The sequence below is a fragment of the Rhipicephalus microplus genome, unplaced genomic scaffold (assembly GCF_043290135.1).
Source record: "Rhipicephalus microplus isolate Deutch F79 unplaced genomic scaffold, USDA_Rmic scaffold_40, whole genome shotgun sequence".
In the NCBI taxonomy this organism is placed as follows: domain Eukaryota; kingdom Metazoa; phylum Arthropoda; class Arachnida; order Ixodida; family Ixodidae; genus Rhipicephalus; species Rhipicephalus microplus.
The window spans coordinates 1,281,445-1,347,634 of NW_027464613.1; positions in this window are offsets into that span (position 1 = coordinate 1,281,445).

A 66,190-nucleotide genomic window follows, 5' to 3' on the forward strand; every position below is an offset into this window, starting at 1 on the left:
TAGTTGTGGAATTTCTAGTTGTGGAGTCTCTAGTTGTGGAGTTTCTAGTTGCAGAGTCTCTAGTTGTGGAGTTTCAAGTTGTGGAGTCTCTAGTTGTGGAGTTTCTAGTTGCCGAGTTTCCAGTTGTGGAGTATCTAGTAGTGGAGTTTCAAGTTGTGGAGTTTCTAGTTGTGGAGTTTCTAGTTGCGGAGTCCCTTGTTGTGGAGTTTCTAGTTGTGGAGTCTCTAGTTGTAGAGTTTCTAGTTGAGGAGTTTCTAGTTGTGGATTTTCCAGTTATCGAGTTTCTAGTTGTGGAGTATCTAGTAGTGAAGTTTCCAGTTGTGGAGTTTCAAGTTGCGGAGTCTCAAGCTGTGGAGCTTCTAGTTGTTGAGTTTTAGTTGTGCAGTTTCTAGTTGTTGAGTTTCTAGTTTGAAGTCTCAGGTTGTGGAGTTTCTAGCTTAGGAGTTTCTAGTTGTAGAGTTTTTAGTTTTTGAGTCTCTAGTTGTGAAGTTTCAAGTTCTGGAGTTTCGAGTTGTGGAGTTTCGAATTGTGGAGTTTTGAGTTGTGAAGTTTCGAGTTGTGGAGTTTCTAGTTGTGGAGTTTCTAGTTGCGGAATCTCTAGTTGTGGATTTTCTAGTTGCGAAACTTAAGGCTGTGAGGTTTCAAGTTGTGGAGTTTCTAGTTGTGGAGCTTCTAGTTGTGGAGTTTCTAGTTGCGGAGTTTCTAGTTGTGGAGTTTCTAGCTGCGGAGTTTCTAGTTGCAAGGTCTCTAGATGTGGAATTTCTAGTTGTAGAGTTTCTAGTTGTGGAGTCTTTATTTGCGGAGTTTCTAGTTGTGGAGTTTCTAGTTGTGGAGTTTCTGGTTGTGGAGTTTTTAGTTGTGGAGTTTCAAGTTGTGGAGACTCTAGTCGTGGAGTTTCTAGTTGTGGAGTCTCTAGATGCGGAGTTTCTAGTTGTGGAGCTGCTAGTGTTGGAGTTTCTAGTTGTGGAGTTTCCGGTTGTGGAGTTTCTAGTTGCAGAGATTCTAGTTGCGGAGTCTCTGGTTGTGGAGGTTCTAGTTATGGAGTTTCTAGTTGTGGAGTTTCTAGTCGTGGAGTTTCTAGTTGTGGAGTCTAGGGTTGTGGAGTTTAAAGTGGCGGAGTCTCAAGTTGTGGAATTTCTAGTTGTAGAGTTTTTAGCTGTGGAGCTTCTAGTTGTTGAGTTTCTAGTTTTGAAGTCTCTATTGTGGAGTCTCTAGTTATGGAGTCTCTAGTTTAGAACTTTCTAGTTGTAGAGTTTTTAGTTGTGGAGTGTCTAGTTGTGGAGTTTCCAGTTGTGGAGTTTCCAGTTGTGGAGTTTCGAGTTGTGGAGTTTCTTGTTGTGGAGGTTTGAGTAGTGGAGTTTCTAGTTGCGGCGTCTCAAGTTGTGGAGTTTGTAGTTGCGGAGTGTCTAGTTGTGGTGTTTCTAGCTGTGGAATTTCTTGTTGCGGAGTTTCTAAATGCGGAGTTTATAGTTGCGGAGTTCCATAGTTGCAGAGTCTCTAGTTATGGAGTTTCTAGTTGTGGAGTGTCTAGTTGTGGAGTTTCAAGTTGTGGAGTTTCTAGTAGAGTTTCGAACTTTGAAGTTTCTAGTTGTTGAGTTTCTAGTTTGAAGTCTCTAGTTGTAGATTCTCTAGTTGTGGAGTCTCTAGTTTAGGAGTTTCTAGTTGAAGAGTTTTTACTTGTGGAGTGTCTAGTTGTGGAGTTTCCAGTTGTGGAGTTTCGAGTTGTGGAGTTTCGAGTTTTGGAGTTTCTAGTTGTGGAATTTTTAGTTGTGGAGTTTCTAGTTGTGGAGTTTCTAGTTGCGGAATCTCTAGCTGTGGATTTTCTAGTTGCGTAACTTAAGGTCCTGAGGTTTCAAGTTGTGGAGTTTCTAATTTTCCAGTTGTGGAGTTTCTAGCTGTGGAGTTTCTAGTTGTGGAGTCAGTAGTTGTGTAGTTTCTAGCTGCGGAGTTTCTATTTGTGGAGTATCTAGCTGCGGAGTTTCTAGTTGCAGAGTCTCTAGTTATGGAGTTTCTAGTTGTGGAGTTTCTAGTTGTTGAGTTTCCATTTGTGGAGTTATAGTTGTGGACTTTCTAGACATGAAATTTCTTGTAGTCGAGTCTCTATTTGTGGAGCTTGTAGTTGTGGAGTTTCTAGTTGTTGAGTTTCTAGTTGTGGAGTCTCTAGTTTTGCAGTTTCTAGTTGTGGAGTTTCTAGATATGGAATTTCTAGTTGCCGAGTCTGTATTTGTGAAGTTTGAAGTTCTGGAGTTTCCAGTTGTGGAGTTTCTAGTTGTGGAGTCTCTAGTTGCGGAGTTTCTAGTTGCGGAGTTTCTAATTGTGGAGTTTCTGGTTGTGGAGTTTCTATTTGATGAGTTTCAATTTGTGAAGTTTCTAGTTGTGGAGTCTCTAGTTGCGGAGTTTATAGTTGTGAAGTTTCTATTTGTGGAGTTTCTAGTTTTCGAGTTTCTAGTTGTGGAGTTTCTAGTTGTTCAGTTGCGGAGTATCTAGTTGTTGAGTTTCTAGTTGCAGAGTCTCTAGTTGTGGAGTTTCAAGTTGTGGAGTCTCTAGATGTGGAGTTTCTAGTTGTCGAGTTTCCAGTTGTGGAGTATCTAGTAGTGGAGTTTCGAGTTGTGGAGTTTCTAGTTGTGGAGTTTCTAGTTGTGGAGTTTCTAGTTGCGGAGTTTCTAGTTGCGAAGTTTCAAGTTGTGGAGTTTCAAGTTGCGGAGTCTCAAGCTGTGGAGTTTCTAGTTGTGAAGTTTCCAGTTGTGGAGTTTCGAGTTGCGGAGTTTCTAGTTGCAGAGTCTCTAGTTGTGGAGTTTCAAGTTGTGGAGTCTCTAGTTGTGGAGTTCCTAGTTGCCGAGTTTCCAGTTGTGGAGTATCTAGTAGCGGAGTTTCCAGTTGTGGAGTTTCTAGTTGTGGAGTTTCTAGTTGCGGAGTCCCTAGTAGTGGAGTTTCTAGTTGCGGAGTCTCAAGCTGCGGAGTTTCAAGTTGTGGAGTTTCTAGTTGTGGAGTCTCAAGTTGTGGAGTTTCAAGTTGTGAAGTTTCAATTTGTGGAGTCTCTAGTTGTGGAGTTTCTAGTTGCAGAGTATCTAGTTGTGGAGCTTCCAGTTGTGGAGTTTCTAGTTGTGAAGTTGTGGAGTCTCTGGTTGTGGAGTTTTTAGTTGTGGAGTTTCTAGTTGTGGAGTTTCGAGTTGTGGAGTCTCTAGTTATGGAGTTTCTAGTTGTGGAGCTTCCAGTTGTGGAGTATCTAGTTGTGGAGTTTCCAGTTGTGAAGTATCTAGTTGTGGAGTTTCCAGTTGTGGAGTATCTAGTTGTGGAGTTTTGAGTTGGGGAGTTTCTAGTTGCGGAGTTTCTAGTTGCGGAGTTTTTAATAGCGGAGTTTCTAGTTGTGAAGTTTCAAGTTGCGGAGTCTCAAGTTGTGGAAATTCCAGTTGTGGAGTTTTTAGTTGTGGAGTTTCTAGTTGTTGAGTTTCTAGTTGTGAAGTCTCTAGTTTTGCAGTTACTAGTTGTGGAGTTTCTAGATATGGAATTTCTAGTTGCCGAGTCTGTATTTGTGGAGTTTGTAGTTGTGGAGTTTCTAGTCGTGGAGTTTCTAGTTGTGAGTCTCTAGTTGCGGAGTTTCTAGTTGCGGAGTTTCTAGTTGTGGAGTTTCTGGTTGTGGAGTTTCTAGTTGCGGAGTCCCTAGTTGTGGAGTTTCTAGTTGTGGAGTTTCTAGTTGTGGAGTCTCTAGTTGTGTAGTGTCTAGCTGCGGAGTTTCTAGATGCAGAGTTTCTATTTGTGGAGTTTCTAATTGTGGAGTTTCTAGTTGCAGAGTCTCTGGTTGTGGAGTTTCTAGTTGCGAAGTCTCTAGTTGTGGAGTTTCTTGTTGTGGAGTTTCCAGTTGTGGAGTTTTTAGTTGTGGAGTTTCTAGTTGTGGAGTTTCTGGTTGTGGAGTTTCTGGTTGTGGAGTTTCTAGTTGCGGAGTCTCCAGTTGTGGAGTTTCGATTTTTGGAGTTTCTAGTGTTGGAGTTTTGAGTTTAGGAGTTTCTAGTTGCGGAATCTCTAGCTGTGGATTTTCTAGTTGCGGAACTTAAAGTTGTGAGGTTTCAAGTTGTGGAGTTTCAAGTTGTGGAGTTTCTAGTTGTGGAATTTCTAGTTGTGGAGTCTCTAGTTGTGGAGTTTCTAGTTGCAGAGTCTCTAGTTGTGGAGTTTCAAGTTGTGGAGTCTCTAGTTGTGGAGTTTCTAGTTGCCGAGTTTCCAGTTGTGGAGTATCTAGTAGTGGAGTTTCAAGTTGTGGAGTTTCTAGTTGTGGAGTTTCTAGTTGCGGAGTCCCTTGTTGTGGAGTTTCTAGTTGTGGAGTCTCTAGTTGTAGAGTTTCTAGTTGAGGAGTTTCTAGTTGTGGATTTTCCAGTTATCGAGTTTCTAGTTGTGGAGTATCTAGTAGTGAAGTTTCCAGTTGTGGAGTTTCAAGTTGCGGAGTCTCAAGCTGTGGAGCTTCTAGTTGTTGAGTTTTAGTTGTGCAGTTTCTAGTTGTTGAGTTTCTAGTTTGAAGTCTCAGGTTGTGGAGTTTCTAGCTTAGGAGTTTCTAGTTGTAGAGTTTTTAGTTTTTGAGTCTCTAGTTGTGAAGTTTCAAGTTCTGGAGTTTCGAGTTGTGGAGTTTCGAATTGTGGAGTTTTGAGTTGTGAAGTTTCTAGTTGTGGAGTTTCTAGTTGTGGAGTTTCTAGTTGTGAAGTCTCTAGTTTTGCAGTTACTAGTTGTGGAGTTTCTAGATATGGAATTTCTAGTTGCCGAGTCTGTATTTGTGGAGTTTGTAGTTGTGGAGTTTCTAGTCGTGGAGTTTCTAGTTGTGAGTCTCTAGTTGCGGAGTTTCTAGTTGCGGAGTTTCTAGTTGTGGAGTTTCTGGTTGTGGAGTTTCTAGTTGCGGAGTCCCTAGTTGTGGAGTTTCTAGTTGTGGAGTTTCTAGTTGTGGAGTCTCTAGTTGTGTAGTGTCTAGCTGCGGAGTTTCTAGATGCAGAGTTTCTATTTGTGGAGTTTCTAATTGTGGAGTTTCTAGTTGCAGAGTCTCTGGTTGTGGAGTTTCTAGTTGCGAAGTCTCTAGTTGTGGAGTTTCTTGTTGTGGAGTTTCCAGTTGTGGAGTTTTTAGTTGTGGAGTTTCTAGTTGTGGAGTTTCTGGTTGTGGAGTTTCTGGTTGTGGAGTTTCTAGTTGCGGAGTCTCCAGTTGTGGAGTTTCGATTTTTGGAGTTTCTAGTGTTGGAGTTTTGAGTTTAGGAGTTTCTAGTTGCGGAATCTCTAGCTGTGGATTTTCTAGTTGCGGAACTTAAAGTTGTGAGGTTTCAAGTTGTGGAGTTTCAAGTTGTGGAGTTTCTAGTTGTGGAATTTCTAGTTGTGGAGTCTCTAGTTGTGGAGTTTCTAGTTGCAGAGTCTCTAGTTGTGGAGTTTCAAGTTGTGGAGTCTCTAGTTGTGGAGTTTCTAGTTGCCGAGTTTCCAGTTGTGGAGTATCTAGTAGTGGAGTTTCAAGTTGTGGAGTTTCTAGTTGTGGAGTTTCTAGTTGCGGAGTCCCTTGTTGTGGAGTTTCTAGTTGTGGAGTCTCTAGTTGTAGAGTTTCTAGTTGAGGAGTTTCTAGTTGTGGATTTTCCAGTTATCGAGTTTCTAGTTGTGGAGTATCTAGTAGTGAAGTTTCCAGTTGTGGAGTTTCAAGTTGCGGAGTCTCAAGCTGTGGAGCTTCTAGTTGTTGAGTTTTAGTTGTGCAGTTTCTAGTTGTTGAGTTTCTAGTTTGAAGTCTCAGGTTGTGGAGTTTCTAGCTTAGGAGTTTCTAGTTGTAGAGTTTTTAGTTTTTGAGTCTCTAGTTGTGAAGTTTCAAGTTCTGGAGTTTCGAGTTGTGGAGTTTCGAATTGTGGAGTTTTGAGTTGTGAAGTTTCGAGTTGTGGAGTTTCTAGTTGTGGAGTTTCTAGTTGCGGAATCTCTAGTTGTGGATTTTCTAGTTGCGAAACTTAAGGCTGTGAGGTTTCAAGTTGTGGAGTTTCTAGTTGTGGAGCTTCTAGTTGTGGAGTTTCTAGTTGCGGAGTTTCTAGTTGTGGAGTTTCTAGCTGCGGAGTTTCTAGTTGCAAGGTCTCTAGATGTGGAATTTCTAGTTGTAGAGTTTCTAGTTGTGGAGTCTTTATTTGCGGAGTTTCTAGTTGTGGAGTTTCTAGTTGTGGAGTTTCTGGTTGTGGAGTTTTTAGTTGTGGAGTTTCAAGTTGTGGAGACTCTAGTCGTGGAGTTTCTAGTTGTGGAGTCTCTAGATGCGGAGTTTCTAGTTGTGGAGCTGCTAGTGTTGGAGTTTCTAGTTGTGGAGTTTCCGGTTGTGGAGTTTCTAGTTGCAGAGATTCTAGTTGCGGAGTCTCTGGTTGTGGAGGTTCTAGTTATGGAGTTTCTAGTTGTGGAGTTTCTAGTCGTGGAGTTTCTAGTTGTGGAGTCTAGGGTTGTGGAGTTTAAAGTGGCGGAGTCTCAAGTTGTGGAATTTCTAGTTGTAGAGTTTTTAGCTGTGGAGCTTCTAGTTGTTGAGTTTCTAGTTTTGAAGTCTCTATTGTGGAGTCTCTAGTTATGGAGTCTCTAGTTTAGAACTTTCTAGTTGTAGAGTTTTTAGTTGTGGAGTGTCTAGTTGTGGAGTTTCCAGTTGTGGAGTTTCCAGTTGTGGAGTTTCGAGTTGTGGAGTTTCTTGTTGTGGAGGTTTGAGTAGTGGAGTTTCTAGTTGCGGCGTCTCAAGTTGTGGAGTTTGTAGTTGCGGAGTGTCTAGTTGTGGTGTTTCTAGCTGTGGAATTTCTTGTTGCGGAGTTTCTAAATGCGGAGTTTATAGTTGCGGAGTTCCATAGTTGCAGAGTCTCTAGTTATGGAGTTTCTAGTTGTGGAGTGTCTAGTTGTGGAGTTTCAAGTTGTGGAGTTTCTAGTAGAGTTTCGAACTTTGAAGTTTCTAGTTGTTGAGTTTCTAGTTTGAAGTCTCTAGTTGTAGATTCTCTAGTTGTGGAGTCTCTAGTTTAGGAGTTTCTAGTTGAAGAGTTTTTACTTGTGGAGTGTCTAGTTGTGGAGTTTCCAGTTGTGGAGTTTCGAGTTGTGGAGTTTCGAGTTTTGGAGTTTCTAGTTGTGGAATTTTTAGTTGTGGAGTTTCTAGTTGTGGAGTTTCTAGTTGCGGAATCTCTAGCTGTGGATTTTCTAGTTGCGTAACTTAAGGTCCTGAGGTTTCAAGTTGTGGAGTTTCTAATTTTCCAGTTGTGGAGTTTCTAGCTGTGGAGTTTCTAGTTGTGGAGTCAGTAGTTGTGTAGTTTCTAGCTGCGGAGTTTCTATTTGTGGAGTATCTAGCTGCGGAGTTTCTAGTTGCAGAGTCTCTAGTTATGGAGTTTCTAGTTGTGGAGTTTCTAGTTGTTGAGTTTCCATTTGTGGAGTTATAGTTGTGGACTTTCTAGACATGAAATTTCTTGTAGTCGAGTCTCTATTTGTGGAGCTTGTAGTTGTGGAGTTTCTAGTTGTTGAGTTTCTAGTTGTGGAGTCTCTAGTTTTGCAGTTTCTAGTTGTGGAGTTTCTAGATATGGAATTTCTAGTTGCCGAGTCTGTATTTGTGAAGTTTGAAGTTCTGGAGTTTCCAGTTGTGGAGTTTCTAGTTGTGGAGTCTCTAGTTGCGGAGTTTCTAGTTGCGGAGTTTCTAATTGTGGAGTTTCTGGTTGTGGAGTTTCTATTTGATGAGTTTCAATTTGTGAAGTTTCTAGTTGTGGAGTCTCTAGTTGCGGAGTTTATAGTTGTGAAGTTTCTATTTGTGGAGTTTCTAGTTTTCGAGTTTCTAGTTGTGGAGTTTCTAGTTGTTCAGTTGCGGAGTATCTAGTTGTTGAGTTTCTAGTTGCAGAGTCTCTAGTTGTGGAGTTTCAAGTTGTGGAGTCTCTAGATGTGGAGTTTCTAGTTGTCGAGTTTCCAGTTGTGGAGTATCTAGTAGTGGAGTTTCGAGTTGTGGAGTTTCTAGTTGTGGAGTTTCTAGTTGTGGAGTTTCTAGTTGCGGAGTTTCTAGTTGCGAAGTTTCAAGTTGTGGAGTTTCAAGTTGCGGAGTCTCAAGCTGTGGAGTTTCTAGTTGTGAAGTTTCCAGTTGTGGAGTTTCGAGTTGCGGAGTTTCTAGTTGCAGAGTCTCTAGTTGTGGAGTTTCAAGTTGTGGAGTCTCTAGTTGTGGAGTTCCTAGTTGCCGAGTTTCCAGTTGTGGAGTATCTAGTAGCGGAGTTTCCAGTTGTGGAGTTTCTAGTTGTGGAGTTTCTAGTTGCGGAGTCCCTAGTAGTGGAGTTTCTAGTTGCGGAGTCTCAAGCTGCGGAGTTTCAAGTTGTGGAGTTTCTAGTTGTGGAGTCTCAAGTTGTGGAGTTTCAAGTTGTGAAGTTTCAATTTGTGGAGTCTCTAGTTGTGGAGTTTCTAGTTGCAGAGTATCTAGTTGTGGAGCTTCCAGTTGTGGAGTTTCTAGTTGTGAAGTTGTGGAGTCTCTGGTTGTGGAGTTTTTAGTTGTGGAGTTTCTAGTTGTGGAGTTTCGAGTTGTGGAGTCTCTAGTTATGGAGTTTCTAGTTGTGGAGCTTCCAGTTGTGGAGTATCTAGTTGTGGAGTTTCCAGTTGTGAAGTATCTAGTTGTGGAGTTTCCAGTTGTGGAGTATCTAGTTGTGGAGTTTTGAGTTGGGGAGTTTCTAGTTGCGGAGTTTCTAGTTGCGGAGTTTTTAATAGCGGAGTTTCTAGTTGTGAAGTTTCAAGTTGCGGAGTCTCAAGTTGTGGAAATTCCAGTTGTGGAGTTTTTAGTTGTGGAGTTTCTAGTTGTTGAGTTTCTAGTTGTGAAGTCTCTAGTTTTGCAGTTACTAGTTGTGGAGTTTCTAGATATGGAATTTCTAGTTGCCGAGTCTGTATTTGTGGAGTTTGTAGTTGTGGAGTTTCTAGTCGTGGAGTTTCTAGTTGTGAGTCTCTAGTTGCGGAGTTTCTAGTTGCGGAGTTTCTAGTTGTGGAGTTTCTGGTTGTGGAGTTTCTAGTTGCGGAGTCCCTAGTTGTGGAGTTTCTAGTTGTGGAGTTTCTAGTTGTGGAGTCTCTAGTTGTGTAGTGTCTAGCTGCGGAGTTTCTAGATGCAGAGTTTCTATTTGTGGAGTTTCTAATTGTGGAGTTTCTAGTTGCAGAGTCTCTGGTTGTGGAGTTTCTAGTTGCGAAGTCTCTAGTTGTGGAGTTTCTTGTTGTGGAGTTTCCAGTTGTGGAGTTTTTAGTTGTGGAGTTTCTAGTTGTGGAGTTTCTGGTTGTGGAGTTTCTGGTTGTGGAGTTTCTAGTTGCGGAGTCTCCAGTTGTGGAGTTTCGATTTTTGGAGTTTCTAGTGTTGGAGTTTTGAGTTTAGGAGTTTCTAGTTGCGGAATCTCTAGCTGTGGATTTTCTAGTTGCGGAACTTAAAGTTGTGAGGTTTCAAGTTGTGGAGTTTCAAGTTGTGGAGTTTCTAGTTGTGGAATTTCTAGTTGTGGAGTCTCTAGTTGTGGAGTTTCTAGTTGCAGAGTCTCTAGTTGTGGAGTTTCAAGTTGTGGAGTCTCTAGTTGTGGAGTTTCTAGTTGCCGAGTTTCCAGTTGTGGAGTATCTAGTAGTGGAGTTTCAAGTTGTGGAGTTTCTAGTTGTGGAGTTTCTAGTTGCGGAGTCCCTTGTTGTGGAGTTTCTAGTTGTGGAGTCTCTAGTTGTAGAGTTTCTAGTTGAGGAGTTTCTAGTTGTGGATTTTCCAGTTATCGAGTTTCTAGTTGTGGAGTATCTAGTAGTGAAGTTTCCAGTTGTGGAGTTTCAAGTTGCGGAGTCTCAAGCTGTGGAGCTTCTAGTTGTTGAGTTTTAGTTGTGCAGTTTCTAGTTGTTGAGTTTCTAGTTTGAAGTCTCAGGTTGTGGAGTTTCTAGCTTAGGAGTTTCTAGTTGTAGAGTTTTTAGTTTTTGAGTCTCTAGTTGTGAAGTTTCAAGTTCTGGAGTTTCGAGTTGTGGAGTTTCGAATTGTGGAGTTTTGAGTTGTGAAGTTTCTAGTTGTGGAGTTTCTAGTTGTGGAGTTTCTAGTTGCGGAATCTCTAGTTGTGGATTTTCTAGTTGCGAAACTTAAGGCTGTGAGGTTTCAAGTTGTGGAGTTTCTAGTTGTGGAGCTTCTAGTTGTGGAGTTTCTAGTTGCGGAGTTTCTAGTTGTGGAGTTTCTAGCTGCGGAGTTTCTAGTTGCAAGGTCTCTAGATGTGGAATTTCTAGTTGTAGAGTTTCTAGTTGTGGAGTCTTTATTTGCGGAGTTTCTAGTTGTGGAGTTTCTAGTTGTGGAGTTTCTGGTTGTGGAGTTTTTAGTTGTGGAGTTTCAAGTTGTGGAGACTCTAGTCGTGGAGTTTCTAGTTGTGGAGTCTCTAGATGCGGAGTTTCTAGTTGTGGAGTTGCTAGTGTTGGAGTTTCTAGTTGTGGAGTTTCCGGTTGTGGAGTTTCTAGTTGCAGAGATTCTAGTTGCGGAGTCTCTGGTTGTGGAGGTTCTAGTTATGGAGTTTCTAGTTGTGGAGTTTCTAGTCGTGGAGTTTCTAGTTGTGGAGTCTAGGGTTGTGGAGTTTAAAGTGGCGGAGTCTCAAGTTGTGGAATTTCTAGTTGTAGAGTTTTTAGCTGTGGAGCTTCTAGTTGTTGAGTTTCTAGTTTTGAAGTCTCTATTGTGGAGTCTCTAGTTATGGAGTCTCTAGTTTAGAACTTTCTAGTTGTAGAGTTTTTAGTTGTGGAGTGTCTAGTTGTGGAGTTTCCAGTTGTGGAGTTTCCAGTTGTGGAGTTTCGAGTTGTGGAGTTTCTTGTTGTGGAGGTTTGAGTAGTGGAGTTTCTAGTTGCGGCGTCTCAAGTTGTGGAGTTTGTAGTTGCGGAGTGTCTAGTTGTGGTGTTTCTAGCTGTGGAATTTCTTGTTGCGGAGTTTCTAAATGCGGAGTTTCTAGTTGCGGAGTTCCATAGTTGCAGAGTCTCTAGGTATGGAGTTTCTAGTTGTGGAGTGTCTAGTTGTGGAGTTTCAAGTTGTGGAGTTTCTAGTAGAGTTTCGAATTTTGAAGTTTCTAGTTGTTGAGTTTCTAGTTTGAAGTCTCTAGTTGTAGATTCTCTAGTTGTGGAGTCTCTAGTTTAGGAGTTTCTAGTTGAAGAGTTTTTAGTTGTGGAGTGTCTAGTTGTGGAGTTTCCAGTTGTGGAGTTTCGAGTTGTGGAGTTTCGAGTTTTGGAGTTTCTAGTTGTGGAATTTTGATTTGTGGAGTTTCTAGTTGTGGAGTTTCTAGTTGCGGAATCTCTAGCTGTGGATTTTCTAGTTGCGTAACTTAAGGTCGTGAGGTTTCAAGTTGTGGAGTTTCTAGTTTTCTAGTTGTGGAGTTTCTAGTTGTGGAGTTTCTAGTTGTGGAGTCTGTAGTTGTGTAGTTTCTAGCTGCGGAGTTTCTATTTGTGGAGTATCTAGCTGCGGAGTTTCTAGTTGCGGTGTCTCTAGTTGTGGACTTTCTAGTTGTGGAGTTTCTAGTTGTGGAGTTTCCATTTGTGGAGTTATAGTTGTGGACTTTCTAGACATGAAATTTCTTGTAGTCGAGTCTCTATTTGTGGAGTCTCTAGTTGTGGAGTTTCTAGTTGTGGAGTTTCTAGTTGTGGAGTCTCTAGTTGTGTAGTGTCTAGCTGCGGAGTTTCTAGATGCAGAGTTTCTATTTGTGGAGTTTCTAATTGTGGAGTTTCTAGTTGCAGAGTGTCTGGTTGTGGAGTTTCTAGTTGCGAAGTCTCTAGTTGTGGAGTTTCTTGTTGTGGAGTTTCCAGTTGTGGAGTTTTTAGTTGTGGAGTTTCTAGTTGTGGAGTTTCTGGTTGTGGAGTTTCTGGTTGTGGAGTTTCTAGTTGCGGAGTCTCCAGTTGTGGAGTTTCGATTTTTGGAGTTTCTAGTGTTGGAGTTTTGAGTTTAGGAGTTTCTAGTTGCGGAATCTCTAGCTGTGGATTTTCTAGTTGCGGAACTTAAAGTTGTGAGGTTTCAAGTTGTGGAGTTTCAAGTTGTGGAGTTTCTAGTTGTGGAATTTCTAGTTGTGGAGTCTCTAGTTGTGGAGTTTCTAGTTGCAGAGTCTCTAGTTGTGGAGTTTCAAGTTGTGGAGTCTCTAGTTGTGGAGTTTCTAGTTGCCGAGTTTCCAGTTGTGGAGTATCTAGTAGTGGAGTTTCAAGTTGTGGAGTTTCTAGTTGTGGAGTTTCTAGTTGCGGAGTCCCTTGTTGTGGAGTTTCTAGTTGTGGAGTCTCTAGTTGTAGAGTTTCTAGTTGAGGAGTTTCTAGTTGTGGATTTTCCAGTTATCGAGTTTCTAGTTGTGGAGTATCTAGTAGTGAAGTTTCCAGTTGTGGAGTTTCAAGTTGCGGAGTCTCAAGCTGTGGAGCTTCTAGTTGTTGAGTTTTAGTTGTGCAGCTTCTAGTTGTTGAGTTTCTAGTTTGAAGTCTCAGGTTGTGGAGTTTCTAGCTTAGGAGTTTCTAGTTGTAGAGTTTTTAGTTTTTGAGTCTCTAGTTGTGAAGTTTCAAGTTCTGGAGTTTCGAGTTGTGGAGTTTCGAATTGTGGAGTTTTGAGTTGTGAAGTTTCGAGTTGTGGAGTTTCTAGTTGTGGAGTTTCTAGTTGCGGAATCTCTAGTTGTGGATTTTCTAGTTGCGAAACTTAAGGCTGTGAGGTTTCAAGTTGTGGAGTTTCTAGTTGTGGAGCTTCTAGTTGTGGAGTTTCTAGTTGCGGAGTTTCTAGTTGTGGAGTTTCTAGCTGCGGAGTTTCTAGTTGCAACGTCTCTAGATGTGGAATTTCTAGTTGTAGAGTTTCTACTTGTGGAGTCTTTATTTGCGGAGTTTCTAGTTGTGGAGTTTCTAGTTGTGGAGTTTCTGGTTGTGGAGTTTTTAGTTGTGGAGTTTCAAGTTGTGGAGACTCTAGTCGTGGAGTTTCTAGTTGTGGAGTCTCTAGATGCGGAGTTTCTAGTTGTGGAGCTGCTAGTGTTGGAGTTTCTAGTTGTGGAGTTTCCGGTTGTGGAGTTTCTAGTTGCAGAGATTCTAGTTGCGGAGTCTCTGGTTGTGGAGGTTCTAGTTATGGAGTTTCTAGTTGTGGAGTTTCTAGTCGTGGAGTTTCTAGTTGTGGAGTCTAGGGTTGTGGAGTTTAAAGTGGCGGAGTCTCAAGTTGTGGAATTTCTAGTTGTAGAGTTTTTAGCTGTGGAGCTTCTAGTTGTTGAGTTTCTAGTTTTGAAGTCTCTATTGTGGAGTCTCTAGTTATGGAGTCTCTAGTTTAGAACTTTCTAGTTGTAGAGTTTTTAGTTGTGGAGTGTCTAGTTGTGGAGTTTCCAGTTGTGGAGTTTCCAGTTGTGGAGTTTCGAGTTGTGGAGTTTCTTGTTGTGGAGGTTTGAGTAGTGGAGTTTCTAGTTGCGGCGTCTCAAGTTGTGGAGTTTGTAGTTGCGGAGTGTCTAGTTGTGGTGTTTCTAGCTGTGGAATTTCTTGTTGCGGAGTTTCTAAATGCGGAGTTTCTAGTTGCGGAGTTCCATAGTTGCAGAGTCTCTAGTTATGGAGTTTCTAGTTGTGGAGTGTCTAGTTGTGGAGTTTCAAGTTGTGGAGTTTCTAGTAGAGTTTCGAACTTTGAAGTTTCTAGTTGTTGAGTTTCTAGTTTGAAGTCTCTAGTTGTAGATTCTCTAGTTGTGGAGTCTCTAGTTTAGGAGTTTCTAGTTGAAGAGTTTTTACTTGTGGAGTGTCTAGTTGTGGAGTTTCCAGTTGTGGAGTTTCGAGTTGTGGAGTTTCGAGTTTTGGAGTTTCTAGTTGTGGAATTTTTAGTTGTGGAGTTTCTAGTTGTGGAGTTTCTAGTTGCGGAATCTCTAGCTGTGGATTTTCTAGTTGCGTAACTTAAGGTCCTGAGGTTTCAAGTTGTGGAGTTTCTAATTTTCCAGTTGTGGAGTTTCTAGCTGTGGAGTTTCTAGTTGTGGAGTCAGTAGTTGTGTAGTTTCTAGCTGCGGAGTTTCTATTTGTGGAGTATCTAGCTGCGGAGTTTCTAGTTGCAGAGTCTCTAGTTATGGAGTTTCTAGTTGTGGAGTTTCTAGTTGTTGAGTTTCCATTTGTGGAGTTATAGTTGTGGACTTTCTAGACATGAAATTTCTTGTAGTCGAGTCTCTATTTGTGGAGCTTGTAGTTGTGGAGTTTCTAGTTGTTGAGTTTCTAGTTGTGGAGTCTCTAGTTTTGCAGTTTCTAGTTGTGGAGTTTCTAGATATGGAATTTCTAGTTGCCGAGTCTGTATTTGTGAAGTTTGAAGTTCTGGAGTTTCCAGTTGTGGAGTTTCTAGTTGTGGAGTCTCTAGTTGCGGAGTTTCTAGTTGCGGAGTTTCTAATTGTGGAGTTTCTGGTTGTGGAGTTTCTATTTGATGAGTTTCAATTTGTGAAGTTTCTAGTTGTGGAGTCTCTAGTTGCGGAGTTTCTAGTTGTGAAGTTTCTATTTGTGGAGTTTCTAGTTTTCGAGTTTCTAGTTGTGGAGTTTCTAGTTGTTCAGTTGCGGAGTATCTAGTTGTTGAGTTTCTAGTTGCAGAGTCTCTAGTTGTGGAGTTTCAAGTTGTGGAGTCTCTAGATGTGGAGTTTCTAGTTGTCGAGTTTCCAGTTGTGGAGTATCTAGTAGTGGAGTTTCGAGTTGTGGAGTTTCTAGTTGTGGAGTTTCTAGTTGTGGAGTTTCTAGTTGCGGAGTTTCTAGTTGCGAAGTTTCAAGTTGTGGAGTTTCAAGTTGCGGAGTCTCAAGCTGTGGAGTTTCTAGTTGTGAAGTTTCCAGTTGTGGAGTTTCGAGTTGCGGAGTTTCTAGTTGCAGAGTCTCTAGTTGTGGAGTTTCAAGTTGTGGAGTCTCTAGTTGTGGAGTTCCTAGTTGCCGAGTTTCCAGTTGTGGAGTATCTAGTAGCGGAGTTTCCAGTTGTGGAGTTTCTAGTTGTGGAGTTTCTAGTTGCGGAGTCCCTAGTAGTGGAGTTTCTAGTTGCGGAGTCTCAAGCTGCGGAGTTTCAAGTTGTGGAGTTTCTAGTTGTGGAGTCTCAAGTTGTGGAGTTTCAAGTTGTGAAGTTTCAATTTGTGGAGTCTCTAGTTGTGGAGTTTCTAGTTGCAGAGTATCTAGTTGTGGAGCTTCCAGTTGTGGAGTTTCTAGTTGTGAAGTTGTGGAGTCTCTGGTTGTGGAGTTTTTAGTTGTGGAGTTTCTAGTTGTGGAGTTTCGAGTTGTGGAGTCTCTAGTTATGGAGTTTCTAGTTGTGGAGCTTCCAGTTGTGGAGTATCTAGTTGTGGAGTTTCCAGTTGTGAAGTATCTAGTTGTGGAGTTTCCAGTTGTGGAGTTTTGAGTTGGGGAGTTTCTAGTTGCGGAGTTTCTAGTTGCGGAGTTTTTAATAGCGGAGTTTCTAGTTGTGAAGTTTCAAGTTGCGGAGTCTCAAGTTGTGGAAATTCCAGTTGTGGAGTTTTTAGTTGTGGAGTTTCTAGTTGTTGAGTTTCTAGTTGTGAAGTCTCTAGTTTTGCAGTTACTAGTTGTGGAGTTTCTAGATATGGAATTTCTAGTTGCCGAGTCTGTATTTGTGGAGTTTGTAGTTGTGGAGTTTCTAGTCGTGGAGTTTCTAGTTGTGAGTCTCTAGTTGCGGAGTTTCTAGTTGCGGAGTTTCTAGTTGTGGAGTTTCTGGTTGTGGAGTTTCTAGTTGCGGAGTCCCTAGTTGTGGAGTTTCTAGTTGTGGAGTTTCTAGTTGTGGAGTCTCTAGTTGTGTAGTGTCTAGCTGCGGAGTTTCTAGATGCAGAGTTTCTATTTGTGGAGTTTCTAATTGTGGAGTTTCTAGTTGCAGAGTCTCTGGTTGTGGAGTTTCTAGTTGCGAAGTCTCTAGTTGTGGAGTTTCTTGTTGTGGAGTTTCCAGTTGTGGAGTTTTTAGTTGTGGAGTTTCTAGTTGTGGAGTTTCTGGTTGTGGAGTTTCTGGTTGTGGAGTTTCTAGTTGCGGAGTCTCCAGTTGTGGAGTTTCGATTTTTGGAGTTTCTAGTGTTGGAGTTTTGAGTTTAGGAGTTTCTAGTTGCGGAATCTCTAGCTGTGGATTTTCTAGTTGCGGAACTTAAAGTTGTGAGGTTTCAAGTTGTGGAGTTTCAAGTTGTGGAGTTTCTAGTTGTGGAATTTCTAGTTGTGGAGTCTCTAGTTGTGGAGTTTCTAGTTGCAGAGTCTCTAGTTGTGGAGTTTCAAGTTGTGGAGTCTCTAGTTGTGGAGTTTCTAGTTGCCGAGTTTCCAGTTGTGGAGTATCTAGTGAAGCGGTATGAGCCTTTGGACAGAAGATGAAGAAGCGCGAGGGCCGGGGCAGGAAAGAAGAGGGGGATGAAGTGAAAAATAAAGCAGATTAAGATGGACGCCAGTTCCATACTGAAGCTTTAATGCTGTTCCGTTATTTTAAGTAGGAACACTACATTATTTTGGCGCAGCCGGCCATCGAAGCCATCATGTGGGTGACGTTCTTCATAGACGAGACCTCCGAGGAGATCATCTTTTCGAAGTACCAAGTTCAAGACGAAGCAGCGGTAGACCTACCTCGTGAGCTCAGCTCGGAAGAACTCGTAAACCTGGTTGTGGAAAAGGCAGCCGTAGACACTACTGAACTACGACGGAAAGGTGCTGTGAAAGTGAACTTGCGTGTGGCGACCTTCAACGACCTAGTTCTTGAACCAGCGCGTCGAAAACACTCAGGATCACGATCTCCGACGGAAGAGGTGAGCCTCGTTTTGAAAGCTTTTCAGCTGCAACAGGAACAGATGCTTCAACAAAACCAAATAATGACATCTCTTATAAGCTCTCTGAATGCTGAGAGACCGACACCTAATTTCGTAGAACCTGATGCTTTCGACGGTGTGTCTTCAAATCCAGAAAGTTGGCTTGATTTCTACGAATATGCCGCTGGAAAAAACAAGTGGCTCTCTGATGAGGCTAAAATCACCAACATGCGCGTTTACTTGAGAGGTGTTGCGCGAAAGTGGTATGAAACATGCATTCTGGAAGACAGTGACGACTCTTGGGGCCAGTGGAGGAAAAAGTTTTTGACTGCATTCCGAAGCAATCCAGTAGAAAGATGGAACACGGCGCTTAATTTCAAGTCTGAGCAAAGCCGCCTTGTCGAGTACTTCTTTGAGAAACGCCGTCTTTTAAAGCTGGCGGAGCCTTTGCTTCCATCTACGGCCGTAGTTGCCTTAATAATGCATGGATTGCACACTAACGTGTTGAAGCAAGTGCAAATACTGTCACCAAAGACTCTAGATGACCTCCTCGCGTGTCTTCAGAACATACCATCAGCTTCGGAAACAAGCATAACCGCCGAGTCAAGCAGCTGTTTCAGTCGGAGTAAATCGGACTGGTCAAGCCGCGCTCAGCGAGAACCGAGCCACCTCGCAACTCGCACAGATAACTTGCCCTGGCGTGTTCCAAGAGGTCGAGTGAATAATATCGACACTGAAGCTCAGGAGTATTCGACAGAAAAAAAACTAATAAACGAGGGTGATCAGTCCCACCCGATGACTCCAAATGAGACTGTTTATTTAAGTTGCTCTAGCCTACTTCACATTCCCGTCAAAGTAGGAAACAAACATATGATGGCTCTGGTAGACAGCGGTGCTTCTGTGTCCATTATAAATGCCAAGCTGGTGGATGCAAATCGCTTGCATAGTGGAAGAATTCTACGAGTACAAGGCTATGATGGAAAAGTAACGTTGCATGATCAGTGGGCCTTGGTAAACATCGAGTTCCAGGGTCAGCAAATAGAGAGCGAAGTGTTGGTGATAGAGGGGGTAACGTACGACTTTTTGCTATCAAGACCAGATATAAAGAAACTAAAGATCAACGTGTACTGGGACGATGTGGTTCTAGTAGAAGGAGTAGCAAGGAACGAGACAAATCAGGGTAGACAAGATAATCTACGAGTTGTCAAGTGCGCGGAGGATATCGCAACGACCTACCCTGAACTTGTATGCATAGGAAGCTATCCTCAGGCGATGAAGTCCCACAAGGTTCCTTTCGAACTCGCTGACAAGACCGTCATCCGGAAAGCACCTTACAATATGTCAAGGGAGCGAAAGATGTGGCTCAAGAAAGAGTTGCAGGAGATGCTAGATGCTGATATCATACGACCTTCGGTATCACCCTTCGCTTCTCCCATAACGATCGCACCGAAAGAAGACGGAACCTTCAGATTATGCACCGACTACAGGGTTCTCAATCGTCAGACAGAACTCATACCATTTCCTATGCCGAAGATCGACACAATTATAGATGAGACCGGGGGTTGCCGACATTTTTCCCGCATCGATTTATGCAAAGGTTTCTGGCAGATCCCACTAACCGAAGAAACAAAAATGTACACCGCTTTTATCACGCCATTCGATCTCTACGAATACAACCGGCTCCCTTTCGGTTGGAAAAACTCGCCAGCGTGGTTCCAGAAGATCATGAACGACGTCCTAAAGCCATTCCTTGGTGTTTTTTGTAATGTGTACATAGACGACATTATAGTCTTCTCCAAAACAGAGGCTGAGCATCAGGACCATCTGTCTCAGGTGTTAAACGCCTTGAGCTTGGCACATCTCAAGGTTAATTTTAAGAAGAGTGTATTCTTTCAACGAAAAGTGGTGTTTCTTGGAAGAGTCTTCGATGGGAACACCAAAAGCACAAAACAAGAGTCCGTCGAGAAGATCTCCCAGTTGAAGAAACCATATGACGTCCATTCACTGCGTGTGTTTTTGGGATTGGCAGGACATTTCTGATCTTTCATAAAGGACTTTGCTGTCAAAACTAGATGCCTCACGCGCTTAACGCAGAAAGAAGTTCCCTTTGAATGGAGTGACGAATGTGAGAGAGTCTACCGTGACTTGGTGCACAGAATTTCTTCTGACCCCGTTCTGCGTATACCAGATTTCACTTTACCCTTTGAATTGAACACTGACGCCTCACATTATGGGACTGGTGCAGTGTTGTATCAAAAATGTATTGAAGCATCTGGCCGAGAAAAGCGACACGTAGTCGGTTACTACAGTTACACTTTCAAGCCGTCTGAAACAAACTACACTACTACGGAAAAAGAAGCACTGGCGGTTCTGAAGGCCGTTGACTACTTCCGCACGTACCTGGAAGGTACGAAGTTCACTTTGTTCACCGATCACCAGGCACTCACTCATCTCTTGAATATGACCCAAACTAAAGGGCGTATCGCCAGATGGGTGAATTACTTGCAGCAATTTGACTTTACCATCTCGCACCGACCAGGACCGCTTTTAACCGATGCAGATGCTCTATCAAGATTGATGGTACAAAACAACACAGAAAAATCTGAAGAAATCAATGAAGTGAAGCTGTGGGAAGGCTCAGAACAACTGGTTTTTACGGAAGGTCGGTATCAAGTCCCACCAACTCTTGTTTCCAAAGTGCTTTACTTGTACCACGATAGCCCAGAATCTGGAGGACACGACGGCTTTTGGCGTACCTACAACAAGTTGGTCAAGAGGTTTACGTGGCCTCACATGAAGAAAGACGTTAGTCAGTACGTTCGTTCATGCCATGTGTGTCAAGTACACAAAGTCAAGTATAAACAGCCTACGGACACCATGATACTACCTTGCCACTCGAACGTGCCTTTTGAAGTAGTTCACCTGGATTTCGCCGAACTTAACAAGAAACGGGAAGGAGTCAGAAAAACGCAAGCTTTTCTGCTGGCCATAGATGAATGCACCAGGATGGTCGCGGCACGAGCAGGAAAAGAAGATGCAAATAGCGTCATAACCCTTCTCGAAAGGGACATGTTTAGAACTACGCGGACAATCGTATGCGATAACGGCCCCGCGTTCAAGAGTGAAAAGCTAGTAAGATGGGCTCGAGATCACAATGTATCGATCAAGTTCTGTGCGCCATACCATCCTGCGGCGAATGGGCTTGCAGAACGTGCCATACGGGACGTGAAACAATACATCAAGATGTACGATAGTTTTCCTGGGGGATGGAAATGTTCTTTAGAAGCAGCCGTAAAACATCATAACCGATCCTACACAAGTGGCTTGGGGTGCAGTCCACAGTACGCTTCTACAGGAGAGACCCCTATTCTGCAGGCAGACCGTGAGTTGGGACTCTTGGAAAACCTCAAGATTGTCGAGGAGAGGCAACAAAAATCACAGGAGGAGAGGTACCGAAAACGAATGAAAAAGAATTTCGACAAGAGGCATCGAGCAGACATGCCAGACATTCAAGTCACCGACCTCGTACTAGTGAGAAAAGGAATAAGAGATTCCAGTGCCAAATTTTATGGGCCTTACTCTGTGACCAAGACAGCCACCCAGAACGGAATTTTGAAGACTGTCTGGTACACTGGTGAACGTGGATCTGTTGAATGTGCTTCAATTGGGAATGTCTTCAAGTATTACCCCAGGAGGGGTAATTAAAAGAAAGCGGGAAGGGTGAAGCGGTATGAGCCTTTGGACAGAAGATGAAGAAGCGCGAGGGCCGGGGCAGGAAAGAAGAGGGGGATGAAGTGAAAAATAAAGCAGATTAAGATGGACGCCAGTTCCATACTGAAGCTTTAATGCTGTTCCGTTATTTTAAGTAGGAACACTACATCTAGTAGTGGAGTTTCAAGTTGTGGAGTTTCTAGTTGTGGAGTTTCTAGTTGCGGAGTCCCTTGTTGTGGAGTTTCTAGTTGTGGAGTCTCTAGTTGTAGAGTTTCTAGTTGAGGAGTTTCTAGTTGTGGATTTTCCAGTTATCGAGTTTCTAGTTGTGGAGTATCTAGTAGTGAAGTTTCCAGTTGTGGAGTTTCAAGTTGCGGAGTCTCAAGCTGTGGAGCTTCTAGTTGTTGAGTTTTAGTTGTGCAGTTTCTAGTTGTTGAGTTTCTAGTTTGAAGTCTCAGGTTGTGGAGTTTCTAGCTTAGGAGTTTCTAGTTGTAGAGTTTTTAGTTTTTGAGTCTCTAGTTGTGAAGTTTCAAGTTCTGGAGTTTCGAGTTGTGGAGTTTCGAATTGTGGAGTTTTGAGTTGTGAAGTTTCGAGTTGTGGAGTTTCTAGTTGTGGAGTTTCTAGTTGCGGAATCTCTAGTTGTGGATTTTCTAGTTGCGAAACTTAAGGCTGTGAGGTTTCAAGTTGTGGAGTTTCTAGTTGTGGAGCTTCTAGTTGTGGAGTTTCTAGTTGCGGAGTTTCTAGTTGTGGAGTTTCTAGCTGCGGAGTTTCTAGTTGCAAGGTCTCTAGATGTGGAATTTCTAGTTGTAGAGTTTCTAGTTGTGGAGTCTTTATTTGCGGAGTTTCTAGTTGTGGAGTTTCTAGTTGTGGAGTTTCTGGTTGTGGAGTTTTTAGTTGTGGAGTTTCAAGTTGTGGAGACTCTAGTCGTGGAGTTTCTAGTTGTGGAGTCTCTAGATGCGGAGTTTCTAGTTGTGGAGTTGCTAGTGTTGGAGTTTCTAGTTGTGGAGTTTCCGGTTGTGGAGTTTCTAGTTGCAGAGATTCTAGTTGCGGAGTCTCTGGTTGTGGAGGTTCTAGTTACGGAGTTTCTAGTTGTGGAGTTTCTAGTCGTGGAGTTTCTAGTTGTGGAGTCTAGGGTTGTGGAGTTTAAAGTGGCGGAGTCTCAAGTTGTGGAATTTCTAGTTGTAGAGTTTTTAGCTGTGGAGCTTCTAGTTGTTGAGTTTCTAGTTTTGAAGTCTCTATTGTGGAGTCTCTAGTTATGGAGTCTCTAGTTTAGAACTTTCTAGTTGTAGAGTTTTTAGTTGTGGAGTGTCTAGTTGTGGAGTTTCCAGTTGTGGAGTTTCCAGTTGTGGAGTTTCGAGTTGTGGAGTTTCTTGTTGTGGAGGTTTGAGTAGTGGAGTTTCTAGTTGCGGCGTCTCAAGTTGTGGAGTTTGTAGTTGCGGAGTGTCTAGTTGTGGTGTTTCTAGCTGTGGAATTTCTTGTTGCGGAGTTTCTAAATGCGGAGTTTCTAGTTGCGGAGTTCCATAGTTGCAGAGTCTCTAGTTATGGAGTTTCTAGTTGTGGAGTGTCTAGTTGTGGAGTTTCAAGTTGTGGAGTTTCTAGTAGAGTTTCGAACTTTGAAGTTTCTAGTTGTTGAGTTTCTAGTTTGAAGTCTCTAGTTGTAGATTCTCTAGTTGTGGAGTCTCTAGTTTAGGAGTTTCTAGTTGAAGAGTTTTTACTTGTGGAGTGTCTAGTTGTGGAGTTTCCAGTTGTGGAGTTTCGAGTTGTGGAGTTTCGAGTTTTGGAGTTTCTAGTTGTGGAATTTTGAGTTGTGGAGTTTCTAGTTGTGGAGTTTCTAGTTGCGGAATCTCTAGCTGTGGATTTTCTAGTTGCGTAACTTAAGGTCCTGAGGTTTCAAGTTGTGGAGTTTCTAGTTTTCCAGTTGTGGAGTTTCTAGTTGTGGAGTTTCTAGTTGTGGAGTCTGTAGTTGTGTAGTTTCTAGCTGCGGAGTTTCTATTTGTGGAGTATCTAGCTGCGGAGTTTCTAGTTGCAGAGTCTCTAGTTATGGAGTTTCTAGTTGTGGAGTTTCTAGTTGTGGAGTTTCCATTTGTGGAGTTATAGTTGTGGACTTTCTAGACATGAAATTTCTTGTAGTCGAGTCTCTATTTGTGGAGCTTGTAGTTGTGGAGTTTCTAGTTGTTGAGTTTCTAGTTGTGGAGTCTCTAGTTTTGCAGTTTCTAGTTGTGGAGTTTCTAGATATGGAATTTCTAGTTGCCGAGTCTGTATTTGTGAAGTTTGAAGTTCTGGAGTTTCCAGTTGTGGAGTTTCTAGTTGTGGAGTCTCTAGTTGCGGAGTTTCTAGTTGCGGAGTTTCTAATTGTGGAGTTTCTGGTTGTGGAGTTTCTATTTGATGAGTTTCAATTTGTGAAGTTTCTAGTTGTGGAGTCTCTAGTTGCGGAGTTTCTAGTTGTGAAGTTTCTAGTTGTGGAGTTTCTAGTTTTCGAGTTTCTAGTTGTGGAGTTTCTAGTTGTTCAGTTGCGGAGTATCTAGTTGTTGAGTTTCTAGTTGCAGAGTCTCTAGTTGTGGAGTTTCAAGTTGTGGAGTCTCTAGATGTGGAGTTTCTAGTTGTCGAGTTTCCAGTTGTGGAGTATCTAGTAGTGGAGTTTCGAGTTGTGGAGTTTCTAGTTGTGGAGTTTCTAGTTGTGGAGTTTCTAGTTGCGGAGTTTCTAGTTGCGAAGTTTCAAGTTGTGGAGTTTCAAGTTGCGGAGTCTCAAGCTGTGGAGTTTCTAGTTGTGGAGTTTCCAGTTGTGGAGTTTCGAGTTGCGGAGTTTCTAGTTGCAGAGTCTCTAGTTGTGGAGTTTCAAGTTGTGGAGTCTCTAGTTGTGGAGTTCCTAGTTGCCGAGTTTCCAGTTGTGGAGTATCTAGTAGTGGAGTTTCCAGTTGTGGAGTTTCTAGTTGTGGAGTTTCTAGTTGCGGAGTCCCTAGTAGTGGAGTTTCTAGTTGCGGAGTCTCAAGCTGCGGAGTTTCAAGTTGTGGAGTTTCTAGTTGTGGAGTCTCAAGTTGTGGAGTTTCAAGTTGTGAAGTTTCAATTTGTGGAGTCTCTAGTTGTGGAGTTTCTAGTTGCAGAGTATCTAGTTGTGGAGCTTCCAGTTGTGGAGTTTCAAGTTGTGAAGTTGTGGAGTCTCTGGTTGTGGAGTTTTTAGTTGTGGAGTTTCTAGTTGTGGAGTTTCGAGTTGTGGAGTCTCTAGTTATGGAGTTTCTAGTTGTGGAGCTTCCAGTTGTGGAGTATCTAGTTGTGGAGTTTCCAGTTGTGAAGTATCTAGTTGTGGAGTTTCCAGTTGTGGAGTATCTAGTTGTGGAGTTTTGAGTTGGGGAGTTTCTAGTTGCGGAGTTTTTAATAGCGGAGTTTCTAGTTGTGAAGTTTCAAGTTGCGGAGTCTCAAGTTGTGGAAATTCCAGTTGTGGAGTTTTTAGTTGTGGAGTTTCTAGTTGTTGAGTTTCTAGTTGTGAAGTCTCTAGTTTTGCAGTTACTAGTTGTGGAGTTTCTAGATATGGAATTTCTACTTGCCGAGTCTGTATTGGCGGAGTTTGTAGTTGTGGAGTTTCTAGTCGTGGAGTTTCTAGTTGTGAGTCTCTAGTTGCGGAGTTTCTAGTTGCGGAGTTTCTAGTTGTGGAGTTTCTGGTTGTGGAGTTTCTAGTTGCGGAGTCCCTAGTTGTGGAGTTTCTAGTTGCGGAGTCTCAAGATGTGGAGTTTCTAGTTGTTGAGTTTTTAGTTGTGGAGTTTCTAGTTGTTGAGTTTCTAGTTTGAAGTCTCTAGTTGTAGATTTTTTAGTTGTGGAGTCTCTAGTTTAGGAATTTCTCGTTGAAGAGTTTATGGTTGTGGAGTGTCTAGTTGTGGAGTTTCTAGTTGCAGAGTCTCTAGTTGCGGAGTTTCAAGTTGTGGAGTCTCTAGTTGTGGAGTTTCTAGTTGCCGAGTTTTCAGTTGTGGAGTATCTAATAGTGGAGTTTCTATTTGTGGAGTTTCTAGCTGCGGAGTTTCTAGTTGCAGAGTCTCTGGTTGTGGAGTTTCGAGTTTTGGAGTTTCTAGTGTTGGAGGTTTGAGTTGTGGAGTTTCTAGTTGTGGAGTTTCTAGTTGCGGAATCTCTAGCTGTGGAATTTCTAGTTGCAGAACCTAAAGTTTTGAGGTTTCAAGTGGTGGAGTCTCTAGTTGTGGAGTTTCTAGTTGTGGAGTTTCTAGTTGTGGAGTCTCTAGTTGTGTAGTTTCTAGCTGCGCAGTTTCTAGTTGCAGAGTTTCTATTTGTGGAGTTTCTACTTGCGGAGTTTCTAGTTGCAGAGTCTCTGGTTGTGGAGTTTCTAGTTGCGAAGTCTCTAGTTGTGGAGTTTCTTGTTGTGGAGTTTCCAGTTGTGGAGTTTTTAGTTGTGGAGTTTCTAGTTGTGGAGTTTCGGGTTGTGGAGTTTCTGGTTGTGGAGTTTCTAGTTGCGGAGTCTCTAGTTGTGGAGTTTCGATTTTTGGAGTTTCTAGTGTTGAAGTTTTGAGTTTAGGAGTTTCTAGTTGCGGAATCTCTAGCTGTGGATTTTCTAGTTGCGGAACTTAAAGTTGTGAGGTTTCAAGTTGTGGAGTTTCAAGTTGTGAAGTTTCTAGTTGTGGAATTTCTAGTTGTGGAGTCTCTAGTTGTGTAGTTTCGAGCTGCAGAGTTTCTATTTGTGGAGTTTCTAGTTGCGGAGTTTCTAGTTGCAGAGTCTCTGGTTGTGGAGTTTCTAGTTGCGGAGTCTCTAGTTGTGGAGTTTCTAGTTGTGGAGTTTCTAGTTGGGGAGTTTCTAGTTGTGGAGTTTCTAGTTGTGGAGTCTCAAGTTGTGGAGTTTAAACTTGTGGAGTTTCAAGCTGTGGAGTCTATAGTTGTGGAGTTTCTAGTTGTGGATTTTCTAGTAGTGGAGTAAATCGTTGTGGATTTTCCAGTTGTGGAGTTTCTAGTTGTGGAGTTGCGGAGTCTCTAGTTGTGGAGTTTCTAGTTGCAGAGTCTCTAGTTGTGGAGTTTCAAGTTGTGGAGTCTCTAGTTGTGGAGTTTCTAGTTGCCGAGTTTCCAGTTGTGGAGTATCTAGTAGTGGAGTTTCCAGTTGTGGAGTTTCCAGTTGTGGAGTTTCTAGTTGCGGAGTCCCTTGTTGTGGAGTTTCTAGTTGTGGAGTCTCTAGTTGTAGAGTTTCTAGTTGAGGAGTTTCTAGTTGTGGATTTTCCAGTTGTCGAGTTTCTAGTTGTGGAGTATCTAGTAGTGAAGTTTCCAGTTGTGGAGTTTCAAGTTGCGGAGTCTCAAGCTGTGGAGCTTCTAGTTGTTGACTTATAGTTGTGCAGTTTCTAGTTGTTGACTTTCTAGGTGAAGTCTCAGGTTGTGGAGTTTCTAGTTTAGGAGTTTCTAGTTGTAGAGTTTTTAGTTTTTGAGTCTCTAGTTGTGAAGAGTCAAGTTCTGGAGTTTCGAGTTGTAGAGTTTCGAATTGTGGAGTTTTCAGTTGTGGAGTTTCTAGTTGTGGAGTTTCTAGTTGTGGAGTTTCTAGTTGCGGAATCTCTTGTTGTGGATTTTCTAGTTGCGAAACTTAAGGCGGTTAGGTTTCAAGTTGTGGAGTTTCTAGTTGTGGAGTTTCTAGTTGCGGAGTTTCTAGTTGTGGAGTTTCTAGCTGCGGAGTTTCTAGTTGCAAGGTCTCTAGATGTGGAATTTCTAGTTGTAGAGTTTCTAGTTGTGGAGTCTCTCTTTGCGGAGTTTCTAGTTGTGGAGTTTCTAGTTGTGGAGTTTCTGGTTGTGGAGTTTTTAGTTGCGGAGTTTCAAGTTGTGGATACTCTAGTTGTGGAGTTTCTAGTTGTGGAGTCTCTAGATGCGGAGTTTCTAGTTGTGGAGTTGCTAGTTTTTGAGTTTCTAGTTGTGGAGTTTCAGGTTGTGGAGTTTCTAGTTGCAGAGATTCTAGTTGCAGAGTCTCTGGGTGTGGAGGTTCTAGTTATGGAGTTTCTAGTTGTGGAGTTTCTAGTCGTGGAGTTTTTAGTTGCAGTTTAGTTGTGGAGTTTCGAGTTGTGGAGTTGCGGAGTCTCTAGTTGTGGAGTTTCTAGTTGCAGAGTCTGAGTTCTAGTTGCAGAGTCTGATGAGTTTCTAGTTTGAAGTCTCTAGTTGTAGATTCTCTACTTGTGGAGTCTCTAGTTTAGGAGTTTCTAGTTGAAGAGTTTTTAGTTGTGGAGTGTCTAGTTGTGGAGTTTCCAGTTGTGGAGTTTCGAGTTGTGGAGTTTCGAGTTTTGGAGTTTCTAGTTGTGGAATTTTGAGTTGTGGAGTTTCTAGTTGTGGAGTTTCTAGTTGCGGAATCTCTAGCTGTGGATTTTCTAGTTGCGTAACTTAAGGTGCTGAGGTTTCAAGTTGTGGAGTTTCTAGTTTTCTAGTTGTGGAGTTTCTAGTTGTGGAGTTTCTAGTTGTGGAGTCTGTAGTTGTGTAGTTTCTAGCTGCTGAGTTTCTATTTGTGGAGTATCTAGCTGCGGAGTTTCTAGTTGCAGAGTCTCTAGTTATGGAGTTTCTAGTTGTGGAGTTTCTAGTTGTGGAGTTTCCATTTGTGGAGTTATAGTTGTGGACTTTCTAGACATGAAATTTCTTGTAGTCGAGTCTCTATTTGTGGAGCTTGTAGTTGTGGAGTTTCTAGTTGTTGAGTTTCTAGTTGTGGAGTCTCTAGTTTTGCAGTTTCTAGTTGTGGAGTTTCTAGCTATGGAATTTCTAGTTGCCGAGTCTGTATTTGTGAAGTTTGAAGTTCTGGAGTTTCCAGTTGTGGAGTTTCTAGTTGTGGAGTCTCTAGTTGCGGAGTTTCTAGTTGCGGAGTTTCTAATTGTGGAGTTTCTGGTTGTGGAGTTTCTATTTGAGGAGTTTCAAGTTGTGAAGTTTCTAGTTGTGGAGTCTCTAGTTGCGGAGTTTCTAGTTGTGAAGTTTCTAGTTGTGGAGTTTCTAGTTTTCGAGTTTCTAGTTGTGGAGTTTCTAGTTGTAGAGTCTCCTGTTGCGGAGTTTCTAGTTGCGGAGTTTCTAGTTGTGGAGTATCTAGTTGTGGATTTTCCAGTTGTGGAGTTTCTAGTTGTTCAGTTGCGGAGTATCTAGTTGTTGAGTTTCTAGTTGCAGAGTCTCTAGTTGTGGAGTTTCAAGTTGTGGAGTCTAGATGTGGAGTTTCTAGTTGTCGAGTTTCCAGTTGTGGAGTATCTAGTAGTGGAGTTTCGAGTTGTGGAGTTTCTAGTTGTGGAGTTTCTAGTTGTGGAGTTTCTAGTTGCGGAGTTTCTAGTTGCGAAGTTTCAAGTTGTGGAGTTTCAAGTTGCGGAGTCTCAAGCTGTGGAGTTTCTAGTTGTGGAGTTTCCAGTTGTGGAGTTTCGAGTTGTGGAGTTTCTAGTTGCAGAGTCTCTAGTTGTGGAGTTTCAAGTTGTGGAGTCTCTAGTTGTGGAGTTTCTAGTTGCCGAGTTTCAAGTTGTGGAGTATCTAGTAGTGGAGTTTCCAGTTGTGGAGTTTCTAGTTGTGGAGTTTCTAGTTGCGGAGTCCCTAGTTGTGGAGTTTCTAGTTGCGGAGTCTCAAGCTGCGGAGTTTCAAGTTGTGGAGTTTCTAGTTGTGGAGTCTCAAGTTGTGGAGTTTCAAGTTGTGAAGTTTCAAGTTGTGGAGTCTCTAGTTGAGGAGTTTCTAGTTGCAGAGTATCTAGTTGTGGAGCTTCCAGTTGTGGAGTTTCTAGTTGTGAAGTTGTGGAGTCTCTGGTTGTGGAGTTTTTAGTTGTGGAGTTTCTAGTTGTGGAGTGTCGAGTTGTGGAGTCTCTAGTTATGGAGTTTCTAGTTGTGGAGCTTCCAGTTGTGGAGTATCTACTTGTGGAGTTTCCAGTTGTGAAGTATCTAGTTGTGGAGTTTTGAGTTGTGGAGTTTCTAGTTGCGGAGTTTCTAGTTGCGGAGTTTTTAATAGCGGAGTTTCTAGTTGTGAAGTTTCAAGTTGCGGAGTCTCAAGTTGTGGAAATTCCAGTTGTGGAGTTTTTAGTTGTGGAGTTTCTAGTTGTTGAGTTTCTAGTTGTGAAGTCTCTAGTTTTGCAGTTACTAGTTGTGGAGTTTCTAGATATGGAATTTCTAGTTGCCGAGTCTGTATTTGTGGAGTTTGTAGTTGTGGAGTTTCTAGTCGTGGAGTTTCTAGTTGTGAGTCTCTAGTTGCGGAGTTTCTAGTTGCGGAGTTTCTAGTTGTGGAGTTTCTGGTTGTGGAGTTTCTAGTTGCGGAGTCCCTAGTTGTGGAGTTTCTAGTTGTGGAGTTTCTAGTTGTGGAGTCTCTAGTTGTGTAGTGTCTAGCTGCGGAGTTTCTAGATGCAGAGTTTCTATTTGTGGAGTTTCTAATTGTGGAGTTTCTAGTTGCAGAGTCTCTGGTTGTGGAGTTTCTAGTTGCGAAGTCTCTAGTTGTGGAGTTTCTTGTTGTGGAGTTTCCAGTTGTGGAGTTTTTAGTTGTGGAGTTTCTAGTTGTGGAGTTTCTGGTTGTGGAGTTTCTGGTTGTGGAGTTTCTAGTTGCGGAGTCTCCAGTTGTGGAGTTTCGATTTTTGGAGTTTCTAGTGTTGGAGTTTTGAGTCTAGGAGTTTCTAGTTGCGGAATCTCTAGCTGTGGATTTTCTAGTTGCGGAACTTAAAGTTGTGAGGTTTCAAGTTGTGGAGTTTCAAGTTGTGGAGTTTCTAGTTGTGGAATTTCTAGTTGTGGAGTCTCTAGTTGTGGAGTTTCTAGTTGCAGAGTCTCTAGTTGTGGAGTTTCAAGTTGTGGAGTCTCTAGTTGTGGAGTTTCTAGTTGCCGAGTTTCCAGTTGTGGAGTATCTAGTGAAGCGGTATGAGCCTTTGGACAGAAGATGAAGAAGCGCGAGGGCCGGGGCAGGAAAGAAGAGGGGGATGAAGTGAAAAATAAAGCAGATTAAGATGGACGCCAGTTCCATACTGAAGCTTTAATGCTGTTCCGTTATTTTAAGTAGGAACACTACATTATTTTGGCGCAGCCGGCCATCGAAGCCATCATGTGGGTGACGTTCTTCATAGACGAGACCTCCGAGGAGATCATCTTTTCGAAGTACCAAGTTCAAGACGAAGCAGCGGTAGACCTACCTCGTGAGCTCAGCTCGGAAGAACTCGTAAACCTGGTTGTGGAAAAGGCAGCCGTAGACACTACTGAACTACGACGGAAAGGTGCTGTGAAAGTGAACTTGCGTGTGGCGACCTTCAACGACCTAGTTCTTGAACCAGCGCGTCGAAAACATTCAGGATCACGATCTCCGACGGAAGAGGTGAGCCTCGTTTTGAAAGCTTTTCAGCTGCAACAGGAACAGATGCTTCAACAAAACCAAATAATGACATCTCTTATAAGCTCTCTGAATGCTGAGAGACCGACACCTAATTTCGTAGAACCTGATGCTTTCGACGGTGTGTCTTCAAATCCAGAAAGTTGGCTTGATTTCTACGAATATGCCGCTGGAAAAAACAAGTGGCTCTCTGATGAGGCTAAAATCACCAACATGCGCGTTTACTTGAGAGGTGTTGCGCGAAAGTGGTATGAAACATGCATTCTGGAAGACAGTGACGACTCTTGGGGCCAGTGGAGGAAAAAGTTTTTGACTGCATTCCGAAGCAATCCAGTAGAAAGATGGAACACGGCGCTTAATTTCAAGTCTGAGCAAAGCCGCCTTGTCGAGTACTTCTTTGAGAAACGCCGTCTTTTAAAGCTGGCGGAGCCTTTGCTTCCATCTACGGCCGTAGTTGCCTTAATAATGCATGGATTGCACACTAACGTGTTGAAGCAAGTGCAAATACTGTCACCAAAGACTCTAGATGACCTCCTCGCGTGTCTTCAGAACATACCATCAGCTTCGGAAACAAGCATAACCGCCGAGTCAAGCAGCTGTTTCAGTCGGAGTAAATCGGACTGGTCAAGCCGCGCTCAGCGAGAACCGAGCCACCTCGCAACTCGCACAGATAACTTGCCCTGGCGTGTTCCAAGAGGTCGAGTGAATAATATCGACACTGAAGCTCAGGAGTATTCGACAGAAAAAAAACTAATAAACGAGGGTGATCAGTCCCACCCGATGACTCCAAATGAGACTGTTTATTTAAGTTGCTCTAGCCTACTTCACATTCCCGTCAAAGTAGGAAACAAACATATGATGGCTCTGGTAGACAGCGGTGCTTCTGTGTCCATTATAAATGCCAAGCTGGTGGATGCAAATCGCTTGCATAGTGGAAGAATTCTACGAGTACAAGGCTATGATGGAAAAGTAACGTTGCATGATCAGTGGGCCTTGGTAAACATCGAGTTCCAGGGTCAGCAAATAGAGAGCGAAGTGTTGGTGATAGAGGGGGTAACGTACGACTTTTTGCTATCAAGACCAGATATAAAGAAACTAAAGATCAACGTGTACTGGGACGATGTGGTTCTAGTAGAAGGAGTAGCAAGGAACGAGACAAATCAGGGTAGACAAGATAATCTACGAGTTGTCAAGTGCGCGGAGGATATCGCAACGACCTACCCTGAACTTGTATGCATAGGAAGCTATCCTCAGGCGATGAAGTCCCACAAGGTTCCTTTCGAACTCGCTGACAAGACCGTCATCCGGAAAGCACCTTACAATATGTCAAGGGAGCGAAAGATGTGGCTCAAGAAAGAGTTGCAGGAGATGCTAGATGCTGATATCATACGACCTTCGGTATCACCCTTCGCTTCTCCCATAACGATCGCACCGAAAGAAGACGGAACCTTCAGATTATGCACCGACTACAGGGTTCTCAATCGTCAGACAGAACTCATACCATTTCCTATGCCGAAGATCGACACAATTATAGATGAGACCGGGGGTTGCCGACATTTTTCCCGCATCGATTTATGCAAAGGTTTCTGGCAGATCCCACTAACCGAAGAAACAAAAATGTACACCGCTTTTATCACGCCATTCGATCTCTACGAATACAACCGGCTCCCTTTCGGTTGGAAAAACTCGCCAGCGTGGTTCCAGAAGATCATGAACGACGTCCTAAAGCCATTCCTTGGTGTTTTTTGTAATGTGTACATAGACGACATTATAGTCTTCTCCAAAACAGAGGCTGAGCATCAGGACCATCTGTCTCAGGTGTTAAACGCCTTGAGCTTGGCACATCTCAAGGTTAATTTTAAGAAGAGTGTATTCTTTCAACGAAAAGTGGTGTTTCTTGGAAGAGTCTTCGATGGGAACACCAAAAGCACAAAACAAGAGTCCGTCGAGAAGATCTCCCAGTTGAAGAAACCATATGACGTCCATTCACTGCGTGTGTTTTTGGGATTGGCAGGACATTTCTGATCTTTCATAAAGGACTTTGCTGTCAAAACTAGATGCCTCACGCGCTTAACGCAGAAAGAAGTTCCCTTTGAATGGAGTGACGAATGTGAGAGAGTCTACCGTGACTTGGTGCACAGAATTTCTTCTGACCCCGTTCTGCGTATACCAGATTTCACTTTACCCTTTGAATTGAACACTGACGCCTCACATTATGGGACTGGTGCAGTGTTGTATCAAAAATGTATTGAAGCATCTGGCCGAGAAAAGCGACACGTAGTCGGTTACTACAGTTACACTTTCAAGCCGTCTGAAACAAACTACACTACTACGGAAAAAGAAGCACTGGCGGTTCTGAAGGCCGTTGACTACTTCCGCACGTACCTGGAAGGTACGAAGTTCACTTTGTTCACCGATCACCAGGCACTCACTCATCTCTTGAATATGACCCAAACTAAAGGGCGTATCGCCAGATGGGTGAATTACTTGCAGCAATTTGACTTTACCATCTCGCACCGACCAGGACCGCTTTTAACCGATGCAGATGCTCTATCAAGATTGATGGTACAAAACAACACAGAAAAATCTGAAGAAATCAATGAAGTGAAGCTGTGGGAAGGCTCAGAACAACTGGTTTTTACGGAAGGTCGGTATCAAGTCCCACCAACTCTTGTTTCCAAAGTGCTTTACTTGTACCACGATAGCCCAGAATCTGGAGGACACGACGGCTTTTGGCGTACCTACAACAAGTTGGTCAAGAGGTTTACGTGGCCTCACATGAAGAAAGACGTTAGTCAGTACGTTCGTTCATGCCATGTGTGTCAAGTACACAAAGTCAAGTATAAACAGCCTACGGACACCATGATACTACCTTGCCACTCGAACGTGCCTTTTGAAGTAGTTCACCTGGATTTCGCCGAACTTAACAAGAAACGGGAAGGAGTCAGAAAAACGCAAGCTTTTCTGCTGGCCATAGATGAATGCACCAGGATGGTCGCGGCACGAGCAGGAAAAGAAGATGCAAATAGCGTCATAACCCTTCTCGAAAGGGACATGTTTAGAACTACGCGGACAATCGTATGCGATAACGGCCCCGCGTTCAAGAGTGAAAAGCTAGTAAGATGGGCTCGAGATCACAATGTATCGATCAAGTTCTGTGCGCCATACCATCCTGCGGCGAATGGGCTTGCAGAACGTGCCATACGGGACGTGAAACAATACATCAAGATGTACGATAGTTTTCCTGGGGGATGGAAATGTTCTTTAGAAGCAGCCGTAAAACATCATAACCGATCCTACACAAGTGGCTTGGGGTGCAGTCCACAGTACGCTTCTACAGGAGAGACCCCTATTCTGCAGGCAGACCGTGAGTTGGGACTCTTGGAAAACCTCAAGATTGTCGAGGAGAGGCAACAAAAATCACAGGAGGAGAGGTACCGAAAACGAATGAAAAAGAATTTCGACAAGAGGCATCGAGCAGACATGCCAGACATTCAAGTCACCGACCTCGTACTAGTGAGAAAAGGAATAAGAGATTCCAGTGCCAAATTTTATGGGCCTTACTCTGTGACCAAGACAGCCACCCAGAACGGAATTTTGAAGACTGTCTGGTACACTGGTGAACGTGGATCTGTTGAATGTGCTTCAATTGGGAATGTCTTCAAGTATTACCCCAGGAGGGGTAATTAAAAGAAAGCGGGAAGGGTGAAGCGGTATGAGCCTTTGGACAGAAGATGAAGAAGCGCGAGGGCCGGGGCAGGAAAGAAGAGGGGGATGAAGTGAAAAATAAAGCAGATTAAGATGGACGCCAGTTCCATACTGAAGCTTTAATGCTGTTCCGTTATTTTAAGTAGGAACACTACATCTAGTAGTGGAGTTTCAAGTTGTGGAGTTTCTAGTTGTGGAGTTTCTAGTTGCGGAGTCCCTTGTTGTGGAGTTTCTAGTTGTGGAGTCTCTAGTTGTAGAGTTTCTAGTTGAGGAGTTTCTAGTTGTGGATTTTCCAGTTATCGAGTTTCTAGTTGTGGAGTATCTAGTAGTGAAGTTTCCAGTTGTGGAGTTTCAAGTTGCGGAGTCTCAAGCTGTGGAGCTTCTAGTTGTTGAGTTTTAGTTGTGCAGTTTCTAGTTGTTGAGTTTCTAGTTTGAAGTCTCAGGTTGTGGAGTTTCTAGCTTAGGAGTTTCTAGTTGTAGAGTTTTTAGTTTTTGAGTCTCTAGTTGTGAAGTTTCAAGTTCTGGAGTTTCGAGTTGTGGAGTTTCGAATTGTGGAGTTTTGAGTTGTGAAGTTTCGAGTTGTGGAGTTTCTAGTTGTGGAGTTTCTAGTTGCGGAATCTCTAGTTGTGGATTTTCTAGTTGCGAAACTTAAGGCTGTGAGGTTTCAAGTTGTGGAGTTTCTAGTTGTGGAGCTTCTAGTTGTGGAGTTTCTAGTTGCGGAGTTTCTAGTTGTGGAGTTTCTAGCTGCGGAGTTTCTAGTTGCAAGGTCTCTAGATGTGGAATTTCTAGTTGTAGAGTTTCTAGTTGTGGAGTCTTTATTTGCGGAGTTTCTAGTTGTGGAGTTTCTAGTTGTGGAGTTTCTGGTTGTGGAGTTTTTAGTTGTGGAGTTTCAAGTTGTGGAGACTCTAGTCGTGGAGTTTCTAGTTGTGGAGTCTCTAGATGCGGAGTTTCTAGTTGTGGAGTTGCTAGTGTTGGAGTTTCTAGTTGTGGAGTTTCCGGTTGTGGAGTTTCTAGTTGCAGAGATTCTAGTTGCGGAGTCTCTGGTTGTGGAGGTTCTAGTTATGGAGTTTCTAGTTGTGGAGTTTCTAGTCGTGGAGTTTCTAGTTGTGGAGTCTAGGGTTGTGGAGTTTAAAGTGGCGGAGTCTCAAGTTGTGGAATTTCTAGTTGTAGAGTTTTTAGCTGTGGAGCTTCTAGTTGTTGAGTTTCTAGTTTTGAAGTCTCTATTGTGGAGTCTCTAGTTATGGAGTCTCTAGTTTAGAACTTTCTAGTTGTAGAGTTTTTAGTTGTGGAGTGTCTAGTTGTGGAGTTTCCAGTTGTGGAGTTTCCAGTTGTGGAGTTTCGAGTTGTGGAGTTTCTTGTTGTGGAGGTTTGAGTAGTGGAGTTTCTAGTTGCGGCGTCTCAAGTTGTGGAGTTTGTAGTTGCGGAGTGTCTAGTTGTGGTGTTTCTAGCTGTGGAATTTCTTGTTGCGGAGTTTCTAAATGCGGAGTTTCTAGTTGCGGAGTTCCATAGTTGCAGAGTCTCTAGTTATGGAGTTTCTAGTTGTGGAGTGTCTAGTTGTGGAGTTTCAAGTTGTGGAGTTTCTAGTAGAGTTTCGAACTTTGAAGTTTCTAGTTGTTGAGTTTCTAGTTTGAAGTCTCTAGTTGTAGATTCTCTAGTTGTGGAGTCTCTAGTTTAGGAGTTTCTAGTTGAAGAGTTTTTACTTGTGGAGTGTCTAGTTGTGGAGTTTCCAGTTGTGGAGTTTCGAGTTGTGGAGTTTCGAGTTTTGGAGTTTCTAGTTGTGGAATTTTGAGTTGTGGAGTTTCTAGTTGTGGAGTTTCTAGTTGCGGAATCTCTAGCTGTGGATTTTCTAGTTGCGTAACTTAAGGTCCTGAGGTTTCAAGTTGTGGAGTTTCTAGTTTTCCAGTTGTGGAGTTTCTAGTTGTGGAGTTTCTAGTTGTGGAGTCTGTAGTTGTGTAGTTTCTAGCTGCGGAGTTTCTATTTGTGGAGTATCTAGCTGCGGAGTTTCTAGTTGCAGAGTCTCTAGTTATGGAGTTTCTAGTTGTGGAGTTTCTAGTTGTGGAGTTTCCATTTGTGGAGTTATAGTTGTGGACTTTCTAGACATGAAATTTCTTGTAGTCGAGTCTCTATTTGTGGAGCTTGTAGTTGTGGAGTTTCTAGTTGTTGAGTTTCTAGTTGTGGAGTCTCTAGTTTTGCAGTTTCTAGTTGTGGAGTTTCTAGATATGGAATTTCTAGTTGCCGAGTCTGTATTTGTGAAGTTTGAAGTTCTGGAGTTTCCAGTTGTGGAGTTTCTAGTTGTGGAGTCTCTAGTTGCGGAGTTTCTAGTTGCGGAGTTTCTAATTGTGGAGTTTCTGGTTGTGGAGTTTCTATTTGATGAGTTTCAATTTGTGAAGTTTCTAGTTGTGGAGTCTCTAGTTGCGGAGTTTCTAGTTGTGAAGTTTCTAGTTGTGGAGTTTCTAGTTTTCGAGTTTCTAGTTGTGGAGTTTCTAGTTGTTCAGTTGCGGAGTATCTAGTTGTTGAGTTTCTAGTTGCAGAGTCTCTAGTTGTGGAGTTTCAAGTTGTGGAGTCTCTAGATGTGGAGTTTCTAGTTGTCGAGTTTCCAGTTGTGGAGTATCTAGTAGTGGAGTTTCGAGTTGTGGAGTTTCTAGTTGTGGAGTTTCTAGTTGTGGAGTTTCTAGTTGCGGAGTTTCTAGTTGCGAAGTTTCAAGTTGTGGAGTTTCAAGTTGCGGAGTCTCAAGCTGTGGAGTTTCTAGTTGTGGAGTTTCCAGTTGTGGAGTTTCGAGTTGCGGAGTTTCTAGTTGCAGAGTCTCTAGTTGTGGAGTTTCAAGTTGTGGAGTCTCTAGTTGTGGAGTTCCTAGTTGCCGAGTTTCCAGTTGTGGAGTATCTAGTAGTGGAGTTTCCAGTTGTGGAGTTTCTAGTTGTGGAGTTTCTAGTTGCGGAGTCCCTAGTAGTGGAGTTTCTAGTTGCGGAGTCTCAAGCTGCGGAGTTTCAAGTTGTGGAGTTTCTAGTTGTGGAGTCTCAAGTTGTGGAGTTTCAAGTTGTGAAGTTTCAATTTGTGGAGTCTCTAGTTGTGGAGTTTCTAGTTGCAGAGTATCTAGTTGTGGAGCTTCCAGTTGTGGAGTTTCAAGTTGTGAAGTTGTGGAGTCTCTGGTTGTGGAGTTTTTAGTTGTGGAGTTTCTAGTTGTGGAGTTTCGAGTTGTGGAGTCTCTAGTTATGGAGTTTCTAGTTGTGGAGCTTCCAGTTGTGGAGTATCTAGTTGTGGAGTTTCCAGTTGTGAAGTATCTAGTTGTGGAGTTTCCAGTTGTGGAGTATCTAGTTGTGGAGTTTTGAGTTGGGGAGTTTCTAGTTGCGGAGTTTTTAATAGCGGAGTTTCTAGTTGTGAAGTTTCAAGTTGCGGAGTCTCAAGTTGTGGAAATTCCAGTTGTGGAGTTTTTAGTTGTGGAGTTTCTAGTTGTTGAGTTTCTAGTTGTGAAGTCTCTAGTTTTGCAGTTACTAGTTGTGGAGTTTCTAGATATGGAATTTCTACTTGCCGAGTCTGTATTGGCGGAGTTTGTAGTTGTGGAGTTTCTAGTCGTGGAGTTTCTAGTTGTGAGTCTCTAGTTGCGGAGTTTCTAGTTGCGGAGTTTCTAGTTGTGGAGTTTCTGGTTGTGGAGTTTCTAGTTGCGGAGTCCCTAGTTGTGGAGTTTCTAGTTGCGGAGTCTCAAGATGTGGAGTTTCTAGTTGTTGAGTTTTTAGTTGTGGAGTTTCTAGTTGTTGAGTTTCTAGTTTGAAGTCTCTAGTTGTAGATTTTTTAGTTGTGGAGTCTCTAGTTTAGGAATTTCTCGTTGAAGAGTTTATGGTTGTGGAGTGTCTAGTTGTGGAGTTTCTAGTTGCAGAGTCTCTAGTTGCGGAGTTTCAAGTTGTGGAGTCTCTAGTTGTGGAGTTTCTAGTTGCCGAGTTTTCAGTTGTGGAGTATCTAATAGTGGAGTTTCTATTTGTGGAGTTTCTAGCTGCGGAGTTTCTAGTTGCAGAGTCTCTGGTTGTGGAGTTTCGAGTTTTGGAGTTTCTAGTGTTGGAGGTTTGAGTTGTGGAGTTTCTAGTTGTGGAGTTTCTAGTTGCGGAATCTCTAGCTGTGGAATTTCTAGTTGCAGAACCTAAAGTTTTGAGGTTTCAAGTGGTGGAGTCTCTAGTTGTGGAGTTTCTAGTTGTGGAGTTTCTAGTTGTGGAGTCTCTAGTTGTGTAGTTTCTAGCTGCGCAGTTTCTAGTTGCAGAGTTTCTATTTGTGGAGTTTCTACTTGCGGAGTTTCTAGTTGCAGAGTCTCTGGTTGTGGAGTTTCTAGTTGCGAAGTCTCTAGTTGTGGAGTTTCTTGTTGTGGAGTTTCCAGTTGTGGAGTTTTTAGTTGTGGAGTTTCTAGTTGTGGAGTTTCGGGTTGTGGAGTTTCTGGTTGTGGAGTTTCTAGTTGCGGAGTCTCTAGTTGTGGAGTTTCGATTTTTGGAGTTTCTAGTGTTGAAGTTTTGAGTTTAGGAGTTTCTAGTTGCGGAATCTCTAGCTGTGGATTTTCTAGTTGCGGAACTTAAAGTTGTGAGGTTTCAAGTTGTGGAGTTTCAAGTTGTGAAGTTTCTAGTTGTGGAATTTCTAGTTGTGGAGTCTCTAGTTGTGTAGTTTCGAGCTGCAGAGTTTCTATTTGTGGAGTTTCTAGTTGCGGAGTTTCTAGTTGCAGAGTCTCTGGTTGTGGAGTTTCTAGTTGCGGAGTCTCTAGTTGTGGAGTTTCTAGTTGTGGAGTTTCTAGTTGGGGAGTTTCTAGTTGTGGAGTTTCTAGTTGTGGAGTCTCAAGTTGTGGAGTTTAAACTTGTGGAGTTTCAAGCTGTGGAGTCTATAGTTGTGGAGTTTCTAGTTGTGGATTTTCTAGTAGTGGAGTAAATCGTTGTGGATTTTCCAGTTGTGGAGTTTCTAGTTGTGGAGTTGCGGAGTCTCTAGTTGTGGAGTTTCTAGTTGCAGAGTCTCTAGTTGTGGAGTTTCAAGTTGTGGAGTCTCTAGTTGTGGAGTTTCTAGTTGCCGAGTTTCCAGTTGTGGAGTATCTAGTAGTGGAGTTTCCAGTTGTGGAGTTTCTAGTTGTGGAGTTTCTAGTTGCGGAGTCCCTTGTTGTGGAGTTTCTAGTTGTGGAGTCTCTAGTTGTAGAGTTTCTAGTTGAGGAGTTTCTAGTTGTGGATTTTCCAGTTGTCGAGTTTCTAGTTGTGGAGTATCTAGTAGTGAAGTTTCCAGTTGTGGAGTTTCAAGTTGCGGAGTCTCAAGCTGTGGAGCTTCTAGTTGTTGACTTATAGTTGTGCAGTTTCTAGTTGTTGACTTTCTAGGTGAAGTCTCAGGTTGTGGAGTTTCTAGTTTAGGAGTTTCTAGTTGTAGAGTTTTTAGTTTTTGAGTCTCTAGTTGTGAAGAGTCAAGTTCTGGAGTTTCGAGTTGTAGAGTTTCGAATTGTGGAGTTTTCAGTTGTGGAGTTTCGAGTTGTGGAGTTTCTAGTTGTGGAGTTTCTAGTTGCGGAATCTCTTGTTGTGGATTTTCTAGTTGCGAAACTTAAGGCGGTTAGGTTTCAAGTTGTGGAGTTTCTAGTTGTGGAGTTTCTAGTTGCGGAGTTTCTAGTTGTGGAGTTTCTAGCTGCGGAGTTTCTAGTTGCAAGGTCTCTAGATGTGGAATTTCTAGTTGTAGAGTTTCTAGTTGTGGAGTCTCTATTTGCGGAGTTTCTAGTTGTGGAGTTTCTAGTTGTGGAGTTTCTGGTTGTGGAGTTTTTAGTTGCGGAGTTTCAAGTTGTGGATACTCTAGTTGTGGAGTTTCTAGTTGTGGAGTCTCTAGATGCGGAGTTTCTAGTTGTGGAGTTGCTAGTTTTTGAGTTTCTAGTTGTGGAGTTTCAGGTTGTGGAGTTTCTAGTTGCAGAGATTCTAGTTGCAGAGTCTCTGGGTGTGGAGGTTCTAGTTATGGAGTTTCTAGTTGTGGAGTTTCTAGTCGTGGAGTTTTTAGTTGCAGTTTAGTTGTGGAGTTTCGAGTTGTGGAGTTGCGGAGTCTCTAGTTGTGGAGTTTCTAGTTGCAGAGTCTGAGTTCTAGTTGCAGAGTCTGATGAGTTTCTAGTTTGAAGTCTCTAGTTGTAGATTCTCTACTTGTGGAGTCTCTAGTTTAGGAGTTTCTAGTTGAAGAGTTTTTAGTTGTGGAGTGTCTAGTTGTGGAGTTTCCAGTTGTGGAGTTTCGAGTTGTGGAGTTTCGAGTTTTGGAGTTTCTAGTTGTGGAATTTTGAGTTGTGGAGTTTCTAGTTGTGGAGTTTCTAGTTGCGGAATCTCTAGCTGTGGATTTTCTAGTTGCGTAACTTAAGGTGCTGAGGTTTCAAGTTGTGGAGTTTCTAGTTTTCTAGTTGTGGAGTTTCTAGTTGTGGAGTTTCTAGTTGTGGAGTCTGTAGTTGTGTAGTTTCTAGCTGCTGAGTTTCTATTTGTGGAGTATCTAGCTGCGGAGTTTCTAGTTGCAGAGTCTCTAGTTATGGAGTTTCTAGTTGTGGAGTTTCTAGTTGTGGAGTTTCCATTTGTGGAGTTATAGTTGTGGACTTTCTAGACATGAAATTTCTTGTAGTCGAGTCTCTATTTGTGGAGCTTGTAGTTGTGGAGTTTCTAGTTGTTGAGTTTCTAGTTGTGGAGTCTCTAGTTTTGCAGTTTCTAGTTGTGGAGTTTCTAGCTATGGAATTTCTAGTTGCCGAGTCTGTATTTGTGAAGTTTGAAGTTCTGGAGTTTCCAGTTGTGGAGTTTCTAGTTGTGGAGTCTCTAGTTGCGGAGTTTCTAGTTGCGGAGTTTCTAATTGTGGAGTTTCTGGTTGTGGAGTTTCTATTTGAGGAGTTTCAAGTTGTGAAGTTTCTAGTTGTGGAGTCTCTAGTTGCGGAGTTTCTAGTTGTGAAGTTTCTAGTTGTGGAGTTTCTAGTTTTCGAGTTTCTAGTTGTGGAGTTTCTAGTTGTAGAGTCTCCTGTTGCGGAGTTTCTAGTTGCGGAGTTTCTAGTTGTGGAGTATCTAGTTGTGGATTTTCCAGTTGTGGAGTTTCTAGTTGTTCAGTTGCGGAGTATCTAGTTGTTGAGTTTCTAGTTGCAGAGTCTCTAGTTGTGGAGTTTCAAGTTGTGGAGTCTAGATGTGGAGTTTCTAGTTGTCGAGTTTCCAGTTGTGGAGTATCTAGTAGTGGAGTTTCGAGTTGTGGAGTTTCTAGTTGTGGAGTTTCTAGTTGTGGAGTTTCTAGTTGCGGAGTTTCTAGTTGCGAAGTTTCAAGTTGTGGAGTTTCAAGTTGCGGAGTCTCAAGCTGTGGAGTTTCTAGTTGTGGAGTTTCCAGTTGTGGAGTTTCGAGTTGTGGAGTTTCTAGTTGCAGAGTCTCTAGTTGTGGAGTTTCAAGTTGTGGAGTCTCTAGTTGTGGAGTTTCTAGTTGCCGAGTTTCAAGTTGTGGAGTATCTAGTAGTGGAGTTTCCAGTTGTGGAGTTTCTAGTTGTGGAGTTTCTAGTTGCGGAGTCCCTAGTTGTGGAGTTTCTAGTTGCGGAGTCTCAAGCTGCGGAGTTTCAAGTTGTGGAGTTTCTAGTTGTGGAGTCTCAAGTTGTGGAGTTTCAAGTTGTGAAGTTTCAAGTTGTGGAGTCTCTAGTTGAGGAGTTTCTAGTTGCAGAGTATCTAGTTGTGGAGCTTCCAGTTGTGGAGTTTCTAGTTGTGAAGTTGTGGAGTCTCTGGTTGTGGAGTTTTTAGTTGTGGAGTTTCTAGTTGTGGAGTGTCGAGTTGTGGAGTCTCTAGTTATGGAGTTTCTAGTTGTGGAGCTTCCAGTTGTGGAGTATCTACTTGTGGAGTTTCCAGTTGTGAAGTATCTAGTTGTGGAGTTTTGAGTTGTGGAGTTTCTAGTTGCGGAGTTTCTAGTTGCGGAGTTTTTAATAGCGGAGTTTCTAGTTGTGAAGTTTCAAGTTGCGGAGTCTCAAGTTGTGGAAATTCCAGTTGTGGAGTTTTTAGTTGTGGAGTTTCTAGTTGTTGAGTTTCTAGTTGTGAAGTCTCTAGTTTTGCAGTTACTAGTTGTGGAGTTTCTAGATATGGAATTTCTAGTTGCCGAGTCTGATTTTGTGGAGTTTGTAGTTGTGGAGTTTCTAGTCGTGGAGTTTCTAGTTGTGGAGTCTCTAGTTGCGGAGTTTGTAGTTGCGGAGTTTCTAGTTGTGGAGTTTCTGGTTGTGTAGTTTCTAGTTGCGGAGTCCCTAGTTGTGGAGTTTCTAGTTGCGGAGTCTCAACATGTGGAGTTTCTAGTTGTTGAGTTTTTAGTTGTGGAGTTTCTAGTTGTTGAGTTTCTAGTTTGAAGTCTCTAGTTGTAGATTTTTTAGTTGTGGAGTCTCTAGTTTATGAATTTCTAGTTGAAGAGTTTTTAGTTGTGGAGTGTCTAGTTGTGGAGTTTCTAGTTGCAGAGTCTCTAGTTGCGGAGTTTCAAGTTATGGAGTCTCTAGTTGTGGAGTTTCTAGTTGCCGAGTTTTCAGTTGTGGAGTATCTAATAGTGGAGTTTCTATTTGTGGAGTCTCTAGTTGCGGAGTTTCTAGTTGTAGATTTTCTAGTTGTGGAGTAACTAGTTGTGGATTTTCCAGTTGTGGAGTTTCGAGTTGCGGAGTCTCAAGCTGTGGAGTTTCTAGTTGTTGAGTTTTTAGTTGTGGAGTTTCCAGTTGTTGAGTTTCTAGTTTCAAGTCTCTTGCTGTAGATTCTCTAGTTGTGGAGTCTCTAGTTTAGGAGTTTCTAGTTGAAGAGTTTTTTGTGGTTTAGTGTCTAGTTGTGGAGTTTCCAGTAGTGGAGTTTCGAGTTGTGGAGTTTCGAGTTCCAGAGTCTTTAGTTGTGGAGTTTCAAGTTGTGGAGTCTCTAGTTGTGGAGTTTCTAGTTGCTGAGTTTCCAGTTGTGGAGTATCTAGTAGTGGAGTTTCCAGTTGTGGAGTTTCTAGTTGTGGAGTTTCTAGTTGCGGAGTCCCTAGTTGTGGAGTTTCTAGTTGTGGAGTCTCAAGCTGTGGAGTTTCTAGTTGTTGAGTTTTTAGTTGTGGAGTTTCTAGTGCTTGAGTTTCTAGTTTGAAGTCTCTACTTGTAGATTCTCTAGTTGTGTAGTTTCTAGCTGCAGAGTTTCTATTTGTGGAGTTTCTAGTTGCGGAGTTTTTAGTTGCAGAGTCTCTGGTTGTGGAGTTTCTAGTTGCGGAGTCTCTAGTTGTGGAGTTTCTAGTTGTGGAGTTTCTAGTTGTGGAGTTTCTAGTTGTGGAGTTCCAAGTTGTAAAGTTTCTAGTTGGGGAGTTTCTAGTTGTGGAGTTTCTAGTTGTGGAGTCTCAAGTTGTGGAGTTTAAACTTGTGGAGTTTCAAGTTGTGGAGTCTATAGTTGTGGATTTTCTAGTTGTGGAGTAAATCGTTGTGGATTTTCCAGTTGTGGAGTTTCTAGTTGTGGAGTTGCGGAGTCTCTAGTTGTGGAGTTTCTAGTGGCAGAGTCTCTAGTTGTGGAGTTTCAAGTTGTGGAGTCTCTAGTTGTGGAGTTTCTAGTTGCCGAGTTTCCAGTTGTGGAGTATCTAGTAGTGGAGTTTCCTGTTGTGGAGTTTCTAGTTGTGGAGTTTCTAGTTGCGGAGTCCCTTGTTGTGGAGTTTCTAGTTGTGGAGTCTCTAGTTGTAGAGTTTCTAGTTGAGGAGTTTCTAGTTGTGGATTTTCCAGTTATCGAGTTTCTAGTTGTGGAGTATCTAGTAGAGAAGTTTCCAGTTGTGGAGTTTCAAGTTGCGGAGTCTCAAGCTGTGGAGCTTCTAGTTGTTGAGTTTTAGTTGTGCAGTTTCTAGTTGTTGAGTTTCTAGTTTGAAGTCTCAGGTTGTGGAGTTTCTAGCTTAGGAGTTTCTAGTTGTAGAGTTTTTAGTTTTTGAGTCTCTAGTTGTGAAGTTTCAAGTTCTGGAGTTTCGAGTTGTGGAGTTTCGAATTGTGGAGTTTTGAGTTGTGGAGTTTCGAGTTGTGGAGTTTCTAGTTGTGGAGTTTCTAGTTGTGGAATCTCTAGTTGTGGATTTTCTAGTTGCGAAACTTAAGGCTGTGAGGTTTCAAGTTGTGGAGTTTCTAGTCGTGGAGTTTCTAGTTGTGGAGTTTCTAGTTGCAGAGTTTCTAGTTGTGGAGTTTCTAGCTGCGGAGTTTCTAGTTGCAAGGTATCTAGATGCGGAATTTCTAGTTGTAGAGTTTCTAGTTGTGGAGTCTCTATTTGCGGAGTTTCTAGTTGTGGAGTTTTTAGTTGTGGAGTTTCTGGTTGTGGAGTTTTTAGTTGTGGAGTTTCAAGTTGTGGAGACTCTAGTTGTGGAGTTTCTAGTTGTGGAGTCTCTAGATGCGGAGTTTCTAGTTGTGGAGTTGCTAGTGTTGGAGTTTCTAGTTGTGGAGTTTCAGGTTGTGGAGTTTCTAGTTGCAGAGATTCTAGTTGCGGAGTCTCTGGTTGTGGAGGTTCTAGTTATGGAGTTTCTAGTTGTGGAGTTTCTAGTCGTGGAGTTTTTAGTTGTGGAGTCTAGGGTTGTGGAGTTTAAAGTGGCGGAGTCTCAAGTTGTGGAATTTCTAGTTGTAGAGTTTTTAGCTGTGGAGCTTCTAGTTGTTGAGTTTCTAGTTTTGAAGTCTCTATTGTGGAGTCTCTAGTTATGAAGTCTCTAGTTTAGAACTTTCTAGTTGTAGAGTTTTTAGTTGTGGAGTGTCTAGTTGTGGAGTTTCAAGTTGTGGAGTTTCCAGTTGTGGAGTTTCGAGTTGTGGAGTTTCTTGTTGTGGAGGTTTGAGTAGTGGAGTTTCTAGTTGCGGCGTCTCAAGTTGTGGAGTTTGTAGTTGCAGAGTGTCCAGTTGTGGTGTTTCTAGCTGTGGAATTTCTTGTAGCGGAGTTTCTAAATGCGGAGTTTCTAGTTGCGGAGTTCCATAGTTGCAGAGTCTCTAGTTATGGAGTTTCTAGTTGTGGAGTGTCTAGTTGTGGAGTTTCAAGTTGTGGAGTTTCTAGTAGAAATTCGAATTTTGAAGTTTCTAGTTGATGAGTTTCTAGTTTGAAGTCTCTAGTTGTAGATTCTCTACTTGTGGAGTCTCTAGTTTAGGAGTTTCTAGTTGAAGAGTTTTTAGTTGTGGAGTGTCTAGTTGTGGAGTTTCCAGTTGTGGAGTTTCGAGTTGTGGAGTTTCGAGTTTTGGAGTTTCTAGTTGTGGAATTTTGAGTTGTGGAGTTTCTAGTTGTGGAGTTTCTAGTTGCGGAATCTCTAGCTGTGGATTTTCTAGTTGCGTAACTTAAGGTGCTGAGGTTTCAAGTTGTGGAGTTTCTAGTTTTCTAGTTGTGGAGTTTCTAGTTGTGGAGTTTCTAGTTGTGGAGTCTGTAGTTGTGTAGTTTCTAGCTGCTGAGTTTCTATTTGTGGAGTATCTAGCTGCGGAGTTTCTAGTTGCAGAGTCTCTAGTTATGGAGTTTCTAGTTGTGGAGTTTCTAGTTGTGGAGTTTCCATTTGTGGAGTTATAGTTGTGGACTTTCTAGACATGAAATTTCTTGTAGTCGAGTCTCTATTTGTGGAGCTTGTAGTTGTGGAGTTTCTAGTTGTTGAGTTTCTAGTTGTGGAGTCTCTAGTTTTGCAGTTTCTAGTTGTGGAGTTGCTAGCTATGGAATTTCTAGTTGCCGAGTCTGTATTTGTGAAGTTTGAAGTTCTGGAGTTTCCAGTTGTGGAGTTTCTAGTTGTGGAGTCTCTAGTTGCGGAGTTTCTAGTTGCGGAGTTTCTAATTGTGGAGTTTCTGGTTGTGGAGTTTCTATTTGAGGAGTTTCAAGTTGTGAAGTTTCTAGTTGTGGAGTCTCTAGTTGCGGAGTTTCTAGTTGTGAAGTTTCTAGTTGTGGAGTTTCTAGTTTTCGAGTTTCTAGTTGTGGAGTTTCTACTTGTAGAGTCTCCTGTTGCGGAGTTTCTAGTTGCGGAGTTTCTAGTTGTGGAGTATCTAGTTGTGGATTTTCCAGTTGTGGAGTTTCTAGTTGTTCAGTTGCGGAGTATCTAGTTGTTTAGTTTCTAGTTGCAGAGTCTCTAGTTGTGGAGTTTCAAGTTGTGGAGTCTAGATGTGGAGTTTCTAGTTGTCGAGTTTCAAGTTGTGGAGTATCTAGTAGTGGAGTTTCGAGTTGTGGAGTTTCTAGTTGTGGAGTTTCTAGTTGTGGAGTTTCTAGTTGCGGAGTTTCTAGTTGCGAAGTTTCAAGTTGTGGAGTTTCAAGTTGCGGAGTCTCAAGCTGTGGAGTTTCTAGTTGTGGAGTTTCCAGTTGTGGAGTTTCGAGTTGTGGAGTTTCTAGTTGCAGAGTCTCTAGTTGTGGAGTTTCAAGTTGTGGAGTCTCTAGTTGTGGAGTTTCTAGTTGCCGAGTTTCCAGTTGTGGAGTATCTAGTAGTGGAGTTTCCAGTTGTGGAGTTTCTAGTTGTGGAGTTTCTAGTTGCGGAGTCCCTAGTTGTGGAGTTTCTAGTTGCGGAGTCTCAAGCTGCGGAGTTTCAAGTTGTGGAGTTTCTAGTTGTGGAGTCTCAAGTTGTGGAGTTTCAAGTTGTGAAGTTTCAAGTTGTGGAGTCTCTAGTTGAGGAGTTTCTAGTTGCAGAGTATCTAGTTGTGGAGCTTCCAGTTGTGGAGTTTCTAGTTGTGAAGTTGTGGAGTCTCTTGTTGTGGAGTTTTTAGTTGTGGAGTTTCTAGTTGTGGAGTGTCGAGTTGTGGAGTCTCTAGTTATGGAGTTTCTAGTTGTGGAGCTTCCAGTTGTGGAGTATCTAGTTGTAGAGTTTCCAGTTGTGAAGTATCTAGTTGTGGAGTTTTGAGTTGTGGAGTTTCTAGTTGCGGAGTTTCTAGTTGCGGAGTTTTTAATAGCGGAGTTTCTAGTTGTGAAGTTTCAAGTTGCGGAGTCTCAAGTTGTGGAAATTCCAGTTGTGGAGTTTTTAGTTGTGGAGTTTCTAGTTGTTGAGTTTCTAGTTGTGAAGTCTCTAGTTTTGCAGTTACTAGTTGTGGAGTTTCTAGATATGGAATTTCTAGTTGCCGAGTCTGTATTTGTGGAGTTTGTAGTTGTGGAGTTTCTAGTCGTGGAGTTTCTAGTTGTGGAGTCTCTATTTGCGGAGTTTCTAGTTGCGGAGTTTCTAGTTGTGGAGTTTCTGGTTGTGTAGTTTCTAGTTGCGGAGTCCCTAGTTGTGGAGTTTCTAGTTGCGGAGTCTCAAGATGTGGAGTTTCTAGTTGTTGAGTTTTTAGTTGTGGAGTTTCTAGTTGTTGAGTTTCTAGTTTGAAGTCTCTAGTTGTAGATTTTTTAGTTGTGGAGTCTCTAGTTTATGAATTTCTAGTTGAAGAGTTTTTAGTTGTGGAGTGTCTAGTTGTGGAGTTTCTAGTTGCAGAGTCTCTAGTTGCGGAGTTTCAAGTTATGGAGTCTCTAGTTGTGGAGTTTCTAGTTGCCGAGTTTTCAGTTGTGGAGTATCTAATAGTGGAGTTTCTATTTGTGGAGTCTCTAGTTGCGGAGTTTCTAGTTGTAGATTTTCTAGTTGTGGAGTAACTAGTTGTGGATTTTCCAGTTGTGGAGTTTCTAGTTGTTGAGTTGCGGAGTTTCTAGTTGTTGAGTTTCTAGTTGCAGAGTATCTAGTTGTGGAGTTTCAAGTTGTGGAGTCTCTGGATGTGGAGTTTCTAGTTGTCGAGTTTCCAGTTGTGGAGTATCTAGTAGTGGAGTTTCGAGTTGTGGAGTTTCTAGTTGTGGAGTTTCTAGTTGTGGAGTCCTTAGTGTTGGAGTTTCTAGTTGCGGAGTCTCTAGTTGTGGAGTTTCGAGTTGCGGAGTCTCAAGCTGTGGAGTTTCTAGTTGTTGAGTTTTTAGTTGTGGAGTTTCCAGTTGTTGAGTTTCTAGTTTCAAGTCTCTTGTTGTAGATTCTCTAGTTGTGGAGTCTCTAGTTTAGGAGTTTCTAGTTGAAGAGTTTTTTGTGGTGGAGTGTCTAGTTGTGGAGTTTCCAGTAGTGGAGTTTCGAGTTGTGGAGTTTCGAGTTGCAGAGTCTTTAGTTGTGGAGTTTCAAGTTGTGGAGTCTCTAGTTGTGGAGTTTCTAGTTGCTGAGTTTCCAGTTGTGGAGTATCTAGTAGTGGAGTTTCCAGTTGTGGAGTTTCTAGTTGTGGAGTTTCTAGTTGCGGAGTCCCTAGTTGTGGAGTTTCTAGTTGTTGAGTTTTTAGTTGTGGAGTTTCTAGTGCTTGAGTTTCTAGTTTGAAGTCTCTACTTGTAGATTCTATAGTTGTGGAGTCTCTAGTTTAGGAATTTCTAGTTGAAGAGTTTTTAGTTGTGGAGTGTCTAGTTGTGGAGTTTCCAGTTGTGGAGTTTCGAGTTGTGGAGTTGCGGAGTCTCTAGTTGTGGAGTTTCTAGTTGCAGAGTCTCTAGTTGTGGAGTTTCAAGTTGTGGAGTCTCTAGTTGTGGAGTTTCTAGTTGCCGAGTTTCCAGTTGTGGAGTATCTAGTACTGGAGTTGCCGGTTGTGGAGTTTCCAGTTGTGGAGTTTCTAGTTGCGGAGTATCTAGTTGTGGAGTTTCTAGTTGCGGAGTCTCAAGATGCGGAGTTTCTAGTTGTTGAGTTTTTAGTTGTGGAGTTTCTAGTTGTTGAGTTTCTAGTTTGAAGTCTCTAGTTGTAGATTTTTTAGTTGTGGAGTCTCTAGTTTAGGAATTTCTAGTTGAAGAGTTTTTAGTTGTGGAGTGTCTAGTTGTGGAGTTTCTAGTTGCAGAGTCTCTAGTTGTGGAGTTTCAAGTTGTGGAGTCTCTAGTTGTGGAGTTTCTAGTTGCCGAGTTTTCAGTTGTGGAGTATCTAGTAGTGGAGTTTCTATTTGTGGAGTTTCTAGATGCGGAGTTTCTAGTTGCAGAGTCTCTGGTTGTGAAGTTTCGAGTTTTGGAGTTTCTAGTGTTGGAGGTTTGAGTTGTGGAGTCTCTAGTTGTGGAGTTTCTAGTTGTGGAGTTTCTAGTTGTGGAGTCTCTAGTTGTGTAGTTTCTAGCTGCGGAGTTTCTAGTTGCAGAGTTTCTATTTGTGGAGTTTCTACTTGCGGAGTTTCTAGTTGCGGAGTCTCTGGTTGTGGAGTTTCTAGTTGCGAAGTCTCTAGTTGTGGAGTTTCTTGTTGTGGAGTTTCCAGTTGTGGAGTTTTTAGTTGTGGAGTTTCTAGTTGTGGAGTTTCTGGTTGTGGAGTTTCTGGTTGTGGAGTTTCTAGTTGCGGAGTCTCTAGTTGTGGAGTTTTGACTTTTGGAGTTTCTAGTGTTGGAGTTTTGAGTTAAGGAGTTTCTAGTTGCGGAATGTCTAGCTGTGGATTTTCTAGTTGCGGAACACAAAGTTGTGAGGTTTCAAGTTGTGGAGTTTCAAGTTGTGGAGTTTCTAGTTGTGGAATTTCTAGTTGTGGAGTCTCTAGTTGTGCAGTTTCTAGCTGCAGAGTTTCTATTTGTGGAGTTTCTAGTTGTGGAGTTTCTAGTTGCCGAGTCTCTGGTTGTGGAGTTTCTAGTTGCGGAGTCTCTAGTTGTGGAGTTTCTAGTTGTGGAGTTTCTAGTTGTGGAGTTTCTAGTTGTGGAGTTCCAAATTGTAAAGTTTCTAGTTGGGGAGTTTCTAGTTGTGGAGTTTCTAGTTGTGGAGTCTCAAGTTGTGGAGTTTAAACTTGTGGATTTTCAAGTTGTGGAGTCTATAGTTGTGGAGTTTCTAGTTGTGGATTTTCTAGTTGTGGAGTAAATCGTTGTGGATTTTCCAGTTGTGGAGTTTCTAGTTGTGGAGTTTCGGAGTCTCTAGTTGTGGAGTTTCTAGTTGCAGAGTCTCTAGTTGTGGAGTTTCAAGTTGTGGAGTCTCTAGTTGTGGAGTTTCTAGTTGCCGAGTTTCCAGTTGTGGAGTATCTAGTAGTGGAGTTTCCAGTTGTGGAGTTTCTAGTTGTGGAGTTTCTAGTTGCGGAGTCCCTTGTTGTGGAGTTTCTAGTTGTGGAGTCTCTAGTTGTAGAGTTTCTAGTTGAGGAGTTTCTAGTTGTAGATTTTCCAGTTGTCGAGTTTCTAGTTGTGCAGTATCTAGTAGTGAAGTTTCCAGTTGTGGAGTTTCAAGTTGCGGAGTCTCAAGCTGTGGAGCTTCTAGTTGTTGAGTTTTAGTTGTGCAGTTTCTAGTTGTTGAGTTTCTAGTTTGAAGTCTCAGGTTGTGGAGTTTCTAGTTTAGGAGTTTCCAGTTGTAGAGTTTTTAGTTTTTGAGTCTCTAGTTGTGAAGTTTCAAGTTCTGGAGTTTCGAGTTGTGGAGTTTCGAATTGTGGAGTTTTCAGTTGTGGAGTTTTGAGTTGTGGAGTTTCTAGTTGTGGAGTTTCTGGTTGCGGAATCTCTAGTTGTGGATTTTCTAGTTGCGAAACTTAAGGCTGTGAGGTTTCAAGTTGTGGAGTTTCTAGTTGTGGAGTTTCTAGTTGCGGAGTTTCTAGTTGTGGAGTTTCTAGCTGCGGAGTTTCTAGTTGCAAGGTCTCTAGATGTGGAATTTCTAGTTGTAGAGTTTCTAGTTGTGGAGTCTCTATTTGCGGAGTTTCTAGTTGTGGAGTTTCTAGTTGTGGAGTTTCTATTTGTGGAGTTTCTACTTGCGGAGTTTCTAGTTGCAGAGTCTCTGGTTGTGGAGTTTTTAGTTGCGAAGTCTCTAGTTGTGGAGTTTCTTGTTGTGGAGTTTCCAGTTGTGGAGTTTTTAGTTGTGGAGTTTCTAGTTGTGGAGTTTCTAGTTGCAGAGATTCTAGTTGCGGAGTCTCTGGTTGTTGAGGTTCTAGTTATGGAGTTTCTAGTTGTGGAGTTTCTAGTCGTGGAGTTTTTAGTTGTGGAGTCTAGGGTTGTGGAGTTTAAAGTGGCGGAGTCTCAAGTTGTGGAATTTATAGTTGTAGAGTTTTTAGCTGTGGAGCTTCTAGTTGTTGAGTTTCTAGTTTTGAAGTCTCTATTGTGGAGTCTCTAGTTATGGAGTCTCTAGTTTAGAACTTTCTAGTTGTAGAGTTTTTAGTTGTGGAGTGTCTAGTTGTGGAGTTTCAAGTTGTGGAGTTTCCAGTTGTGGAGTTTCGAGTTGTGGAGTTTCTTGTTGTGGAGGTTTGAGTAGTGGAGTTTCTAGTTGCGGCGTCTCAAGTTGTGGAGTTTGTAGTTGCAGAGTGTCCAGTTGTGGTGTTTCTAGCTGTGGAATTTCTTGTGGCGGAGTTTCTAAATGCGGAGTTTCTAGTTGCGGAGTTCCATAGTTGCAGAGTCTCTAGTTATGGAGTTTCTAGTTGTGGAGTGTCTAGTTGTGGAGTTTCAAGTTGTGGAGTTTCTAGTAGAAATTCGAATGTTGAAGTTTCTAGTTGATGAGTTTCTAGTTTGAAGTCTCTAGTTGTAGATTCTCTACTTGTGGAGTCTCTAGTTTAGGAGTTTCTAGTTGAAGAGTTTTTAGTTGTGGAGTGTCTAGTTGTGGAGTTTCCAGTTGTGGAGTTTCGAGTTGTGGAGTTTCGAGTTTTGGAGTTTCTAGTTGTGGAATTTTGAGTTGTGGAGTTTCTAGTTGTGGAGTTTCTAGTTGCGGAATCTCTAGCTGTGGATTTTCTAGTTGCGTAACTTAAGGTGCTGAGGTTTCAAGTTGTGGAGTTTCTAGTTTTCTAGTTGTGGAGTTTCTAGTTGTGGAGTTTCTAAATGTGGAGTCTGTAGTTGTGTAGTTTCTAGCTGCTGAGTTTCTATTTGTGGAGTATCTAGCTGCGGAGTTTCTAGTTGCAGAGTCTCTAGTTATGGAGTTTCTAGTTGTGGAGTTTCTAGTTGTGGAGTTTCCATTTGTGGAGTTATAGTTGTGGACTTTCTAGACATGAAATTTCTTGTAGTCGAGTCTCTATTTGTGGAGCTTGTAGTTGTGGAGTTTCTAGTTGTTGAGTTTCTAGTTGTGGAGTCTCTAGTTTTGCAGTTTCTAGTTGTGGAGTTTCTAGCTATGGAATTTCTAGTTGCCGAGTCTGTATTTGTGAAGTTTGAAGTTCTGGAGTTTCCAGTTGTGGAGTTTCTAGTTGTGGAGTCTCTAGTTGCGGAGTTTCTAGTTGCGGAGTTTCTAATTGTGGAGTTTCTGGTTGTGGAGTTTCTATTTGAGGAGTTTCAAGTTGTGAAGTTTGTAGTTGTGGAGTCTCTAGTTGCGGAGTTTCTAGTTGTGAAGTTTCTAGTTGTGGAGTTTCTAGTTTTCGAGTTTCTAGTTGTGGAGTTTCTACTTGTAGAGTCTCCTGTTGCGGAGTTTCTAGTTGCGGAGTTTCTAGTTGTGGAGTATCTAGTTGTGGATTTTCCAGTTTTGGAGTTTCTAGTTGTTCAGTTGCGGAGTATCTAGTTGTTGAGTTTCTAGTTGCAGAGTCTCTAGTTGTGGAGTTTCAAGTTGTGGAGTCTAGATGTGGAGTTTCTAGTTGTCGAGTTTCAAGTTGTGGAGTATCTAGTAGTGGAGTTTCGAGTTGTGGAGTTTCTAGTTGTGGAGTTTCTAGTTGTGGAGTTTCTAGTTGCGGAGTTTCTAGTTGCGAAGTTTCAAGTTGTGGAGTTTCAAGTTGCGGAGTCTCAAGCTGTGGAGTTTCTAGTTGTGGAGTTTCCAGTTGTGGAGTTTCGAGTTGTGGAGTTTCTAGTTGCAGAGTCTCTAGTTGTGGAGTTTCAAGTTGTGGAGTCTCTAGTTGTGGAGTTTCTAGTTGCCGAGTTTCCAGTTGTGGAGTATCTAGTAGTGGAGTTTCCAGTTGTGGAGTTTCTAGTTGTGGAGTTTCTAGTTGCGGAGTCCCTAGTTGTGGAGTTTCTAGTTGCGGAGTCTCAAGCTGCGGAGTTTCAAGTTGTGAAGTTTCAAGTTGTGGAGTCTCTAGTTGAGGAGTTTCTAGTTGCAGAGTATCTAGTTGTGGAGCTTCCAGTTGTGGAGTTTCTAGTTGTGAAGTTGTGGAGTCTCTGGTTGTGGAGTTTTTAGTTGTGGAGTTTCTAGTTGTGGAGTGTCGAGTTGTGGAGTCTCTAGTTACGGAGTTTCTAGTTGTGGAGCTTCCAGTTGTGGAGTATCTAGTTGTGGAGTTTCCAGTTGTGAAGTATCTAGTTGTGGAGTTTTGAGTTGTGGAGTTTCTAGTTGCGGAGTTTCTAGTTGCGGAGTTTTTAATAGCGGAGTTTCTAGTTGTGAAGTTTCAAGTTGCGGAGTCTCAAGTTGTGGAAATTCCAGTTGTGGAGTTTTTAGTTGTGGAGTTTCTAGTTGTTGAGTTTCTAGTTGTGAAGTCTCTAGTTTTGCAGTTACTAGTTGTGGAGTTTCTAGATATGGAATTTCTAGTTGCCGAGTCTGTATTTGTGGAGTTTGTAGTTGTGGAGTTTCTAGTCGTGGAGTTTCTAGTTGTGGAGTCTCTATTTGCGGAGTTTCTAGTTGCGGAGTTTCTAGTTGTGGAGTTTCTGGTTGTGTAGTTTCTAGTTGCGGAGTCCCTAGTTGTGGAGTTTCTAGTTGTGGAGTCTCAAGATGTGGAGTTTCTAGTTGTTGAGTTTTTAGTTGTGGAGTTTCTAGTTGTTGAGTTTCTAGTTTGAAGTCTCTAGTTGTAGATTTTTTAGTTGTGGAGTCTCTAGTTTATGAATTTCTAGTTGAAGAGTTTTTAGTTGTGGAGTGTCTAGTTGTGGAGTTTCTAGTTGCAGAGTCTCTAGTTGCGGAGTTTCAAGTTATGGAGTCTCTAGTTGTGGAGTTTCTAGTTGCCGAGTTTTCAGTTGTGGAGTATCTAATAGTGGAGTTTCTATTTGTGGAGTCTCTAGTTGCGGAGTTTCTAGTTGTAGATTTTCTAGTTGTGGAGTAACTAGTTGTGGATTTTCCAGTTGTGGAGTTTCTAGTTGTTGAGTTGCGGAGTTTCTAGTTGTTGAGTTTCTAGTTGCAGAGTCTCTAGTTGTGGAGTTTCAAGTTGTGGAGTCTCTGGATGTGGAGTTTCTAGTTGTCGAGTTTCCAGTTGTGGAGTATCTAGTAGTGGAGTTTCGAGTTGTGGAGTTTCTAGTTGTGGAGTTTCTAGTTGTGGAGTCCTTAGTGTTGGAGTTTCCAGTTGCGGAGTCTCTAGTTGTGGAGTTTCGAGTTGCGGAGTCTCAAGCTGTGGAGTTTCTAGTTGTTGAGTTTTTAGTTGTGGAGTTTCCAGTTGTTGAGTTTCTAGTTTCAAGTCTCTTGTTGTAGATTCTCTAGTTGTGGAGTCTCTAGTTTAGGAGTTTCTAGTTGAAGAGTTTTTTGTGGTGGAGTGTCTAGTTGTGGAGTTTCCAGTAGTGGAGTTTCGAGTTGTGGAGTTTCGAGTTGCAGAGTCTTTAGTTGTGGAGTTTCAAGTTGTGGAGTCTCTAGTTGTGGAGTTTCTAGTTGCTGAGTTTCCAGTTGTGGAGTATCTAGTAGTGGAGTTTCAAGTTGTGGAGTTTCTAGTTGTGGAGTTTCTAGTTGCGGAGTCCCTAATTGTGGAGTTTCTAGTTGTGGAGTCTCAAGCTGTGGAGTTTCTAGTTGTTGAGTTTTTAGTTGTGGAGTTTCTAGTGCTTGAGTTTCTAGTTTGAAGTCTCTACTTGTAGATTCTCTAGTTGTGGAGTCTCTAGTTTAGGAATTTCTAGTTGAAGAGTTTTTAGTTGTGGAGTGTCTAGTTGTGGAGTTTCCAGTTGTGGAGTTTCGAGTTGTGGAGTTGCGGAGTCTCTAGTTGTGGAGTTTCTAGTTGCAGAGTCTCTAGTTGTGGAGTTTCAAGTTGTGGAGTCTCTAGTTGTGGAGTTTCTAGTTGCCGAGTTTCCAGTTGTGGAGTATCTAGTACTGGAGTTGCCGGTTGTGGAGTTTCCAGTTGTGGAGTTTCTTGTTGCGGAGTCCCTAGTTGTGGAGTTTCTAGTTGCAGAGTCTCTAGTTGTGGAGTTTCAAGTTGTGGAGTCTCTAGTTGTGGAGTTTCTAGTTGCCGAGTTTTCAGTTGTGGAGTATCTAGTAGTGGAGTTTCTATTTGTGGAGTTTCTAGATGCGGAGTTTCTAGTTGCAGAGTCTCTGGTTGTGAAGTTTCGAGTTTTGGAGTTTCTAGTGTTGGAGGTTTGAGTTGAGGAGTCTCTAGTTGTGGAGTTTCTAGTTGTGGAGTTTCTAGTTGTGGAGTCTCTAGTTGTGTAGTTTCTAGCTGCGGAGTTTCTAGTTGCAGAGTTTCTATTTGTGGAGTTTCTACTTGCGGAGTTTCTAGTTGCGGAGTCTCTGGTTGTGGAGTTTCTAGTTGCGAAGTCTCTAGTTGTGGAGTTTCTTGTTGTGGAGTTTCCAGTTGTGGAGTTTTTAGTTGTGGAGTTTCTAGTTGTGGAGTTTCTGGTTGTGGAGTTTCTGGTTGTGGAGTTTCTAGTTGCGGAGTCTCTAGTTGTGGAGTTTTGACTTTTGGAGTTTCTAGTGTTGGAGTTTTGAGTTAAGGAGTTTCTAGTTGCGGAATCTCTAGCTGTGGATTTTCTAGTTGCGGAACACAAAGTTGTGAGGTTTCAAGTTGTGGAGTTTCAAGTTGTGGAGTTTCTAGTTGTGGAATTTCTAGTTGTGGAGTCTCTAGTTGTGCAGTTTCTAGCTGCAGAGTTTCTATTTGTGGAGTTTCTAGTTGTGGAGTTTCTAGTTGCCGAGTCTCTGGTTGTGGAGTTTCTAGTTGCGGAGTCTCTAGTTGTGGAGTTTCTAGTTGTGGAGTTTCTAGTTGTGGAGTTTCTAGTTGTGGAGTTCCAAATTGTAAAGTTTCTAGTTGGGGAGTTTCTAGTTGTGGAGTTTCTAGTTGTGAAGTCTCAAGTTGTGGAGTTTAAACTTGTGGATTTTCAAGTTGTGGAGTCTATAGTTGTGGAGTTTCTAGTTGTGGATTTTCTAGTTGTGGAGTAAATCGTTGTGGATTTTCCAGTTGTGGAGTTTCTAGTTGTGGAGTTTCGGAGTCTCTAGTTGTGGAGTTTCTAGTTGCAGAGTCTCTAGTTGTGGAGTTTCAAGTTGTGGAGTCTCTAGTTGTGGAGTTTCTAGTTGCCGAGTTTCCAGTTGTGGAGTATCTAGTAGTGGAGTTTCCAGTTGTGGAGTTTCTAGTTGTGGAGTTTCTAGTTGCGGAGTCCCTTGTTGTGGAGTTTCTAGTTGTGGAGTCTCTAGTTGTAGAGTTTCTAGTGGAGGAGTTTCTAGTTGTGGATTTTCCAGTTGTCGAGTTTCTAGTTGTGGAGTATCTAGTAGTGAAGTTTCCAGTTGTGGAGTTTCAAGTTGCGGAGTCTCAAGCTGTGGAGCTTCTAGTTGTTGAGTTTTAGTTGTGCAGTTTCTAGTTGTTGAGTTTCTAGTTTGAAGTCTCAGGTTGTGGAGTTTCTAGTTTAGGAGTTTCCAGTTGTAGAGTTTTTAGTTTTTGAGTCTCTAGTTGTGAAGTTTCAAGTTCTGGAGTTTCGAGTTGTGGAGTTTCGAATTGTGGAGTTTTCAGTTGTGGAGTTTCGAGTTGTGGAGTTTCTAGTTGTGGAGTTTCTGGTTGCGGAATCTCTAGTTGTGGATTTTCTAGTTGCGAAACTTAAGGCTGTGAGGTTTCAAGTTGTGGAGTTTCTAGTTGTGGAGTTTCTAGTTGCGGAGTTTCTAGTTGTGGAGTTTCTAGCTGCGGAGTTTCTAGTTGCAAGGTCTCTAGATGTGGAATTTCTAGTTGTAGAGTTTCTAGTTGCGGAGTCTCTATTTGCGGAGTTTCTAGTTGTGGAGTTTCTAGTTGTGGAGTTTCTATTTGTGGAGTTTCTACTTGCGGAGTTTCTAGTTGCAGAGTCTCTGGTTGTGGAGTTTTTAGTTGCGAAGTCTCTAGTTGTGGAGTTTCTTGTTGTGGAGTTTCCAGTTGTGGAGTTTTTAGTTGTGGAGTTTCTAGTTGTGGAGTTTCTGGTTGTGGAGTTTTTGGTTGTGGAGTTTCTAGTTGCGGAGTCTCCAGTTGGGGAGTTTCTATTTTTGGAGTTTCTAGTGTTGGAGTTTTGAGTTTAGGAGTTTCTAGTTGCAGAATCTCTAGCTGTGGATTTTCTAGTTGCGGAACTTAAAGTTGTGAGGTTTCAAGTTGTGGAGTTTCAAGTTGTGGAGTTTCTAGTTGTGGAATTTCTAGTTGTGGAGTCTCTAGTTGTGTAGTTTCTAGCTGCAGAGTTTCTATTTGTGGAGTTTCTAGTTGCGGAGTTTCTAGTTGCAGAGTCTCTGGTTGTGGAGTTTCTAGTTGCGGAGTCTCTAGTTGTGGAGTTTCTAGTTGTGGAGTTTCTAGTTGTGGAGTTTCTAGTTTTCGAGTTTCTAGTTGTGGAGTTTCTACTTGTAGAGTCTCCTTTTGCGGAGTTTCTAGTTGCGGAGTTTCTAGTTGTGGAGTATCTAGTTGTGGATTTTCCAGTTTTGGAGTTTCTAGCTGTTCAGTTGCGGAGTATCTAGTTGTTGAGTTTCTAGTTGCAGAGTCTCTAGTTGTGAAGTTTCAAGTTGTGGAGTCTAGATGTGGAGTTTCTAGTTGTCGAGTTTCAAGTTGTGGAGTATCTAGTAGTGGAGTTTCGAGTTGTGGAGTTTCTAGTTGTGGAGTTTCTAGTTGTGGAGTTTCTAGTTGCGGAGTTTCTAGTTGCGAAGTTTCAAGTTGTGGAGTTTCAAGTTGCGGAGTCTCAAGCTGTGGAGTTTCTAGTTGTGGAGTTTCCAGTTGTGGAGTTTCGAGTTGTGGAGTTTCTAGTTGCAGAGTCTCTAGTTGTGGAGTTTCAAGTTGTGGAGTCTCTAGTTGTGGAGTTTCTAGTTGCCGAGTTTCCAGTTGTGGAGTATCTAGTAGTGGAGTTTCCAGTTGTGGAGTTTCTAGTTGTGGAGTTTCTAGTTGCGGAGTCCCTAGTTGTGGAGTTTCTAGTTGCGGAGTCTCAAGCTGCGGAGTTTCAAGTTGTGGAGTTTCTAGTTGTGGAGTCTCAAGTTGTGGAGTTTCAAGTTGTGAAGTTTCAAGTTGTGGAGTCTCTAGTTGAGGAGTTTCTAGTTGCAGAGTATCTAGTTGTGGAGCTTCCAGTTGTGGAGTTTCTAGTTGTGAAGTTGTGGAGTCTCTGGTTGTGGAGTTTTTAGTTGTGGAGTTTCTAGTTGTGGAGTGTCGAGTTGTGGAGTCTCTAGTTATGGAGTTTCTAGTTGTGGAGCTTCCAGTTGTGGAGTATCTAGTTGTGGAGTTTCCAGTTGTGAAGTATCTAGTTGTGGAGTTTTGAGTTGTGGAGTTTCTAGTTGCGGAGTTTCTAGTTGCGGAGTTTTTAATAGCGGAGTTTCTAATTGTGAAGTTTCAAGTTGCGGAGTCTCAAGTTGTGGAAATTCCAGTTGTGGAGTTTTTAGTTGTGGAGTTTCTAGTTGTTGAGTTTCTAGTTGTGAAGTCTCTAGTTTTGCAGTTACTAGTTGTGGAGTTTCTAGATATGGAATTTCTAGTTGCCGAGTCTGTATTTGTGGAGTTTGTAGTTGTGGAGTTTCTAGTCGTGGAGTTTCTAGTTGTGGAGTCTCTATTTGCGGAGTTTCTAGTTGCGGAGTTTCTAGTTGTGGAGTTTCTGGTTGTGTAGTTTCTAGTTGCGGAGTCCCTAGTTGTGGAGTTTCTAGTTGCGGAGTCTCAAGATGTGGAGTTTCTAGTTGTTGAGTTTTTAGTTGTGGAGTTTCTAGTTGTTGAGTTTCTAGTTTGAAGTCTCTAGTTTTAGATTTTTTAGTTGTGGAGTCTCTAGTTTATGAATTTCTAGTTGAAGAGTTTTTAGTTGCGGAGTTTCTAGTTGTTGAGTTTCTAGTTGCAGAGTCTCTAGTTGTGGAGTTTCAAGTTGTGGAGTCTCTGGATGTGGAGTTTCTAGTTGTCGAGTTTCCAGTTGTGGAGTATCTAGTAGTGGAGTTTCGAGTTGTGGAGTTTCTAGTTGTGGAGTTTCTAGTTGTGGAGTCCTTAGTGTTGGAGTTTCTAGTTGCGGAGTCTCTAGTTGTGGAGTTTCGAGTTGCGGAGTCTCAAGCTGTGGAGTTTCTAGTTGTTGAGTTTTTAGTTGTGGAGTTTCCAGTTGTTGAGTTTCTAGTTTCAAGTCTCTTGTTGTAGATTCTCTAGTTGTGGAGTCTCTAGTTTAGGAGTTTCTAGTTGAAGAGTTTTTTGTGGTGGAGTGTCTAGTTGTGGAGTTTCCAGTAGTGGAGTTTCGAGTTGTGGAGTTTCGAGTTGCAGAGTCTTTAGTTGTGGAGTTTCAAGTTGTGGAGTCTCTAGTTGTGGAGTTTCTAGTTGCTGAGTTTCCAGTTGTGGAGTATCTAGTAGTGGAGTTTCAAGTTGTGGAGTTTCTAGTTGTGGAGTTTCTAGTTGCGGAGTCCCTAGTTGTGGAGTTTCTAGTTGTGGAGTCTCAAGCTGTGGAGTTTCTAGTTGTTGAGTTTTTAGTTGTGGAGTTTCTAGTGCTTGAGTTTCTAGTTTGAAGTCTCTACTTGTAGATTCTCTAGTTGTGGAGTCTCTAGTTTAGGAATTTCTAGTTGAAGAGTTTTTAGTTGTGGAGTGTCTAGTTGTGGAGTTTCCAGTTGTGGAGTTTCGAGTTGTGGAGTTGCGGAGTCTCTAGTTGTGGAGTTTCTAGTTGCAGAGTCTCTAGTTGTGGAGTTTCAAGTTGTGGAGTCTCTAGTTGTGGAGTTTCTAGTTGCCGAGTTTCCAGTTGTGGAGTATCTAGTACTGGAGTTGCCGGTTGTGGAGTTTCCAGTTGTGGAGTTTCTAGTTGCGGAGTCCCTAGTTGTGGAGTTTCTAGTTGCGGAGTCTCAAGATGTGGAGTTTCTAGTTGTTGAGTTTTTAGTTGTGGAGTTTCTAGTTGTTGAGTTTCTAGTTTGAAGTCTCTAGTTGTATATTTTTTAGTTGTGGAGTCTCTAGTTTAGGAATTTCTAGTTGAAGAGTTTTTAGTTGTGGAGTGTCTAGTTGTGGAGTTTCAAGTTGTGGAGTCTCTAGTTGTGGAGTTTCTAGTTGCCGAGTTTTCAGTTGTGGAGTATCTAGTAGTGGAGTTTCTATTTGTGGAGTTTCTAGATGCGCAGTTTCTAGTTGCAGAGTCTCTGGTTGTGAAGTTTCGAGTTTTGGAGTTTCTAGTGTTGGAGGTTTGAGTTGAGGAGTCTCTAGTTGTGGAGTTTCTAGTTGTGGAGTTTCTAGTTGTGGAGTCTCTAGTTGTGTAGTTTCTAGCTGCGGAGTTTCTAGTTGCAGAGTTTCTATTTGTGGAGTTTCTACTTGCGGAGTTTCTAGTTGCGGAGTCTCTGGTTGTGGAGTTTCTAGTTGCGAAGTCTCTAGTTGTGGAGTTTCTTGTTGTGGAGTTTCCAGTTGTGGAGTTTTTAGTTGTGGAGTTTCTAGTTGTGGAGTTTCTGGTTGTGGAGTTTCTGGTTGTGGAGTTTCTAGTTGCGGAGTCTCTAGTTGTGGAGTTTTGACTTTTGGAGTTTCTAGTGTTGGAGTTTTGAGTTAAGGAGTTTCTAGTTGCGGAATCTCTAGCTGTGGATTTTCTAGTTGCGGAACACAAAGTTGTGAGGTTTCAAGTTGTGGAGTTTCAAGTTGTGGAGTTTCTAGTTGTGGAATTTCTAGTTGTGGAGTCTCTAGTTGTGCAGTTTCTAGCTGCAGAGTTTCTATTTGTGGAGTTTCTAGTTGTGGAGTTTCTAGTTGCCGAGTCTCTGGTTGTGGAGTTTCTAGTTGCGGAGTCTCTAGTTGTGGAGTTTCTAGTTGTGGAGTTTCTAGTTGTGGAGTTTCTAGTTGTGGAGTTCCAAATTGTAAAGTTTCTAGTTGGGGAGTTTCTAGTTGTGGAGTTTCTAGTTGTGGAGTCTCAAGTTGTGGAGTTTAAACTTGTGGATTTTCAAGTTGTGGAGTCTATAGTTGTGGAGTTTCTAGTTGTGGATTTTCTAGTTGTGGAGTAAATCGTTGTGGATTTTCCAGTTGTGGAGTTTCTAGTTGTGGAGTTTCGGAGTCTCTAGTTGTGGAGTTTCTAGTTGCAGAGTCTCTAGTTGTGGAGTTTCAAGTTGTGGAGTCTCTAGTTGTGGAGTTTCTAGTTGCCGAGTTTCCAGTTGTGGAGTATCTAGTAGTGGAGTTTCCAGTTGTGGAGTTTCTAGTTGTGGAGTTTCTAGTTGCGGAGTCCCTTGTTGTGGAGTTTCTAGTTGTGGAGTCTCCAGTTGTAGAGTTTCTAGTTGAGGAGTTTCTAGTTGTGGATTTTCCAGTTGTCGAGTTTCTAGTTGTGGAGTATCTAGTAGTGAAGTTTCCAGTTGTGGAGTTTCAAGTTGCGGAGTCTCAAGCTGTGGAGCTTCTAGTTGTTGAGTTTTAGTTGTGCAGTTTCTAGTTGTTGAGTTTCTAGTTTGAAGTCTCAGGTTGTGGAGTTTCTAGTTTAGGAGTTTCCAGTTGTAGAGTTTTTAGTTTTTGAGTCTCTAGTTGTGAAGTTTCAAGTTCTGGAGTTTCGAGTTGTGGAGTTTCGAATTGTGGAGTTTTCAGTTGTGGAGTTTCGAGTTGTGGAGTTTCTAGTTGTGGAGTTTCTGGTTGCGGAATCTCTAGTTGTGGATTTTCTAGTTGCGAAACTTAAGGCTGTGAGGTTTCAAGTTGTGGAGTTTCTAGTTGTGGAGTTTCTAGTTGCGGAGTTTCTAGTTGTGGAGTTTCTAGCTGCGGAGTTTCTAGTTGCAAGGTCTCTAGATGTGGAATTTCTAGTTGTAGAGTTTCTAGTTGCGGAGTCTCTATTTGCGGAGTTTCTAGTTGTGGAGTTGCTAGTTGTGGAGTTTCTATTTGTGGAGTTTCTACTTGCGGAGTTTCTAGTTGCAGAGTCTCTGGTTGTGGAGTTTTTAGTTGCGAAGTCTCTAGTTGTGGAGTTTCTTGTTGTGGAGTTTCCAGTTGTGGAGTTTTTAGTTGTGGAGTTTCTAGTTGTGGAGTTTCTGGTTGTGGAGTTTTTGGTTGTGGAGTTTCTAGTTGCGGAGTCTCCAGTTGGGGAGTTTCTATTTTTGGAGTTTCTAGTGTTGGAGTTTTGAGTTTAGGAGTTTCTAGTTGCAGAATCTCTAGCTGTGGATTTTCTAGTTGCGGAACTTAAAGTTGTGAGGTTTCAAGTTGTGGAGTTTCAAGTTGTGGAGTTTCTAGTTGTGGAATTTCTAGTTGTGGAGTCTCTAGTTGTGTAGTTTCTAGCTGCAGAGTTTCTATTTGTGGAGTTTCTAGTTGCGGAGTTTCTAGTTGCAGAGTCTCTGGTTGTGGAGTCTCTAGTTGCGGAGTCTCTAGTTGTGGAGTTTCTAGTTGTGGAGTTTCTAGTTGTGGAGTTTCTAGTTGTGGAGTTCCAAGTTGTAAAGTTTCTAGTTGGGGAGTTTCTAGTTGTGGAGTTTCTAGTTGTGGAGTCTCAAGTTGTGGAGTTTAAACTTGTGGAGTTTCAAGTTGTGGAGTCTATAGTTGTGGATTTTCTAGTTGTGGAGTAAATCGTTGTGGATTTTCCAGTTGTGGAGTTTCTAGTTGTGGAGTTGCGGAGTCTCTAGTTGTGGAGTTTCTAGTTGCAGAGTCTCTAGTTGTGGAGTTTCAAGTTGTGGAGTCTCTAGTTGTGGAGTTTCTGGTTGCCGAGTTTCCAGTTGTGGAGTATCTAGTAGTGGAGTTTCCTGTTGTGGAGTTTCTAGTTGTGGAGTTTCTAGTTGCGGAGTCCCTTGTTGTGGAGTTTCTAGTTGTGGAGTCTCTAGTTGTAGAGTTTCTAGTTGAGGAGTTTCTAGTTGTGGATTTTCCAGTTATAGAGTTTCTAGTTGTGGAGTATCTAGTAGAGAAGTTTCCAGTTGTGGAGTTTCAAGTTGCGGAGTCTCAAGCTGTGGAGCTTCTAGTTGTTGAGTTTTAGTTGTGCAGTTTCTAGTTGTTGAGTTTCTAGTTTGAAGTCTCAGGTTGTGGAGTTTCTAGTTGTAGAGTTTTTAGTTTTTGAGTCTCTAGTTGTGAAGTTTCAAGTTCTGGAGTTTCGAGTTGTGGAGTTTCGAATTGTGGAGTTTTGAGTTGTGGAGTTTCGAGTTGTGGAGTTTCTAGTTGTGGAGTTTCTAGTTGCGGAATCTCTAGTTGTGGATTTTCTAGTTGCGAAACTTAAGGCTGTGAGGTTTCAAGTTGTGGAGTTTCTAGTTGTGGAGTTTCTAGTTGTGGAGTTTCTAGTTGCGGAGTTTCTAGTTGTGGAGTTTCTAGCTGCGGAGTTTCTAGTTGCAAGGTATCTAGATGCGGAATTTCTAGTTGTAGAGTTTCTAGTTGTGGAGTCTCTATTTGCGGAGTTTCTAGTTGTGGAGTTTTTAGTTGTGGAGTTTCTGGTTGTGGAGTTTTTAGTTGTGGAGTTTCAAGTTGTGGAGACTCTAGTTGTGGAGTTTCTAGTTGTGGAGTCACTAGATGCGGAGTTTCTAGTTGTGGAGTTGCTAGTGTTGGAGTTTCTAGTTGTGGAGTTTCAGGTTGTGGAGTTTCTAGTTGCAGAGATTCTAGTTGCGGAGTCTCTGGTTGTGGAGGTTCTAGTTATGGAGTTTCTAGTTGTGGAGTTTCTAGTCGTGGAGTTTTTAGTTGTGGAGTCTAGGGTTGTGGAGTTTAAAGTGGCGGAGTCTCAAGTTGTGGAATTTCTAGTTGTAGAGTTTTTAGCTGTGGAGCTTCTAGTTGTTGAGTTTCTAGTTTTGAAGTCTCTATTGTGGAGTCTCTAGTTATGGAGTCTCTAGTTTAGAACTTTCTAGTTGTAGAGTTTTTAGTTGTGGAGTGTCTAGTTGTGGAGTTTCAAGTTGTGGAGTTTCCAGTTGTGGAGTTTCGAGTTGTGGAGTTTCTTGTTGTGGAGGTTTGAGTAGTGGAGTTTCTAGTTGCAGCGTCTCAAGTTGTGGAGTTTGTAGTTGCAGAGTGTCCAGTTGTGGTGTTTCTAGCTGTGGAATTTCTTGTTGCGGAGTTTCTAAATGCGGAGTTTCTAGTTGCGGAGTTCCATAGTTGCAGAGTCGCTAGTTATGGAGTTTCTAGTTGTGGAGTGTCTAGTTGTGGAGTTTCAAGTTGTGGAGTTTCTAGTAGAAATTCGAATTTTGAAGTTTCTAGTTGATGAGTTTCTAGTTTGAAGTCTCTAGTTGTAGATTCTCTACTTGTGGAGTCTCTAGTTTAGGAGTTTCTAGTTGAAGAGTTTTTAGTTGTGGAGTGTCTAGTTGTGGAGTTTCCAGTTGTGGAGTTTCGAGTTGTGGAGTTTCGAGTTTTGGAGTTTCTAGTTGTGGAATTTTGAGTTGTGGAGTTTCTAGTTGTGGAGTTTCTATTTGCGGAATCTCTAGCTGTGGATTTTCTAGTTGCGTAACTTAAGGTGCTGAGGTTTCAAGTTGTGGAGTTTCTAGTTTTCTAGTTGTGGAGTTTCTAGTTGTGGAGTTTCTAGTTGTGGAGTCTGTTGTTGTGTAGTTTCTAGCTGCTGAGTTTCTATTTGTGGAGTATCTAGCTGCGGAGTTTCTAGTTGCAGAGTCTCTAGTTATGGAGTTTCTAGTTGTGGAGTTTCTAGTTGTGGAGTTTCCATTTGTGGAGTTATAGTTGTGGACTTTCTAGACATGAAATTTCTTGTAGTCGAGTCTCTATTTGTGGAGCTTGTAGTTGTGGAGTTTCTAGTTGTTCAGTTTCTAGTTGTGGAGTCTCTAGTTTTGCAGTTTCTAGTTGTGGAGTTTCTAGCTATGGAATTTCTAGTTGCCGAGTCTGTATTTGTGAAGTTTGAAGTTCTGGAGTTTCCAGTTGTGGAGTTTCTAGTTGTGGAGTCTCTAGTTGCGGAGTTTCTAGTTGCGGAGTTTCTAATTGTGGAGTTTCTGGTTGTGGAGTTTCTATTTGAGGAGTTTCAAGTTGTGAAGTTTCTAGTTGTGGAAACTCTAGTTGCGGAGTTTCTAGTTGTGAAGTTTCTAGTTGTGGAGTTTCTAGTTTTCGAGTTTCTAGTTGTGGAGTTTCTAGTTGTAGAGTCTCCTGTTGCGGAGTTTCTAGTTGCGGAGTTTCTAGTTGTGGAGTATCTAGTTGTGGATTTTCCAGTTGTGGAGTTTCTAGTTGTTCAGTTGCGGAGTATCTAGTTGTTGAGTTTCTAGTTGCAGAGTCTCTAGTTGTGGAGTTTCAAGTTGTGGAGTCTAGATGTGGAGTTTCTAGTTGTCGAGTTTCCAGTTGTGGAGTATCTAGTAGTGGAGTTTCGAGTTGTGGAGTTTCTAGTTGTGGAGTTTCTAGTTGTGGAGTTTCTAGTTGCGGAGTTTCTAGTTGCGAAGTTTCAAGTTGTGGAGTTTCAAGTTGCGGAGTCTCAAGCTGTGGAGTTTCTAGTTGTGGAGTTTCCAGTTGTGGAGTTTCGAGTTGTGGAGTTTCTAGTTGCAGAGTCTCTAGTTGTGGAGTTTCAAGTTGTGCAGTCTCTAGTTGTGGAGTTTCTAGTTGCCGAGTTTCCAGTTGTGGAGTATCTAGTAGTGGAGTTTCCAGTTGTGGAGTTTCTAGTTGTGGAGTTTCTAGTTGCGGAGTCCCTAGTTGTGGAGTTTCTAGTTGCGGAGTCTCAAGCTGCGGAGTTTCAAGTTGTGGAGTTTCTAGTTGTGGAGTCTCAAGTTGTGGAGTTTCAAGTTGTGAAGTTTCAAGTTGTGGAGTCTCTAGTTGAGGAGTTTCTAGTTGCAGAGTATCTAGTTGTGGAGCTTCCAGTTGTGGAGTATCTAGTTGTGGAGTTTCCAGTTGTGAAGTATCTAGTTGTGGAGTTTCCAGTTGTGGAGTATCTAGTTGTGGAGTTTTGAGTTGTGGAGTTTCTAGTTTCGGAGTTTCTAGTTGCGGAGTTTTTAATAGCGGAGTTTCTAGTTGTGAAGTTTCAAGTTGCGGAGTCTCAAGTTGTGGAAATTCCAGTTGTGGAGTTTTTAGTTGTGGAGTTTCTAGTTGTTGAGTTTCTAGTTGTGAAGTCTCTAGTTTTGCAGTTACTAGTTGTGGAGTTTCTAGATATGGAAATTCTAGTTGCCAAGCCTGTATTTGTGGAGTTTGTAGTTGTGGAGTTTCTAGTCGTGGAGTTTCTAGTTGTGGAGTCTCTAGTTGCGGAGTTTCTAGTTGCGGAGTTTCTAGTTGTGGAGTTTCTGGTTGTGTAGTTTCTAGTTGCGGAGTCCCCAGTTGTGGAGTTTCTAGTTGCGGAGTCTCAAGATGTAGAGTTTCTAGTTGTTGAGTTTTTAGTTGTGGAGTTTCTAGTTGTTGAGTTTCTAGTTTGAAGTCTCTAGTTGTAGATTTTTTAGTTGTGGAGTCTCTAGTTTATGAATTTCTAGTTGAAGAGTTTTTAGTTGTGGAGTGTCTAGTTGTGGAGTTTCTAGTTGCAGAGTCTCTAGTTGCGGAGTTTCAAGTTATGGAGTCTCTAGTTGTGGAGTTTCTAGTTGCCGAGTTTTCAGTTGTGGAGTATCTAATAGTGGAGTTTCTATTTGTGGAGTTTCTAGCTGCGGAGTTTCTAGTTGCAGAGTCTCTGGTTGTGGAGTTTCGAGTTTTGGAGTTTCTAGTGTTGGAGGTTTGAGTTGTGGAGTTTCTAGTTGCGGAATCTCTAGCTGTGGAATTTCTAGTTGCGGAACCTAAAGTTGTGAGGTTTCAAGTGGTGGAGTCTCTAGTTGTGGAGTTTCTAGTTGTGTAGTTTCTAGTTGTGGAGTCTCTAGTTGTGTAGTTTGTAGCTGCGGAGTTTCTAGTTGCAGAGTTTCTATTTGTGGAGTTTCTACTTGCGGAGTTTCTAGTTGCAGAGTCTCTGGTTGTGGAGTTTCTAGTTGTGAAGTCTCTAGTTGTGGAGTTTCTTGTTGTGGAGTTTCCAGTTGTGGAGTTTTTAGTTGTGGAGTTTCTAGTTGTGGAGTTTCGGGTTGTGGAGTTTCTGGTTGTGGAGTTTCTAGTTGCGGAGTCTCTAGTTGTGGAGTTTCGATTTTTGGAGTTTCTAGTGTTGGAGTTTTGAGTTTAGGAGTTTCTAGTTGCGGAATCTCTATCTGTGGATTTTCTAGTTGCGGAACTTAAAGTTGTGAGGTTTCAAGTTGTGGAATTTCTAGTTGTGGAGTCTCTAGTTGTGTAGTTTCGAGCTGCAGAGTTTCTATTTGTGGAGTTTCTAGTTGCGGAGTTTCTAGTTGCAGAGTCTCTGGTTGTGGGGTTTCTAGTTGCGGAGTCTCTAGTTGTGGA